The sequence below is a fragment of the Haliotis rubra genome, unplaced genomic scaffold (assembly GCF_003918875.1).
Source record: "Haliotis rubra isolate DU_JTF1 unplaced genomic scaffold, ASM391887v1 Scf838, whole genome shotgun sequence".
Classification (NCBI taxonomy): domain Eukaryota; kingdom Metazoa; phylum Mollusca; class Gastropoda; order Lepetellida; family Haliotidae; genus Haliotis; species Haliotis rubra.
In genome coordinates, this window is record NW_025767566.1 from 354,307 (window position 1) to 426,395 (window position 72,089).

General features: G+C 42.2%; 4 protein-coding genes across 4 annotated transcripts; 1 reads left to right on the top strand and 3 right to left on the bottom strand.

The window, feature by feature from the left end:
* Positions 1-11,151: 11,151 nt before the first annotated feature.
* LOC124262424 (centromere protein N-like) lies at positions 11,152-24,476 on the bottom strand. The gene is given in 10 exon segments (XM_046696912.1): positions 11,152-12,008; positions 12,010-12,120; positions 12,904-13,041; positions 13,433-13,508; positions 14,874-14,980; positions 16,988-17,161; positions 18,807-18,886; positions 19,549-19,605; positions 20,844-20,889; positions 24,208-24,476. Coding segments are annotated over 10 exon segments (1,074 nt in total). The 5' UTR covers positions 24,370-24,476; the 3' UTR covers positions 11,152-11,885.
* A 30-nt stretch (positions 24,477-24,506) lies between these two features.
* On the top strand, positions 24,507-27,918 carry LOC124262432 (COX assembly mitochondrial protein 2 homolog). Its single transcript, XM_046696920.1, has 4 exons — positions 24,507-24,563; positions 25,719-25,820; positions 27,136-27,207; positions 27,684-27,918. Exons 2-4 carry the CDS (start codon positions 25,740-25,742, stop codon positions 27,765-27,767), a joined length of 237 nt encoding a protein of 78 aa, XP_046552876.1. The 5' UTR covers positions 24,507-24,563; positions 25,719-25,739; the 3' UTR covers positions 27,768-27,918.
* A 7,346-nt stretch (positions 27,919-35,264) lies between these two features.
* LOC124262425 lies at positions 35,265-51,041 on the bottom strand. The gene is made up of 5 exons (XM_046696913.1): positions 50,210-51,041; positions 47,123-47,310; positions 36,768-36,813; positions 35,812-35,944; positions 35,265-35,361 (listed from the first exon to the last, which is right to left on the bottom strand). The coding sequence occupies exons 2-5, from the start codon at positions 47,282-47,284 to the stop codon at positions 35,265-35,267; spliced, it is 438 nt and encodes a 145-aa protein (XP_046552869.1). The 5' UTR covers positions 47,285-47,310; positions 50,210-51,041.
* Positions 51,042-51,527: 486 nt separating this feature from the next.
* On the bottom strand, positions 51,528-54,897 carry LOC124262433 (three-prime repair exonuclease 1-like). Its single transcript, XM_046696921.1, is given in 3 exon segments — positions 51,528-52,208; positions 54,589-54,736; positions 54,738-54,897. Coding segments are annotated over 3 exon segments (741 nt in total). The 5' UTR covers positions 54,831-54,897; the 3' UTR covers positions 51,528-51,708.
* Between the last annotated feature and the right edge of the window lie 17,192 nt (positions 54,898-72,089).

Below are 72,089 nucleotides of genomic sequence, written 5' to 3' on the forward strand. Positions count from 1 at the left end.
ACACATATGGAGGCCCGATGAGGAGATCGGGAACAAGGAGGGGATGTATCATAACGAGAATGATGATCCCTGGATCTTGAACGATAGGCAGCAGTCGATCGTGTAGGAGATCTAGGTTGACGGGTCGAGTGCGTAGAAGAGGAAGTCACATGCTAACGAGAAGACGAGGTCCGAGGAGGTGACTTCGATCGAAGAACCGATTTCAACGAAGTAGATGGAGGCATTGCTTAGTCGAATGCAAACGCGTCGAAGAGTGGCATCTCATTAGTGAAGTAGACCTACCAGGTCTATCTGGTGAACAAATCCAGAGAATAATAGGAGCCTGGTCCAAACGACTCGGTGAAAGCCGTGTCCGTGCTGAGGAGACATGACTGTAGGATTCAACCGAGTTCGGGGATGTACACAGATGATCCAGAAAAAAAGCTGTATCGGCGAAAGTCGGTTCATCACATGCCGTTTCAGTGAAGTCTTCCATTTCAGCGAACGACGAACTTCGATGAGGTGAAGTCTGATTCGACTGATGAGTAAGAATCTGACGACGCTCTCATGAAATCCTCTTCATTCGAGTGAGGGGACAGTGACCGCCGAGCAGACAAGTAGGACGCTTAAACTTCCCTTACTTGGAGGGACTGGGTGCGTCAAGTGAAGCGGCATAATGAGCTCTGTCAGCAACACGACAAGCGCAAGCCCGAGTGTAGTCACCAAACGCCTCGAAGGTAAGAACCTTGCATTTATCGCAACGAGAGTCCTATTTACACTGTCCCATAACAGTCAATACAATACCCATGTGGATCACTCACGGAGAACGCTTTATTACACTGGGAGCATTTTGTGGAGCAAAATACGTCCACACTTGTGTGTGACAAGAAAGAGAATGATGATTCGGAGATAGTCACATGGGTAGCTAGTGGTGCATGCTGCCTGCTTTGCATGAGAGCTAGGAAGCTGTCTTATAATGAGGGTAGCATGGAGTGCTTGGACGCATGGACAAGAGAGGCCTAGGGAAAAAAGTTTACATCTTTCCACTCAGTGCCGAATCAAGAGAGAGAAGTGAATACCGTGAGATAGGATAAGTATATAAATGACTACTTTGGTCACCACAAACAGATTAGTGTTGTGAGTGAAAATTTGGAAGAATCAAATAGTTCGGACATCGGCACCCAAGGATGACTTGGAACATCATCAAAGGAGAGACAATGCCTTACCTAGAAACGGGGCAAATGTTATTTGCATCTGAGATGCATAATCAAGACAATTCATGTTTTGCTGCTGCCCAAGTGGAACTGGAATTGATGTCTTGTGAATCTGACCTAGATCTGTTGCCAAGAGATCCTGACACAGTCACAAGTAGAACCAGATCTAGCCTTGACCAAACATCAGACAAATCTGTACCTGCCATTGACTTAAGATCAGTCGCAACTCGATCTTGTCAGCTGTATCTGCCATTGACATTACGTCAGCCACAGATGGATCTACCATTGACCTTACTGGTCGTCTCAGAGTCAGTATATTAGGGCTAGGACGGGTAGGAAAAAATGGAATCGAGTACCCGCATGTACTTACCCGATTCGGAATCGAGTACCCGGAAATGTAAGGAGTACAATGCTTCTGTCAACTCTCTGAATATTCAATCACGATTTGACAGAGATTATTATGAAAACATGAAAGGATGGCAATAAGACATTGAAACTGATCTTAGACTATTAAATTTACGTCTGTTTAACTACTATAAAGAGTAACACAATTACTAACTTACATTCCACAGCACTTTTCGTTCCTGCTGTTACTGTGATTTCACAACTCATTGCTCATGTGCAGATACATTACAGTCATTAATAATAACCTCCATTAACCGGACAATACTAAAGATGTAAATAAATGTGTGTTACGTCAATAAAAAAGTTATTTTGTTGTTGAACTACCTTCATATGTGAATTTCTAACTGAACCTATAATGTTTTACATGTAGACTTTATGTAAACTTACATAGAACAAGCATTGTCACTAAGCTGACATAATCCCCCTCCGCAACTTATCAAATCAAATTTATAAAGTAATGAAATATTAAGTTAAATGTCAACAAAAACATGACCAGTCAACCTCTCTTAATATCTTGCTCTTTAGGTGTTCAAACACACACATAGTTTCAAGTCTGACTTTGACCTTGACATGAATGTCATAGCGTATGAAATATGCAAAAATTGTACTAAAGAAATTGCTTATTGCAAAACATTCAAGGGAAGTCTTCAATGTCTATGAAGAAAATCCAGTGAACCGTTCTTGAAATATCTTTCTGACAATTCAGGTTAACATGCTGAAATCTTCCAAGTGTCTCTGTGACCTTGAAAATTAAGTGAAGGTCACCAAAATTGACTGGGCCTTGTGCCTTCCTTAGATAAAGCTTGGTTTCAAATATGAAAAAAATCCAGTGAACGGTTCTTGAGATAGCTTAACATGCAAGTTTACATGCTGAAACCTTCAAAGTGTCGCCATGACCTTGAAAATTATGTGAAGGTCACCAAAATCGACTGACCCCTTCCCTAGATAAAGCTTGGTGTTGAATATGAAGAAAATCCAGTTAACGGTTCTTGAGATAGCTTAACATGCAGGTACAATGTAAAAGTCCCCTTGTGACCTTGAAATGAAGGTCAAGGTCACCAAGCCTGACTTGGACCTTTCTTATACTGTGATGAACCTAGGTACCAAATATGAAAAGAATCTAGTAAACGGTTCGTAAGATATTCCAATTCATACGTAAGGACGGATGGATGGAGCCTAATCCTATATCCCCCGCTTCGCGGTAAATGCGCGGCGGGGGATAGTAAAATTTGATTGATGTATTTACTGACTGGAGAATTCTATATGAGATATACGCACCAGCAAACTGTAATGCAACTGAGTTAAGCAGCATAGCAAAATGCTTGGCTCGCATGAGGGAAGACTTGTCATTTAGCTCTGTTGCGTAACTCAGTTGCATTACAGTTTGTCAATTATACATTACAGAGTACAGACTAATACAGGGCAGTGAATAACTCATTACCGTAATTTCATTTTATCCTTCCTGAAGATTATTAAAAGTCGCATTAAAATACTTTTCTGTGAATGTAGGGATAAATAAATGTATCTAAATGCTATACTTTCACGTTTAAATAAACAAAAACAACACTAAACTATTGTTATTTAAATATTCTAAATTTGTATATAAGTGAACATTGCGTATCTTCATTGGAATAACTGTATGCTGATATTATTTGTTAAACTATAAAATTTATAGTGACTGAATGGTATTAAGTGAGTTGTGCTTCTATATATTTCTGATTATCTTTCTTCTTATTGTCATGATAATCAGTCGAATATTGAATTTGCAAATCAGAATGTGCTCTTTCAATAGACGTTCGTTTTATTATGTTAATTCATTAGTTTTAATTGATTTTCCCAACACATACAATCATTTAATTACAATCTCCTTTATTTTGAATGTAAAAGTAAAATATGTGTCTCATGGAGTTTAAATGAAATATAAACAAAAGACAAAATTCAATGTAGTCTTAACAGCTTTTAATGAACTAACTTAATAAGCAATTAGAGTTACACAATGTAATGAACATCTTCATGTTTTACGTTGTGTTTAGAGCAAGATGTCTGTGCTTGTACTGCTTCTGCAATAAATAGCATGGTACAGAGAGTCGCTATTTGGTTCTGCCATTTGCATCAAGCTCAAAATGAGCCCAAACACTCAACTTAGCACTTTTGCTCTTGGTTAGAATTACATGTACTTGACATTACAGATTTCTCTCCCTTTCCGGGTACTCAATTCCTTGAAATAGGACTCGATTCCAGCAGCTTAAGTCTGGGCTAGTACAAGCAGCCACACATACAAACGCATACACATTCATATCAGTGAAATATTCTTAAGTATGACGTTAAACCCCATTTCACCCTACCCTAATCAAAACCAACTTTAATATTATGGACATGATTTGATAAAAAATTACTCATTTAAAATCAAATCAGCCATGTTAACATTTCATAGTGTCTGTAACTTAAACAGTTCAAAATATCACTGATATGTGTAACCATTGTTCATGACAAGTTGCTGAGTGACCAAAAAGCACCTGTCAATCAACACAAAACATAGCAATCAATGTCTTTTTCCTTTTTAGAAATATATTCCAAACGTATTTGTTTTATACCTTTTGCGTACTTAACATTTTTCTAATGCATAATTGGTAAGCTACGATTATTTTTCAGTGTGTAATTTGAAATTTTCTATGGATATTTTAACCGGATACACAGCTTATCTGGCCTCTGCTGAAATTCGAACTAACCTGTAGAGGTTTCAGATTCTTTGAATATATTCCTCCTTGGGGTACTTATAAGCATTTAAATGTCCATTTAAATTCCCTACGACAGTTGTAACAATATTTGAATAAAAATATTTACAAAACAAAACTACGCTTTGTCTTGTGAGACCACCCTTACAGGGCCCTCCGGCCCCTACAGCCAAGAGCAGGTAACTCTAGACCGTGAACCTCGTGTACTCACTTTCCATGCTGAACGACGCCAGACAGAATGTGGGAGGTGGGTGGAGTATTCTCAAGGAGGAATATATTCAAAGAATCTGAAACCTCTACAGGTTAGTTCGATTCTTTTTATATATTCCTCCTTGGGGTACTTATAAGCATAAGACAGACTCCTAAAGACGGAGCTAAGGAGCGGCATTCTGTCTGCAGAAAACACCCCGACAAGAAGTGGAATTTCCCAAGCTAAATATAGCAGAAAAAGCACACTTACCCGGGTCACGGTCCACCATAGCCAATCAGGCGGGGCATGAGCCAGGGTCAGGGTCGAACATATGTAAATTGCCCAGCGAAACCTCGCTAATGCAAACCAACGAGACAAACCCTCCCTCCCTCCCGTAATCACTCGGAAGCGAAGATAAGGGGTCCCGCAATAAGCCACCAGAAACAAAATGCCTTAATATATATATTCAGCAAAGTTTCCAAGGCCAGTTAAGTCTAGAGCAGAATGCAAAAGACATGGGAATAAAAACCATCACCACATAAAACCCTTCACCAAGGGAATATGTAAACAAGATTTTAAAACCCAACACCAGTGTTAAAATTTGGCCTAGAATGGTTCACATAATAAAATCCTCGAAAGCTCAATCGGCTAGAGAGGTGGAACCATGCCCACTGGAGAGAACTGACTGACCGAACCGAGCACGCTCACTGGAGAGTCTGTCAAGTTGGTAATGACGGATGAACGTACTCGGACGGCTCCAAATAGCCGCGGAGCAGATCTCCTCAATGGGCAGGGCTGCAGCGTAAGCTTTCGATGTAGCAACTGCCCTAACCGAATGAGCTTTCAACCCTACAGGCGGGATACGCCCTGTTTGAGTATAGCTCATATGTATGGCAGAGACAAGCCACCGAGAAATGGTTGGCTTGGTCGCCGGAAGACCAGCCTGAACCCCGCCATAACAACAAAACAATTGGTTACCCTTACGGGTACCCCTTGTTCGTTTGATATAAGCCTTAAGTGTCTTACGGACATCTAAGACGGAGCACGCCGTAGAGAGGTACCGGACAGGGAAGGCTGAGTGAAAGCTGGGAGCTCAATAGGCCGCCACATGGAAGGGACTATCCTTCTTAGGACGGTAAGTATCAGGCAGCCGTGATGCTAACTCTGTCTTTGTGAAAAACAGTAAGCTGGATCGGGCCGACATTGCGTGAATATCGCCAACCCGCCTGCCTGAAGTCACCGCCATTAAGAAACGCCGCCTTCCACGCCAACAGCTGGAGTGAAAGAGCCGACAGATTGTGAAACAGTGGACCGGACAGCCAATCAAGAACGATTGACAAGTCCCACCGGGGACTAATCCGCCGGACAACCGGACGGATTCTGTCCACGCCTGCTAAAAAGCGCTGCACAAGAGGGTGCTGCCCCAAGAGAGCACCGTCAACAGGAATATGAAACGCAGAAATAGCCGTAGAATATCCTCGAACAGTTGAAGCCGCTAGACCGGCGTCCAACCGAGACTGGAGGAATTCTAAAACAGAGACTAAATCTGTAGAAAAGGGATCAAGAATCCCCCTGTTGACACACCAGCGCGAATAACAGGCCCATCTATCCTCATATTGAACGTTTGTCGAATCCCTCCGCGAAGCCAGAATTGTGTCTGCAACTGGTGCAGGAATTCCACTCGCACAGAGGCGATCCCTGACAGCGGCCAAGCCACCCACTGAATCCTGGGATTCGGGTGGGGCGCGCTCTGGGATAGGAGGTCCGGTCGAAAAGGTAATAGAACAGGAGGCTGAGCCAGAAACCTGAGAATTACCGGAAACCAGCGTTGTGCCGACCAAAGGGGTGCCAGAAGCACAAGTAGCCGAGCTGGTTGTGCGGTCAGCTGTGACAGGACCCTGGAAATCAGTGGTATCGGGGGGAACGCCCACAGTACCCTGTCCGTCCAATCGAGCTGAAAGGCGTCGTTGGCTTAACGCCCCGATCCGAATCCGAGCAAAACACAGGAATCTGGTTCGCCACCCCAGACGCAAACAGATCCACCTGGAACGACCAACAACTGGGAGATAATCCCGAATATCTCCCGGTCGAGCATCCACTCGTGTGGGGCTAGTATACGCCGTGAGAGTGCATCTGCACGGACGTTGTCTACCCCCGGGAGATAAACAGGCAAAACCCGAATGTTGAACTGATCGCACCACAGTAGAAACTGCCACGCCTCCTGAAGGAGCGACGGAGACACTGTGCCGCCTTGCTTGAGAATGTAAGACATGGCCGTTTGATTGTCCATTTCTAGACGAACCACACGGCCCTGAACCAACACCCGGAAGCACTCGAACACCCTGCGGACTGCTCTCAGTTCTAACACATTGATGTGTAGGCTGACTTCCCGCTCCGTCCAGAGGCCGGAGGCTGAGTGCTCGCCCAGGACACCCCCCCCACCCCCAACCTGTGAGGGAGGCGTCCGTCTGAACTGAGAGGGAAGGTGTCGGGGTGTCTAGGGGGATCCCCCTGGACAAATTCCCGACGTCCGTCCACCATCGCAAGTGAGGAATTAACCACTCGGGCGTCGTGAGAATAATCTCGTAGCTCTGCGAGTGGGACCACAGCTGAGCTAACGCTTGCTGAACTGGTCGCATCCTCAGACGCGCACGCCAAACCACGTCCACTGTCGCCGCCATGTTGCCTAGCAACCGAAGCCATGTTCGGGCCGACGATTGGGCTTACTGGAGGAACTGTAACACAGTCCTCTGACTTTGACGATGCGTCCGGAGCAAGGGAAACAATCCCTAGTCTGTTGAATCTGGCCCCCAAGAAAATCAGATCCCAAGGCCGAAACGAGGTCTGATTTCTTGAGGTTGATAATCCAGCCCAGTGACACCAGAGTATCCATCACGCACAGTGTGGAGGCTCTGCTTAACTGAGGACCTAAGGCCCTGAGAAGCCAATCGTCCAGGTACGGGTGACAACACCTGCCCTGAGACCTGGCTAACTGAGCTGGGATTAGCATAAGTTTGGTGAACACCCTTGGCGCCGTGGAGATGCCTTTAAGGGGAGCACACACAAAAACTGGTAGCACGCCCCGTCGAAGGAGAACCGGAGGTACTTCTTGAACTCGGGGTGCATTGGAACATGGAGGTATGCGTCTTTGAGATCGATTGACGTAAGCCAATCCCCTGTCTCGACGGAGGAGATCACTGACCTGAGTGTCTCCATCCTGAAAGACGGCACCTCCAGTAACTGGTTCAACCCTCTGAGATTCAGAATGGGTCGGAACCCTCCGTCCTTTTTGGTCACTAGGAAGTAGGTGGAATAAAACCCTCTCCTTGCTGACCCACAGGAACCACTCGATGGCTGCCTTGTTCAGTAAGGACTGAACTTCGCACGGAGCCCGCCCCGCTTTGTCGCTGGAGGTCGGCACAGGCGCAGCCGAACCCCGGAGAAGGACGGAGGATCTCGGCCCCACTGTGGCAAATGGCCATCCCTGAGCGTGGACAGGACCCAGGGATTTGAGGTGGCTGCCTCCCACCCCGGAGGAATAGGGACAACCGGCCGACAGGGACGCGTGGCATGAGGCAGTGCACCCCCACAGTCGGCAAGTCTCCGCTTGGCGGAGTGGGGACAATAAGGGCTCTGGGGAAGGAATCAGCGGGAAGCCGGGCTGGCTTCCCCTGCCCCGGTGCTGCTGCTGCGCTTTGAGCAGGCCTGCCCTGCCTCTTGCGCGCGCCTGTTCCGCTTTGACTGCAAAGGGCAGTCCACTTTGCAGCCGCCCTTCGCCGCAGAAGGATAAGCGAAGCGAAGCGGGAAGGCCGGTGGCGAGGAGCCGGAGGGCTGCTCCAACAAAGGCTTAGAGTCTTTGAAGGTAGAAACAGCCTCCGCGGCCTCCCGTACAACCTGCAATGCCCCAGGGAACAGGGAGGACCCCATGGTATAAGGCAATGACAGGAGCTTCCTGTTGCGTGGCCGGTGAATACCGCGCCACGGACAACCACAGGCGGCGCAAGCCCATCACGGCACCCATCATCTGGCTGGCACAGCACCGAATGCTATCCCGAGCCAGATGAGAGTGTACACCCGTGAGCTGCCGCGCGAGCACCGGCGCCGACGAAGTCGGCGTCACAAGCGCTCTGATCCACCAGCTGTCCCTGCAGAGCAGACAGGTAGGCTGAGTGGACTGCCACTTTTAATTGCTGGGCTGCGCACCGGTAGCACTCCTCAAAGGACCGCTACGCAGACTTCAGCGTAAGTGAATTAGTAGGAAAAGGGGGGAGGCGCCTGCCCTGCCTGGCCGAGGCCAGGGAAGACGAGGACGACCCCCCTAGAGTGACGGACGCAAAGACGCACTCATCCACCACTGGCGGCTCGAACAGCGCCTCCTCTCCCAACTGGTACCGCTTACCGACGTCGGGCAAATCAAAACGCGTGCGGGCACCAGTCAAGAGAGGATTGACCACCTCACTCACCAGTGATGGCAGAATGCGGAGGCGTGCCTCGGCGACCCGGCTAGGCGCGAAAGCCTCCCCCGGGAGCCGAAACTCCGCGGGGTCGGGCGCCTGTACGGTAACGGCCACCTGAGGCAGGGCTTCGGCGATCTTATCCCGAACCTGCCGCAGAGACGAACCAAAGGAGTACGGAACTCCCGCCTCTGACTCCTCCCTACCTTCACCATCCTCCATATCCACCCCGGCACAATCCTCGGCCGCCGTACTCTCATACTCCTGAGAGACCGCCGAGGATACGCCAGAGGCTGAACCAGAAAGACTATAAAGGTCAAGAGGCGCCAGAGGAAACGAGTCGCCCTGCCGGGTGGAACCCGCGCCAGGTCGCCGAGGTGCCCGAGAGGAACCTGCCGCAACAGGCTTCCCGGGGAACCCAGACTGGCTGCCAGGCGCCAAGGTATCCCCGAGCTGGTCGGCGCCTAGGCGACCGCCAGTCAGGGCACCAGGCGAAGACAGGGGTAACCCTGCATCGCCGGCGCCAGGCACCTGTGACGGACCTGAGCATGAAGCTAGGCCGCCACCAGGTGCCGAGGGCGCGCTATCCCCACGGCCGAAGCCGGATCAAGCTGCCCGGGGGGAGGCGCGTTCTCCGAGCCGGGCTCGGGCCGCAGCCAACCCCCCCAGATGTGTCAGATTCACCCCCGACGACCGGCGCGCTGAGCTCCTTACGGAACCCAGCCAACGCCGTATGGATCAGAGATTTCACTGACGACATCTGTTCCTGAAACAAAGCTGTTAAAGAGTCAACAGGTACAACGGGTGCCGACACAACAGGGGGGGTGGCAGAGACAGGAGCAGGTTGAGATATAGATGTATTAGTTTTCTCCAACGAAGCCTCCTTGGAAACCTTAGCTCTTTTGGGAGCCGGCTCCGTGAATGGGAAGCGGCTCCCGTAGACCCCTTTTTTGTGTGTGAACGCTTGGACGGGGATCCTGAGCCCAGATATCACCCCCCGCCAGAAGCAGGTTGCTGTAAAACAGCCGGTCCACCCGTCGTGCCTTAATGGTTTGAGGCGTGAAAATGGCACACCCGGACACCCTCTTCCTCATGATCAGTTTGTATAAGGCAGCGTGAAACACACCTCGTATGTGTCCCTGACGGGAATGGCAGCGAGGCACGAAGTACAGGATTTAAACTGCAACAAGTAAAAAACCTGTGCAGCAATCAACCCCATACACACATACATATATGAAAAAACACGCATGGGCGACACAACTAATGCGACAACGTAGCATACAGTTGACAATAACCATAATACGCACTGCAACATAACTAACAATTACGACTTTTAGCGTAAGATAGAAAATGCTAGCAGCGGAAACGCCCTACATGTAACAACATATAAATAAAAATTACTATAACCACCTGTAACATTGAAAAACCACACGGGAAACCAATGAACAGGGAGGCTAGCGAAGGGACCTGTCCGCCATCTTGACACGCACCCGGCAATCCGACCGCGACAGGTACCAAGTTACAACTAGAAATTATGAATGAAAAAGTTCAGAACAAGCCTCCAAATCGCCCATGCAGGGAAAAAAGAGAACCATACATACAGTTGCTGTTTCTGAAACACTCATAATTTTGCGCAGGGAAAAGAAACCTTCTTGAAATGGACCCACGTCGTGCCGGTAAACGACAGCATGGAAAGTGAGGTACAAGGCTACGGTCTAGAGTTACCTGCTCTTGGCTGTAGGGGGCCGGAGGGCCCTGTAAGGGTGGTCTCACAAGACAAAACATAGTTTTTGTTTTTTAATATTTTTATTCAAATATTGTTACAACTGTCGTAGGGAATTTAAATGGACATATAAATGCTTATAAGTACCCCAAGGAGGAATATATAAAAAAGAATTCTTCAAGTTCTCACTGGGGCTTCTTTTTAATCCTAAGGAATTATTTGTTTCTGGCAAACTTTTCTATATTCAGAGACTGAGCCTTAGTCTAAGCAAACAATGCTACCCATTCACCCCCAAACCATAAGGCGAAATGCAGCTAATCTTCAGTCGGAGCTTTAAAATAAATATAGTTCTTTTCTCAAATGGTACATTTCATCCATTGCCTTTAACAAAGTTTGTAAACACATCGGGAAGGATAGATGCCAAACCTACAAAAGCACAAGAGGCAAAAGCATTTGTTTAGAATGTTTATTCCATATTAACAAAACATACACTCAACAAAACAAAACATCTGATACATCATTTATTATCTGCCCACATTGTAGCCAGTTGGAGGCAACAGCAAGCAAGAACAATTTAAAAAATCAGGTTGAATTGCTAAATTCAATTTTAAACTTAAAATTTCAAGATAAAATATTGTTCCTTACAGAACAAAGATCTACGCCAGGTAGCAAGAAGCATAAGTTAAAATACCTTACGTGAGACAGGAAACCAAATAATTTTCTTTTCACAATCCTCTTTAGGGCATTAGATGTAAAATCAAGCATGTCTTTTGCAATTTGATAAAATCTACATTGTAGATAAAACCAAATCAGGATGTAAAAACAAATTTACATGAAGGAATCCTTATGAACATTTGTTTTTTAAACAAACAATTTTATTTTCAAATGGACAAAGAATTTTTATAAACAAGAGTTTCTAGTAACCTACTTTCTAACCACTTTTGACACAAAGAACAAAATAGTAAAGTTACACATCATTGTGAACAAGTTTAAGACTGAATTTTGATTAAATTAGTCTACTACATGTTGATGTTTACAAAAATACTATTGTCATATTCATTATCATAATCATACATTAGAATCTAATACATCTATCAGTTTCACCTTGTTGAACACAAAATAGTACTTGACACAACAAATGACAATGTTATTAAGATTTTTCCATTATTACAACCACACAGTAGTTCAAGTTTGGCTTTTATTCATTGCAGACTTGTCCCGAATAACAAAGAAGTTTTTGGCCAGTGAGTTGACCTTGGCGAGATGCGACGGCAGTGGCAGTGAGGCTAGGCCAGCCTTGCCCAGGTTCCCGGATGCCCTCCAGCACTGATGGCCCTTCGAACTTGATGCGGCAGCGAAACGGTCCATCCTTGTTGGCCATCATGGGCACAAGTTTAGTTCCCCGAAATTTTACATCCATCTGAAAAGTGAGTAAGTTTGGTTTTACGCTACTTTTCGCAATATTTTAGCAACATGACAGTGGGGTTCACCAGAAATTGGCTTCACACCTTGTATCCATGGGGAATCAAACCCGGGTCTTCGGTGAGACAAGCAAACACTTTAACCACTGGGCTACATCATGGCCCCTCCATCTGAAAAACCAAGCAGTAGCTGTTGATCTTTACAAGAGTGAGTGTGTGAGTGGGTGGGTTGGTGGGTGAGTTCCTGAGTCCCTGATGTTATCTTCTGGTCTCATCACAAGCACCAGGTACTAGGCACACATTCAGACTTGCAGAGTCAATAAGGTCACCCTCAAATACCCAGTAAATGTCCCAGCTTGGTAAAATATATACCATGGACCAATTCACCACTATTGCACTGTTTCAGAAGTGATGTCACAATCTCCATCAAAGAAGATGTCTTGCTCACCAAATCGAAAATATTCCCCTGAAGACTGACTGACTGACTGAGTTTGGTTTTATGCCCCTTTTAGCAATACTCCAGCAACATCACAGCGGGGGACACCAGAAATGGGCTTCACACATTGTACCCATGTGGGGATTCGAACACCCGGGTCTTCGGCATGAGGAGCCAACGCTTTAACCACTAGGCTACCCCACCGCCCCTATTCCCCTGAAGAAGACAATTTAGACAATTTCAGTCTCACACAAACAAACCCTAAAGTTGCAAGCAGCAGGAACTTGTCCCCAGTCCATCTCACCCGAGAGTATAAGATATGTTTAAACAAAAGAAAGGAGTGTACCTTGTACTCTAGCTTCTCCAGGGTTGGCTGGTCAGCTGTCCCGAACGTGTGGTCAAGCGACTCAGTCCGCTGTTTCTTCTCGTCTTCATTCTCATCTCGGGAGTCGCTTGTTAAATTCTTTTTCAGGTTCAGATGATGCTGAAACATTTGGACAAACATCACAGCAGGACAAACCAACAAAAGTCCAATTTCAGTGTGTACTGATATCGTCTGCTGACTCTGGGTTGAATATCTGTCTCTTGGCAGCTGTACACCAATCCATGGGCATAACATAAAAAATGTACAGCTAGAGTCAAGAGGTTGACCTTGGCTGAGTGTATGACTTTGATAGAAAATAGGCAAGAGTGAGCTTGATTTCATGCACTGTTTAGCAATATTCAAGCAATATCATAACAGATAACACCACCAGAAATGTGTTTCCACCCATTTTATGGAACTGAACTGAACCGTTATCGTTGGTGTGACAAGTGAATGCTTTAGTCCAATGTCACAAAATTGACATGACATTTGCTTATGTCAGTAAACGTACCTTTACGTTTTCTGTGAGATTTTCTTGTAAGCGGATTTTCCCTCTCCTCAATGCTCCTGTACTTTCCAAATGATCCCTGAAATATGTAAGAAACTATGCACAACTTTTCTTCATACATAGAGAATCTCACCCAAGTGTCTTCTGATATCAATTATATCAACACGAGTTGATAAAGTTACGAGTGTTGATATATTTGATATCAGAAGACACGAGGGTGAGATTCTATTTATCATCCAAAGTCACTCTTCATTAATTTTCAATGAAAAATGTACATCTCTGAACATGGTACTGCCATTAGACTTGCAGTGCAGCGATGTCATAGCATTGTGACGTCATCAAGTACATGACGTCATAGCATTGTCAGGGCATTGTACAAAATCTACTGTCAAAACGATATCACCTAGGAGATATCGTTTGATCTCACACAAGCGATATCTCCTGTGGAACACAGTTTTGGATGATAAAAAACATTTATGTCACTCCTCAAACATGTTCATTTGGAGACACTGAAACAAATACTTCTGCATTTCCCATAGTCCAAAACAGGTCAAACTGACCTTGGGATCCAGCAGAACAATGAGTGAGTCAGTGAGTTTGGTTATATGCTGCTTTTAGCAATATTCCAGTGATATCACGGCGAGGGACACAAGAAATGGGCTTCACACATTATACCCATGTGGGGAATCGAACCTGAGTCTTTGGCATGACGAGCGAAGGCTTTTACCACTAGGCTACCCCACTGCCCCCAACAGAACAATGACACTTGACAGGAATTGAGTTCGCTACTTTGAATACATCATAAGATTGTAAAATACATGTACTTAGATTTCTCATGAAAGTTTCATGATTTGACCTAAACAAAGAGGTCATCCAAATGTTTTTGCATGCACATGCTCTCCTGAATAAACTCATCACACTGAGTGACCTTGACCTTCAAGGTCATCCAATTATATGCCATGAAAATTCCCACAGGGCATATTGGAGGTATGTCAAGCATAGAGTCAATGATCATGTGTCGTAGCTCATAACAAACAAACAAGATTAGTGTTACATGGAAAAGGTATGGTACCATAATTAGCAAAATAATGACTGACTGACTGACTGACTGAGTTTGGTTTTACGCTGCTTTTAGCAATATTCCAGCAACTTCACTGCGGGGGACACCAGAAATGGGCTTCACACATTGTACCCATGTGTGGATTCGAACCCAGGTCTTCGGCGTGACGAGCCAACGCTTTAAGCACTAGGCTACCCCACCGCCCCAATAATGAATGAGGAATGAGTAGGTAGGTCTATGCTCATCCTGTTGATCACTGGATTGTGTGGTTCAGACTCAATTATTTGCAGACCGCCTCCATATAGCTGAGTGTGGCGTTAAACAACAAACAAACGAAAATCATATCGTACCCAGTGTCCTCAGACTGGACAGTGGTCAGGTCACCTTACCTGGCTGTGCTTGTTGAGAGCCAGTTCTACCAAGGATGAGACGTGACTTCCCACCAGCTGGAGACTGTGAACCTCGTCTGTCTTGAACACTGGTAGCAGGGCCTGCAGCATGTAAACCGGGGAGTGAGTTAATTATGTTTTTTAGGGGTGTCGCGATACGCGAATGTATCGATGCATCGATACATTTTTACTGACGATACGATACGCGATACATGCTTGCGTGTATCGATTCCTATTTTAAAACTTTATCGATTCAAATTTTTATGCTATATCCATCTCCTTCAAAGTCTTGATAGTAAAATTATACGAGACCGCTCCGATAAATAGATGTAGCTAGCTATACTTAAAAAAAATAGGTTGGAAACTAACAGCTTTTGTGATTGGCTAGACAATTTTGATGGACCAATCAGCGAGCTCGTACGTTGCCAGTAAGGTAATGCTATGAAAAGGCGCGAAAATTATGTATCGCGATACATATCGTATCGTGACCTTAAAATCGTGATACGTATCGTATCGTGAGATTGGTGTATCGTGACACCCCTAATGTCTTTACACTGCTGTAAGCAATATTCTATCAATATCACAGCAGGGGACACCAGAAATCGGCTTCATACGGGTCTTCAGCGTGGGGAGGAAATGTTTTAACCACTGGTCTACCCCACCGCCCCATGTAAAGGGGGGGAACAAGAATGTAAGCAGCAGCTGACTCAGAACTGGCACGAACCAAGGGAATCCGACTGTCTAATTAAAATGTTATCACATGTGCATCACTGTCATGAAACTACCAGCAGAGGTAGAGATATGTTGGTGAGAGGGAGGGAAAGTTTGTAAGTATATGCCTGTGTACCGCATTATATGATCGTTAACCATCAGTTGACCCATGAAGATCCGGGTTAGAATTGGTCTTCAGCAACCCATGCTGGTCGTGAAAGGCGACTGATGGGATCGGTTGGTCAAGCTCGCTGACTTAGTTGACACATGTCATCGTATCCAAATTGTGTAGATTGATGCTCATGCTGTTGATCACTGGATTGTCTGGTCCATTTGACTTGACTATTTACAGACCGCCACCATATAGTTGGAATATTGCTGAGTGCAGCATTAAACTGACTGACTGAGTTTGGTTTTACGCCACTTTTAGCAATATTCCAGCAACATCACGGCGGGGGACACCAGAAATGGGCTGCACACATTGTACCCATGTGGGGAATCGAACCTGGGTCTTCGGCGTGACAAGCCAACGCGTAACCATTAGTCTACCCCACCGCCCTGCAGCATTAAACAACAAACCAACAGCATCAGTTGCAATCAGCTGTCCAACCTCAAGTCTGAGATGTTACACAGCTGCAACACTCTAATCTCTGGATTACCTCAGACTGGACAGTGGTCAGGTCACCTTACCTGGCTGTGCTTGTTGAGAGCCAGTTCTACCAAGGAGGAGACATGACTTCCCATGAAACTAGTCAAACAACACTAGCCATGCAATTTGGAATTTCCTTGGTTCAGTGATTTGTGCTAGCGTGTGCACTAGTTCACACTTGGTCAGAAAACTGCAGCTCCAGGATGGTGTGGACCAGACAATCCAGGAATCAATACACAGAGCACTGATTCATGTTGTCAGGGTGCTTATCAAGACATGCAAATCAAGTCATCAAACACACTGACTGACTGAGTATGGTTTTACGCCTCTTTAGGCAATATTCCAGCAACATCACGGCGGGGGACACCAGAAATGGGCTTCACACATTTTACCCATGTGGGGATTCGAACCCGGGTCTTCGGCGTGACGACCCAACGCTTTAACCACTAGGCTACCCCACCGCCCCTCATCAAAGACAACCACCGAATCCACTTTGTCATCTTCTAAAACTGACCTAAGTTGCCGGACACCTAGTACAACATACAATCCCAAGAGGGGGGATGTTTAGTATCTGAAATGAAATGTTAGAGATGTTCTTAACTATACATGCTATAACAGAATTAGTTTCGTTCATTCAGACAGCCGAACACTTTTCCTTCCCTGCACTTGCGGTTTGCGTAACTGGTACTTTCTCTATTTCTGCATATAGGATACAGTATTCACATCAGCTAAAATCCTAATCTTATTACCTCAATAAAGTTGTCTTCATCTTTGGCCTTTATCCGGGAGAGGACGACATACTGTGTCTTGGGGTAGTGCACCATGTAGACAACGTCGTTGGGCTTGTACACTGTAGGGTGCTTCATGTCTACGATGTGAACTCGACTCCAGAGGGCACCACCAAACATGTTCACATTCACATGCTGTCAACAGGATTCATATGTTATTAGCCAGAAATAACAGCCACAATTAATACTTGCACTCTGTGGCCATTAACTGTATATATGAGAAAACAAGAGTGTCATAGACATGCTATCAAGATGTGACAACAGAAACTTGATCCTCCAATTATTAATCTATATTGATTTCAAAGGCATTATCTTCTCCTGTTTTGATGAACCAGTAACTACTCAGATTGTATTACCTTAATGCCTTCCATGAAACAATGACACATTTCTTCAGATAGAGGGATTTACAGGATGCGAATTTTGAAGACCCAAAAAAATAGCAGCCTGTAGAAGGGGATCAGCTTATCTACGGGTAACACTTTCATGAAACTTTTTCTGGTGACCAGTAAGGAAACAACATCATATCATTTCGTGTGAACAAACAAGAGAAACTGACTTTGTCAGTGAAGACGTCAAATTAGGGTGACAGCTTATCTAGATCGGTATCTGCGGTAATATACGGTAGGTTACATTAGAATAAACCTGTCATGTGAGCTGACCTTTAACATGGAAAGGTTTACATTTACACTGGTAAAAGTATACAAGAAAGTATAAAGGATAAAATTAGTTTTCCTCACATAAAGAAATATCCTCGATAATCTCCAGGGTATACGTTCCATAAATCTCCACTATACCCTGGCTACGTCTAAGGCTAAGCCTCATGGATTTATTACCTCCCTTGGTTGGCTTTTTATCCAATCAGGTGTCTACGCTGGGAACTTGAGCGTACCAATCACAACTCACTTTTGCTTCTTTTATCTAACCAATTAAACTTGGCAACATAATTGTTGAAAAGGCACTTTGAAAAAGGTAGAAAGAGTTCTTGCATATATTGTTTAACAGGGCTCCAGATAATTTTTCAACATCAGGAGTACGTACTCCTTATTTTTTCAATACAGGAGTACTGGAAAACCTTAAGAGTACATTTAGAGTACTGAATGGAATTTAATGGAGTATCAGTAATCGTGTGATTCATTTCATATATGCACCACAACATCGCTACTCTTGTGTAAACAGGTCAATAAACAATAAAACAATAATGTTTCAGATAAATACGTCTGTAAATGATTCTAAGACCGTACACCATTGCTGTGGTGCGTATCTGCTACGTTTTCTAAATTATTTCCTACCGTATCGTGCATATTTTTTTGACGTACATACGCCGATACGGCCCATATCTGGAGCCCTGGTTTAAGGTTTCAGACCTGTCAATTTGTCTGTATGATTTCCCCCAAAATCTGAGTCGCACTGCGAACAAACCTTCACCGCCGCAACTGCTATCATTGTTGACACTGGCAAGCTCGGTTGTAACAGCAGCTTGGCTGATCGGCTACTGTAAGAATGCGGAGCCACCAAAGGGAGGTAATTAATTATCGGGCCGAGTCATAGATGCATCCAGGGTACTAGTGGAGATTTATCGTAACGTATACCCTGGAGATTATCGAGGATGATAAAGAAATTGACATCCATAAATTCTTGCCGTTAAGATACTTATTATGAGAAGGTGTCGTGTTATGGAAAGGTAGGCATTTATATTTCAGTTCAATTTATATTTCAAAATCCATGGCACAATTTGATATGTCTTCCATAAACACATATCTTTTGTCATTTTACAACTCACCACTTCATCGAAATACAGTTTCATTTTGGACATTATCAGCTTCCTGAAAGTCTTTGGATTGGAGATGAAATGGTCCTTGTCTGAAAACCACAGAACCGAATACTTCAATCACAATGTTCCAGGTCATCATACAATCATCTGTCACACAAAATGATGCATACATATAGTGTGGTCTAGACTAGTGGTGGTCCGATTAATTGAAATAATCGAAGATTGGTCGCAGTGACTAAACGACCAAGCAATCGATCATAATTTCTCATAAACGAACATAACCAATTTTGGAACACTTGTTTTCATTAACAATATTGAATGGTTGAATTTGTCTGTTACATTTTGTAAACACTACAAGTTCTTTTAAAGTCATGATTGAATTTATCTTAAAGGCTCCAAGAAATTTATGTTCCTAACATACTAGTCACCCTTTAAAGATGTGAAATTTTGCCAAAAAGCCCCAAAAGAATTACATGTTTTTTGCCGTATTTTTATGTGCATTAACAAATTTCATAAATGACGCTAACCAATTATTTTTGATGATTGATCGGTTGTAATGAACCAATCATCAATTATGAGATTTTAACCAATTCCCAACACTAGTCTAGACGCAACCTTCATTGCAGCTGAAGACTATGCAGGCCGCCAACGCATCTGTTGATATCCTGGCTTCTGTGTTAATTGTAACAATGATTTGGAAATTTTACAAATAGTGTGCACACTTTGCATATAGCTAGGTCTTAAACAGTACCTTGACCTCGGAGTTCACAAACATTCCATTTTCTGCCCTCTGAATGGATCTGGCTGTCTGAAATTATATAAATGATACATAAACATAAAAAATCAAAGTTGTCAAGCCGCCTGCTTATCAGACCCAGGTGTGTATTTGTTGCTTAATCATGTTAATGCCAGCAATATTCCAACAATATGACAGCAGCATGTAAATAAACAAATATTGTCCAGTCAATCTAGTGATCGATATTGTGCACAACAACTGATGCCATCAGTATGAAGAACCGTAATCAACAAAGTCACCATTTGCTCTGAACAGTTCTAGATAAATCCCCACAACTATTTTCCCCTCATTGATTCATAAAGAAGGGATTCATCAAAGATTCAATACTAACTACCCTACAGCCTTGGAAGATACACTCTCCCTTTTGTCACAGACCTTTGTTAAAGCTCTTATTTTCTCAAAAAAGTGTGTATTTTAACATTGTATTCAAAACTAGAATGTGAAACGAAGCGCTTTTCAAACCACTTTACTTGTTCTGTTATCACACATATCAGTGACATACAAGTCACTTCTACAAAGACATGACATCCGTTACCTACTGGTTTTCCTAAACATTTAGCTGACTATAACACCGACTAAAGTCTTTTTTTCGTAGTTGTTTAAGGATCTTCAGCACTGATATTCTACTACTTGAACATTATTATCAATAGTTCCATATCACAACATACTTACAGATGAGATCAAGGTCTCCAGCACTGATATTCTACTACTTGAACGTTACTATCAATAGTTCCATATCACAACATACTTACAGATGAGATCAAGGTCTCCAGCACTGATATTCTACTACTTGAACGTTACTATCAATAGTTCCATATCACAACATACTTACAGATAAGATCAAGATCTCCAGCACTGATATTCTACTACTTGAACGTTACTATCAATAGTTCCATATCACAACATACTTACAGATGAGATCAAGGTCTCCAGCACTGATATTCTACTACTTGAACATTACTATCAATAGTTCCATATCACAACATACTTGCAGATGAGATCAAGATCTCCAGCACTGATATTCTACTACTTGAACGTTACTATCAATAGTTCAATATCACAACATACTTACAGATGAGATCAAGGTCTGTAGCACTGATATTCTAGTCTACTTAGACATTCCAGTGATCAATAGCATGAGCATCAATATCAATATCACAACATACTTACAGATAAGATCAAGATCTCCAGCACTGATATTCTACTACTTGAACGTTACTATCAATAGTTCGATATCACAACATACTTACAGATAAGATCAAGATCTCCAGCAGCCTCAATGTCAACATCTTCTTCCTACAAATTGAGAAAAAGCTGATAATGTTAATAGCTAATTATGCTTATGTTGGTATATATGAACGATTCATAGTCACTGAAGCATACATAAGCTTGTTTAGGTGTTTCAGTTTTTGTGAACACAAAATATAACGCTGTCCCTAGTAAGTGAATTCCTACACAAATATATAGGTGACAATACTGAATCATTCTTTTGCTTACAGAAATGTCCCAAATGTGGTAAGAATGACCTACCAAACATTGGAAGATGACTAACATAACAGGGATAATGTGTTTAACAATAACATTCAGACAGGTACGGTCACAGTATGATATGATATTTTATAGCTAAAACACATGGAATTATCATGAAACGGCCCTCCTATTATCAGAATTTGCAGGCCACTGCAAATGATATTGGTTCGCTCAACCTTAACGACGGGCCACTATCAGTTCTGTTGTCAAGTGATGTCATAGTGGGTGCGTCGGTTCATTCGACATTGGCTTTGGACTGGCAGATATTCTGGGTCAAACAAGTCAAAGCAACCCGAATTCCCGCTTTACATAGCGGTAATATTGGCTTTCTTGTTGGTGCTAGCTTTAACAATTGCACTATTAACGTTGTTGTTGGACCAAAACCGAACACTGACATGGTTTGGTATGTTGCAGGCTATGGTCTTGTCAAAGGCCAAGGTCGAATATCGTCACTTTCTGTTGTGACGTCACTTGAATTGTTCGATGACGTAATTGCATTCGGGCAGTCAACCCCGTCAGAAGTTGGTTTTGAGTAAACTTACAGTCAAATTCCTTCATTGTTTCCTTTTTCTTTTCAACACAAATTCCATGTATTTTAGCAATAATAACGGTAATGCTATTTTTGAGGGCATTATCATTTGCAGAAGCCCTTGGTCTTTTCAACTGCCCTCCTTCATTTTGGAAGTTAATGGAAGACCAGAGGCTTCTGCAAATGATAATGCCCTCAAAAATAGCATTACCCTTATAATATGCTCCAGATACTATGGGTGCAATTCAATCGGATATGATACAGTATTTCAGACTTTCCTCATTTGGTAAACAATCGTTCTTGTATACAGCCCTATGGAATTCACTGCCACTCCACATCAAATAATCTGATTCTCTGGCAACTTCAAATCACAACAAAAGACTTTCTCCTCTGTATATAACTGACTCTCTCCATCTTTCCCTGTGCTTTGAGCATGCACTAGTGTGTGGATTATAGCACATAACAAATGGCCACTATTTATTATTATTATTTATGAAATACACAATGCCATTTTAGAAAATGGTGACTGTCTGACTGAGTTTTGGTTTAACGCCGCTTTTAGCAATATTCCAGCAACATCACGGCGGATTTGGGACACTTTCAGAAATGGGCCTAACACATTTTACCCATTATGGGCTTGATTCACCCCGGTTCAATTCTTCAATGATAGAAAGTGGTAAAATCAAATGTAACATCGGCTATTTTTATTATGAAATCCACAACTTTCCGATGTCTACTAACAACAATTCTCATTGATAATTAGCTAGTACTCACATACTCATTTCGGTTGATTTCCAAAACTGCTCGAGTTGGAAGTCAATATTACGTTCTGGCAGTGTGGAAAAAACCCAAATAGTATTCAAATATCGAATCAAAATAGTGATAATGATTATCCAAAACCGAAACTAAGGTGTCAGATTCGATTTTCGATGAATCAAACCCGAATCGTTGCAGCCCTATTTCATAAGTTAATGTTGTTTCTTTTTGCAGATAAATCATGATCCTGAAACATAATAATAATAATGAGGGTACTTATACCATGCAAAACTCCACACCACAATGGGGCATGCTTAAAGCGTGCACAAACAGCACAACAATATTACCCCAGATAACCCAAGATGCAGGTGCTGGAACAGGTACCCATTTTCTGCTGGGTGAACAATAAGTGGTTACCCCAGATAACCCTGTTAAGAATGCTGGAAGGTTATAGTCTTTAAAGATATGACTTATCCCACCAGGTACCCATTTTCTGCTGGGTGAACAGAGGCAATTTTGAACAAACTCCCTTGCCTAAGGTGAGACCACATGTATCACAATGATCACATGAGTCCTAGTAAATGAAGTGAAGTCCTATTTTCCTTGTAAATTTCAGTGAATGAAGAAGGAACATTGTAGGAGACAAACCAATTGGCTGAGGGCACTGAGAACGTGATCTTAGTCATGCTATTAATAGCAAACCAGGATATACTAGAGGATCATTGTAATCTGGTTGTGGGACAGTTCTGTTACTATTCACCTGTCCTTACACCAATACAATTTGCTTTGCAACGTATCGTATATATATTTGAAAAATGGGTTGTAAATCACTGGTTCAGTGTATTATTACATCCTACAATGTTTAACTGTTACGAGCTGAAGGAAAAGGAAGCCATGTCTAGTCTGTAAGTGTAGCCTCATTCATGCAGATGAACATCGTAACATAGAGAACAGTACAAAATCACTAAATGTACGTTTTCTGACAAGGGTGTTTGATAATGACAAATGGTGACAGGCACAAAGGAATGTGTAGAAGTGTTTCATTATGTTGATTGGAAAGGGATACCAAACCCTGAGTATCTTGATGGGATGTCAGCAAGGGCTTCCCTACCCTGATTGTCATAAAAGTGGGATGGGACTGGGGATCCAAGGGCTAATGATAGTCTCAGTTGGGGGGTAATCTGCTCGAACCCTAACACCACTAAAACTTAGCCATCTATAAGAGTGAGTGAGTTCAGTTTTACGCCGCTTTTAGCAATATTCCAGCAATATCATGGCGGGGGACACCAGAAATGGGCTTCACACATAGAACCCATGTGGGGAATCGAACCCGGGTGTTCGGCGTGACAAGCGAACGCTTTAACCACTAGGCTACCCCATCGCCCTCCATCCCTAAGAAGCATGCAATCAGTAAAGAGAGTGTCACAGTTGACAGTCTGAGCATGCGCCATGGTAAACTGCATTGTTGTCATCTTTTCATGTTTAGGTAAACTAATTTGATCTTAAGTAAAAAACAACTGATCAGCTTTGTATATCAGAAACCACAGACCCAGGGTGAATGTTTACTATACACCTTGTGTATTACGTCACTGACTGCGGTTATGCATCCTGGAGACATCCCTAGAACTGGAGAATAATGTAATGATTGAAAGACGTGATTGCTTTCATTTCGGGGCAAGACTATAAGAATTCTTGAATCACTCTGCAGTTAGAATCTAATACATGCAGATTAAAAACAAAGAAAACGATTAGTCACTGTCTGTGTTCCAGAAAATGGGCGTGAAGAGTATCGAACGCACTTGACAACTTTCGTACACATCCTCTGCAATCCGAATTTTTGGTTTCTTGAGATTCAGCTGCTGCAAAGATCCGTCAGAGAGAAAATTCCACTTCCTACAAGTGTCAATAATGTCATTTTTGATACAACGACAAATAACTCGAAAAATTATCTGTTTATCCATTAGTATGGCGAGTCCAGTTATCTAGGAATTAGCTTAAACATGATAGATGCGCAAGTGTTTCGTACATATAAATCGTTGAAATCGGCGCCGCAATATTTACAACAAAAACTGATGACGTACGTGGGCAAGCACCTATCCGGATATGGAATGACGTTTTGCGCCAACTACACAGGAAGTGCTTGTCTGCTATTTATGTAAGAGCGTGCATGTCTCTATTTTGTCCGCGATAATAACTCATATGTGTTTAATAGGGGTCATTATGTTTCATCTGTACCATAATTCTAAAATGCTGCAAAACAACTTTGCAGCAGTGCAGGGAATATTGGCTTTAAGAGAATAATGGCGTATAACTAACTAACGACCAAGGCATATTCAGGTTTCGTCATTTGACTCTGGATGCAAGAGTTTTCTTACAAAAAGAATATTCTAATTTCTATCAGACACCAATTCAACACTTTTTCTTTGGCAATATTTCCCGATGGCAACAATTCAGTCACGAACCTAATATCTATTTTGTCAGGCTTCAGTTCAGTTTGTTGCTGTTAACAACACACTCAGCCAGTGTTCGAATTAAAATGAATAAAATTGCCATAGGGACCCACACACTATAAAACCTGAAGCCCCTGACTAAATGCTTAAATTCTTCATGTAGACAAAAGCAACTTACTGTCACATATATTTACTGCATGCCATAGAACCCAAAGGAATTTGTACATGCGGGCTCAATGCAAGATCTAGGTGCTTATTTCAAACATGACAGCCTGTAAATAATCAAGCCTAGGCCAAACAGTCCAGTGTTCATTATCCCATACCAACAACAACCAATCGAGTCATCAATACTCACCAACCTATTGATTCTCATAGTTTTCTTGACCGCCTCCGTGGTGTAGTGGTTAGAGCGTCCGCCAGGAGGGTATTCATGCTTCACTGTGGCATGGTATCTCAGTGGGCTAGCACTATAAAACCAGCTTAAGTCTGGGCTAGTACAAGCAGCCGCACATATACATACACACGCATGCACGTCGTCATATGAGCGAAATATTCTCAAGCACGACGTAAAACCCAATTTCACCTCACCTCATAGTTTTCTTAGGACCTATTCAAAGCAGGAGTACTCATTACAAATTAACTAAATGCCCAATTTACAAACTTTTGGAATAAATAATTTAATTAAAAAGTTGCCGGTTTAGTTAAGTAAACTTTTAGATGAACTAGTATTTTCCAGTTGACAGGTCCATCAAGTTTGACAGTGATGCTATGGAGCAGATTTAATTGGCCATTATGTGGCCTTATATACCTAGTTTCTAACAAGTGATATCCCCTAATTTGAATAACAATTTTCATTTCAGGTGGAACCAGTAATTCTTACAATGCATCCTGATCTTTCCGCTCATCTTCATTCTGCTGAATGTAATGAAATTATTAATGCATTCCAGCAGTGTCATGTCGATGTAAGTAGGATTATTTTTTAATTGAATAGTTTTGATTCATGGTTCACCCATTTCTGTACATATCCTACATCATATAGTTACTAGCCTGCTAGATCAGGACTACTAAGAGGACTATAAAGACTAGTCATTTTCTCCAAGAATTGAGTCCAATGTACACCTCTCATCTCATGGGCTTTGGACTAGTTTGATTTAGCCCATGTCTTAGATTGTAACATTCCACTGTACACCATACTGTGCCATGATAACAGTATCCTGTAAGTCATGTAGTGATACAAAGCATGTACATGGCTGACAAATACAATTGAACAGAAAATTTCATAATTCTGCTTTTTCTAGTTATATAAGAAATAGGTCTAAAACCACAGTTTATGTATTGATTCAAATCAGCTAAGTTTGTTCCGATTGGGTGACTATTCATTTTGTTTTATGACTGATATGTTATCTTAAACTATCAATTTGAGAGTTTTCAGACATTGTATTGTTTATTGTATCACAACCTGTCAAGATGTTACAGCCCAACACCTGTCTAAGTGCACTTTGATACGGAGTAATATTAAGAAATTGTAATTTTGTTTGTATTTGGATTTATCTTTATCTGTCACAGTGAACAGTGTGATGCTGTAACCGTGATGTGTGATGTAAAGCTAAACCTTTAAAGGCTTGATTAGTTTTCTACCTAAAGCTGGATTAGAAATGTAATTCATACTTCAGTGCCTCTCACATATGTAATTAAAATACAAGGATTTTATAAAAGCAATGTTTGAGCATATGTGTATTTCGTCCGTAAAGACTTTTCTTTCAATTCAGATTAACAGCCCACTCTTTACATGGGAACTTGCTCAATATATTTACATAACAAGTAAAATATCTGCGTGTCACTCCAAAAACCTGGGTTTATTTCCCACATGAGTACAATGTGTAAAGCCCATTTCTGGTGCCCTCTGCTGTGATCATTGCTGGAATATTGCTAAAACTTAAACGCTGTGTAAAACCAGATCACTCACTAACTAACACAACCTCATGAACAAAGAGTTTGTGTTTAGTTTTGTAGGTAAACATGCTGTGATTTAAGTCGATAGAGCTATGATACCTATTGATTTATCTGCACTTAATTAACTTGGAAACTCATGGTGCATGTTTGGTACCATTTCATCAAGCTTAGTTGAATCTGCATATAGCTCGAGCTGCATCAGTACCTTTATCTCCAAAATGAATAAAATTCTGAAGTAGTGGCAACAGCATGACAATGATTTTAAATCAAACTTAAATTATATGACAATGCTGGGGCTAACTTTCTCTGCAAACTGTTTTTCAGCATCCAGTTCGTAAATTCATGGGACACTGCAATGATCTGGATAGAGCACTGACCAGGTGCTTAAAGGCAGAGGTAAGATGCCGCAATAAATCTAATCACAAGCAGAATTATTTATTTTGGCAACAGCATATACACACATACAGTAGTATTTAGAGTAGTAAGATTCAAGATTATCTTCAGTCTCCATTAGGACCAGCAAGGCAAACACTTATCTGACTAGGCCACTGCTTATGTCACTTAGTGGCTTCGGTCTCATAGGAAGAAACTATATTTTGATAGGAAAGCTAGTCTAACCCGAGTTTTACAATGCGCTTGCTGTAGGGGACTTTGTTTAACCTTGATGATAACTAAACACATGACTATACTCCGAGGTTGAGAACATTGTAGGTAACAGATTGCTTAATTCCCATTTTATAATCACCTACAAATTAATAAGATCTTTGATTTCCTATTGTTTGGAAACTGACAGTGTCATTTCGGAACTAACTGTTTCATTTGCAAGTGTTACTAATGATTTGGTTTATATTTAATTGTACATTTAATTTCAGAGGAAAAAGAAACAAGAAGCAAACTTTGCTAAATCAAGAGGTTTCCAGAGGCTCTCTCAACAGAAGACGGAACAATCTGAGTAGAATCAGGGAAACTACTCTCTTATGGACGTGTATGTTCTGTAACTCACCAGTCTGAAATGTGAAGGGGTGTTCAGGAGGTGTATGATATAGTGCATGTCCTACATTCACAGACTGGTGGGTTGTGTTATACATGGGAGTACTTTTTAAATGTGAGAAGAGACATGAGGTGCCACATTTGCTGTGCAGAGTTGTGTCCCTTAGTCATGCTAGGATCAGGTAGTCATCCAGATTTCCTCACACTGCACTGAATCACCCATGACCAAAGCCATTACTAGGATGTGTTAGGTGGGTTATGCCCATTGATTCAATTATATTTCTAATTGTTATTAACCAGGTTGTGTGCGTGTGGAGTCATGAACATATACCTCACGTTGGCCTTTCCTCGGATATTTTCCCCACTTTTTTGCAGATATTCAAAATCACTGGTCAGTGTTTAACTGAACCAAATCACTTGATCTATAAGACTATATGATCATGTGTATGATGTAGTTTGTTGCAGTCGTGAGGGAACCTTAATAACCATGAACTTATCTTGTAGAAAAATGTAAAGATGATTTAAGGTGCGTCTCTGTACATTGTAACCATTTACATGTTTAACCATAAGACTTGTAAGGAGGACATGCTTCATGTCACATGATCAATGAATGAAAACCAAGATGTACACCTAGTCTCAAATAATGAAAATAGTGCTTCTTGTCCAGCATCCCAAATCATGATAATAGAAACACTCTTCCTGAAGACAATGCATCTTCTGATCCAGACTTCCTTGAATGATACAGTCTAGTTGGATAGAGAAAACGCATGTGTGTGTGTGTGTGCTTGTGTGCATGCATGTATGTGTACAACAGTGATAGAGAGCCACTGTTACATTTCATTCAAGTATCTATTCAGAAGATCTTTGTGTTTTCGTTTGCTGGATGTAGAGTGAAGAGTGCTTGTTATGCTCACAACAGTCTGTCTGCTCTCCTCAAGTTTGCTGGATGTAGAGTGAAGAGTGCTTGTTCCGCTCACAACAGTCTGTCTGCTCTCCTCAAGTATGCGTGGATTCAGGGCTAGAATAGGTCTCCAGCAACCAAGGCTTGGCCAGCTGGTTGACATCAGTCTGATTGCCAGGCTGATGACTGGCTTCATTTACTGTCATTGTATATGGGGCATTGTTCATAATATCAATCACTGGATTGTCAGGTTCAGACTAGACTACATGCAGGCTGCTGTCATAATGCTGGGGTTGAACACAACATTCTTTAGCTTGGCTTTACTGAATGTACATTTCTTGTATAATTAAAGTATATCTGCCACAGTGAATGTCTTTAGGGATAATCTATTCAACTATATGAATGTTTTTGATAATATATACAGTTTGATCATTAAAAGGCATTGTCACATTGAGATTGTATTAGTTTTCTGTTTGACTGGGAAAAAAATATTTCCTTTATTAAAGCAGTCTAAGTGAACTTAGGGTCAGTATTATTCGTTACACTGCTATACTGAGTCTAACAAAACCTAGTGGAAGGTCGCGTCAGCTAACCTTTTGGACTGACCAGTCAGAACACAGCTTACCAAATCGCGAAAAGTTAGCATTCGCACATTCCGTTTGATCCATTACCTATAAAACTCGAACGATTCCGAATGCTATTTTCCGCACGATCGCTTTGGAGTGATACACGCAATGAGTAAACAGCCGCTGAAAATAGCGTTTTTGTCAATATTCAAGGATGCCATCTTGCGAAAATATCAGCAAATAGTAACCATGTCATTAGAAACCTATAAGCGTATATACTGATGGTCAAATATCTGTGTTTTATGTGGATTTTCGTTTGATGATAGACCAGGGAAGAGAAAATCCCAAAAAACGTTTTGTAAGTCCCGCCGAACCCTAACAAGTAGTCGTTGTCTGATTGGTGAAATCCATTCGGCCGTCTCGCGTTTGATTGGTCGCTCAAATGTTGGCTGGCGCGACCTTCTACTAGGTCTAGTTAAACTCAGTATAGCAGTGTAACGAATAATACCGAGTCTAAGGTTACTAAAGTACTGTCGGAAATTCTAGAAAAATGCTTTTTGACTTATATTTAAAATTCAGAGGTATTACAGTTACTTAAATAACAAATATCACTTCAAGAAACATCTACCTAATGTAGACCGAGGGAATAAATTTTGAGACATGCTCTAAAATGTGTTTTTACTGATGAAACTACCAAAAACTTAGAAAAATAAGGGGTAGTGGGACGTTATTTGATACAAACATCAACTGCCTGTGTTATGTCATCAGCATCCACGGTATCGACAGGTGAAATTGACACCTGAGCACACGCTCGGGCGAGGGGTCATCTCAATAGATGTTTTCTGCAAAATGTTGACTGTGTACGTATAGTATACGTATTGGTTATGTAAGGGATCATTTGTGTATGTGTGTTTGTTTTGAAATAAACATACGAATTACTGTACATTGGAAAGAATCCTATCACATGTGTTTTCTTATCGATTGATTGTAGAAATGTGCAACGTTTTAATAAATGTTTTACATGTCAACAGTATATTTCATTGCAAAAATATGGATGTAATTCGGTCAGTTTAATCTAGTTGTGAATATTGGCCAAAGATTTAACGAAGTCACTGGTGTAGCTTCTTTAGAATATATATATTCTTCTTCTCATAAAGTTTGAAGAGCGCCCGTCTAAGCACTCCCTTGTCAAAGTTGTCAAGGATGGTTTTACGTCCCGGTTTTGCTTTTGAGACGGTCCCTGTCTTGTCTGATTTGTTCACAATATTTTAAACTTGTTGGTAAGACATACCAACAGCTCTACAAGTTCTGTAATAAACCCTTTCTAAACTAATGAAAGGTTTAGAAAAAACTTATAAACCTTTGCAACAATCGACTGCAAATCGTTGGCCATAGTGGACGCTGTGATAAAGATGTGCATGCATGACGGGAAACTTATTTATCAAGAATTAACATTTATATTAATATTTCTTCAATAAAGAAACGATAATTAAGTAAAGTAACACAAACATTCAACATTTATTTGTTTAGAAAATACGTTAATTCATATTTTTACACCACCTGTATTATTAGCATAAATGTAAAGACTATTTCAGATTTCTGTTGTTGAACTCAGAAAAAATCTGAAGTTGCTGTTTTGGTACCAAATTCTCTCCTGTAAACTGCCCTTTAAATGCATGGGAATGTTAAATCGATTGAAATAAAAATTAGGTACACTATAGGCGAGTTGATATATTGACAACATAGTACATTTATCACCTTTATAAAGATATTAAGGCTAAAAAGCATTTTTCTAGCATTTCCGACAGTACTTTTAAGACTGATTATTAAAGCCACCGGAACCTTAAGAATAGGGGTAATATATACATCTTTATTATCCACATGGTGAAACATAAGCAGTGTCATATATATCATATGTGCACATGTGCATATATCACTTTTGCATAGCAACCATTGTTCCTGTATTTCGTTGTCTGTGACGTCATTCAACAATTGAACGTGACGTCATTGAACAGGGCAGTCACACTTGCTAACCGTGTTTTACTGCCCAATTTGACAAATGTACATGAATAAAATGGATAATAAAGAAATTATTACACCCACAAGTGTGCCACACGACTTTTACGAAACTCGTGCAAAATGTGTGTATTTCACACTCGTTTCGTGTAAGTCGTGTGACACACTTGCTCGTGTAATGATCTCTATATATGCATCTTTTGGATAAAAGACATTTTCACATTGAGATGTATTTGTTTTCTGTTTCACTGGAATTGCTTTTATTGCACTCTTAATATCTAAGTCTAGTGGACTTCTATACCTATTTCAACACACAAAATGTTTCATGCATATTTTGTTTCCTGAAGTCTGTGATGCATTTATTGCAGATTTTGAGTTTTTTGGGGGTACCAAGATAATAAGTCAAACAAAATGGGGATCGTAAGGCTGGAACATAGCAAAACCAATTGGCTTGAGGTTGACAGATAATATACACGAAGAACTTAGTTAAGGGCCCCCTGACACATCTCACGATTGAATGAGCCCTGATCTTAACCCTTTCGAGAATACCTGTTACATGGTTGGTCCTCGTGTGCAACAAAGGGATCCTGTACAGAACCTGGCCCAATTGGAAGCTGCTTTACACGACGAATAGCTTAGAGGTGGCCCGTCAGATGATCAGGGGGCTGGCACTGGCAAGGGGGTATGAGGAGGAGAGTGCTGGCTGCCATACCTTGAATCGTGTAAGACACGCAAAATGACTTTTTGAATGTTCACATTAAACATTCCAGGGCCATACTTGTACAGACATGGTTTTGCATGAAAATCAGTGTGTGTTTTTTAAATCATTTTTTATCATCATAAAATCAACACGGATTCCAACCATTTTGTCGTTTTTTATGAGTCAAAGGATCATACTGGCCAGAAAACACTCATCTTTTCCCATCGTGGTCACCACGAGAAGTTTTATGAACGTGTTGAAAACCTATCATTGCAAAAGTACAGCGGGTGGTTAATCAAGTACTTCGTGTATATGTTGAAAAATAAAACACAAGCATTATCACTAAGGTGACATAATCCCCCGCCGCAAATTATCAAATCAAACTTAAAAAGTAATGAAAGTTTAAGATGAAGTTAAATGTGACCAGTCAACCTCTCTTGATATCTTGCTTCTTAGTTGTTCAAACACACAAATATTTTCAAGACTGACTTTGACCATGGCATGAATGTCATAGTGTATGAAATATGCAAATATGGTACTAAAGAAAATGCTTATTGAAAAACATTCAACTCTATGAAGAAAATCCAGTGAATTCAGGCTAACATGCTGAAATCTTCAAAGTGTCGCCGTGACCTTGAACATTATGTGAAGGTCACCAAAATCAACTGGGCCCTGCACCTTCCCTGGATGAAGCTGGGCGTCAAATATGAAGAAAATCCAGCGAATGGTTCTTGAGGTATCTCGCTGACAAGCATAATATGCAGGTTAATAGGCTGTAATCTTCATAGTGTCACCATGACTTTGAAAATTAAGTGAAGGTCACCAAAATCGACTGGGCCCTGCGCCTTCCCTAGATAGAGCTTGATGTCAAATATGAAGAAATCCAGTGAACGGTTCTTAAGATTGCTTAACATGCAGGTTAACATGCTGAAATCTTCACAATGTCGCCATGACCTTGAAAATTATGTGAAGGTCACCAAAATCGACTGGACCCTGCGCCTTCCCTAGATAAAGCTTGGTGTTGAATGTGAAGAAAATCTAGTGAACGGTTCTTGAGATATCTCGCCGACAAGAGTAAAACGCTAAGTCCCCTTGTGACCTTGAAATGAAGGTCAAGGTCACCAAACCTGACTGGGACCTTTTTTTATACCGTGATGAACCTAGGTACCAAATATGAAAGAATCTAGTCAACGGTTCTTAAGATATTCAAATTCGTACGTACGGACGGACGGAGCCTAATACTATATCCCCAGCTTCGCGCTAAACGCTCGGCGGGGGATGAAAACAACTGCATTTGCATCACTTTCTAGGTAAGGTCCCACTACTTTTTGATCGCCCCTCGTAAGCATAGTTCGAGATACTACTAAACGTTAAAATGTCCAACAACAAAACGTATCTCGGTGTTTGTATTATCTGCAAATTCTAATGTAGAAGGATATTTTTCTTATATCTTTTGACTGTTCAGGGCAAGTTTGTGTTTGCATTTGTCGTTAGGGACTTCAGTATATGTCCCAAGAAAATTGACAATCGACTCATCCGTTCGATGTACGACTGGTCAAACGACGCTAATCGCTGCCATCATGGCCATATGGAGGCAGATATCCCTGTTACACCACCACCCACAATCACAGGCCCTCGTGTCTTTGCGAGGATTAAAGATTTAAAACATATTGTTTTTGACATGACCCCCGACTCAAAATGCTCACAGTACAATTCACCGTGATGTATTGTTCCGTCAAGCATTTCGAGTCAGGGGGTCATCTCATTTATTTACATACTTTTTAAAAATCTTTAATCCTCGCAAAGACACGAGGGCCTGTGCCCACAATGGCACGATTGCTGGTGCAGGCAAACCAATGAATGATACCTAGCTCTGCCTTCAGAATACCGTAGATACTCCAGGAGACTTGAGCTTGGTGTGACTGTAAGGATTCTGTTTAGTACCTGTTGACACCTAGGGCACGGGTGACAATAGCCTAAGGCGTCCAAATACGCTGTGCACAGTTAGAATCCCATATTCCGCCTCGTTTGTTAAAAAAAGTCAAAGACCTGCATTTCTTCGGGCTCATCGACCTAACCAGTGTTAGTTTCGGGCTCGCTTTGCCTGAAAGTTACTAGCCCACAAAATAATTCATAGTCCGAAATTTGAATGTAGACACTGGTTTCATCATTAAGCTGCTAATATTATTTATCAGGCCATATTCTTGCATGAATTAAAAGTGTATTTTAACTTAACAAGTCGGAGACAGTGATATATGTACCAACTGACCCCATGAAAATTCACTATAGCCAGTCGGGTCAGTGACTATGGAGATTTACTGGCCCCATATGATTTTTAAAATGGACCCAACATATTGTGATAAAACTAAGGTACTAATCAAAGCTGTTTCAACATCACAGTCAATCACACTCAATACACATTGGTCGGAGAAGTACAACTAGACTAATGCTTAGTTTCTGAATATACGTAATTTGGGGGGCGGTGGGGTAGCCTAATGGTTAAAGCGTTAGCTCGTCACGTCGAAGACCCTGGTTCGAATCCCCACATGGGTACAATGTGTGAAGCCCATTTCTGGTGTCCCCCGCCGTGATGTTGCTGGAATATTGCTAAAACCACAAACTCAGTCAGTCAGTCAGTACATGATTTTGACAGAAACAAACAATTCCTTTGAAATTGAAAAGAAGCCCCAGTATGATAGGAGATTCAGAATCTTGGGCTCCAGCATTGCAGAAAGGGCTGGGCTAATGGAAAATAATATGGTTCAGGGACTGTTAGACAGGCTAAGGTGCAACAACTGGAGCCCTAAGCATACATCCTTCTGGGGAATAATGCATACATATTGTATTTCTTTCCTTTGTCGGCCGATATGGCTGAAATATTGCCGATGTGACTTTAAATCTTAACTCACCCCTTTGTCGGCAGGTACTGAAGAAAGATAGAATTACTCTTATTGAGAGACTGCTGCAAATTTGCCCTAACAATGTAAAACAAGAACTGTCTGGTTGCTCACTCTGGGTACATAGATACATCTGCTAAATACAGCTGTCGTGGCTCACTCTGGGTACATAGATACATCTGCTGAATAGAGCTGTCGTTGCTCGCTCTGGGTACATAGATACATCTGCTGAATAGAGCTGTCGTTGCTCGCTCTGGGTACATAGATACATCTGCTGAATAGAGCTGTCGTTGCTCACTCTGGGTACATAGATACATCTGCTGAATAAAGCTGTCGTGGCTCACTCTGGGTACATAGATACATCTGAATACAGCTGTCGTTGCTCACTCTGGGTACATAGATACATCTGCTGAATACAGCTGTCGTAGCTCACTCTGGGTACATAGATGCATCTGCTGAATACAGCTGTCGTGGCTCACTCTGGGTACATACATACATCTGCTGAATACAGCTGTCGTGGCTCACTCTGGGTACATAGATGCATCTGCTGAATACAGCTGTCGTTGCTCACTCTGGGTACATACATACATCTGCTGAATACAGCTGTCGTGGCTCACTCTGGGTACATAGATGCATCTGCTGAATACAGCTGTCGTGGCTCACTCTGGGTACATAGATACATCTGAATACAGCTGTCGTTGCTGATAATCATAAATTTTATTATATATTTTTCTCATCTGGATTTATTATTTGGATTAACATAAATAATAGTAAAATAACATACATCACACTGTGCATTCGAAAGATGTGTATTGATCATCGATTTCTGTTTAATATCTATCAGCACATGATTATATGATCGTTGTTAAATCGTTGTATTTTCAGATACATATCATATTCAAGCACTAACAAAAACGGATACTCATGTACCTGACCAATGGCATGCTTTGACCAAGTGGTGCATTGATGAAGACCTCGTTCAGTGAGATCCAGCCTCGCTTGGTCTGCATGACCTGGAAGTCCTGATTCAACGCCAACAGGGCTCCGCCAGCAAATGCGTGACCTTCAGGGAAACATGGAAGACATCATGCGCGCATACTTGGAAAATTTCAGCGATTAAAACAGAACAAGATAGTAATGCAACATCTATTTTGAGGGTCGACTACTTATTTTTCATGGAATATTGGGTGTCAATTTCAGTGTTACACAGTCACGTACAGACATAATCAAATATAGGCTATGTAATGCAGAGTTTCCATTAATGCAATACTCTAGAAACGAAAAAACCCCCACTAAACAGTACACTGGCCTAAATATTGCAGTGCAATCTTTACACTGATTAATATGTTACTCCCAAGCACGGGTATTATGGATGTGTGACCCGTGAAGATCCAGATTAGAAGTGGTCTTCAGCAACGCATGTGTTGGACTGGTCAGGTTCGCTAACTCTGCAGATGCATGTCATCGTATCCCCATTTCGTAGAAAAATTGCTCGGTAAGGCATTGAATAAAACATTACGAACATGTCTGGTTACAATGATTAAACAATCGAGAAAAACGCACGAACAGTACTTACATGAAGTTAGATGCAGCACGGATAGTGATGAAATATTTCTTTATTTAACGCCGCACTCCAGGTCTGTAAATAATCATCTAGTTTGGACCAGACACTCCAGTGATCATCAATATGAACATCGATCTACGTAAGTGTTATACGATGACTTGTGTCAACCAATTAAGTCAGCGGGCCTGACCGTTCAATGCCGTTAGTCGCCCCTTACGACAAGCATGGGTTACTGAAGACCAATTCTAACCCTAATCTTCACGGTCACATTACGTTGAAAATAGGTGGAATATTGAAGAAGAACACTGAAGTAAGTGCTTACCATTAATAGCTGCGACAGTGACCACTGGGAACGTCAACAGACAGCTCTACACAGCTCACCGAACACGTAGCGCTCCTTGCTGTGACTTCTGCAGAAGTCCAAGTTCAGGCCATTGCTGTGAAAACTTCCCTTCTGCAGTAGTTATCAGGGGCCCGACATTCCGGGATTCCGGTTGGGAGGTGAGGTGAGGTACCTCTGTGGTTAAACAATACAATTTATATTTACATTATTCATGGATACATTTATGGTTACCCTGGAGCATCTTTACATATCCGTGACGATTCCGGTTGGGAAGTGAGGTAGATACCCCTAAACATGGTTAAGCGGTCGCTCGTCAGTTTGAGGTGTTTAAGCCAAATTAAGACCTATTTTTGATGAGGTCTGATTCCGCACATGCATGGGTACAATGTGTGAAGCCCATTTGTGGTAATTGTTCACCCTGGAGTTAAAGTGATTCCCCGGGAATGAATAGAACCAGGTGTTCAGGTAATTGTAGAATATATGTATGTTGCCAGGTGTTCAGGTAGAACATACACCTTTATTAAAATCCACTTTATTTTTTCACAGTGGTGATTTGTCGTTTTGTAATATCAGTAATTTCGACTTAGTTTCTTTTTCCCGTTAGTTTAGTTTCGTAAAAATACGAACGTCAAAATGAACAATACAATACTCCAAAATACTTCATTTCATTAAAAAGCCTCGATAACTGTCCACTCTTGAAAAGGATCATCTGCAATACATACTTATGACTAAATCGTGTTTTGCGAGGCATTACTTCTGGAGATTTACCTGAGGTTACGCTGTCTGGCGTTCTGCACTTAAAACAAATACTGATCGGCTTTGAGTTGGGTATCTATGTTAAACTAGGGTAAAGTATCTCATTGTAGTGGCCTGTGAATGTTCGAATCTTTGTTGGTTAAATGAGCAGCATGCATGCCACTACCGTCAACGTCACACGTTCCGTTTAGGTTGGCAAAGACTTCGCGGCGGACAACCCGGTCCTGACTTAGCCTTATACAAGCATGGGTCTCTGAAACATATTTGGACTCTCAGCTGAGTCGCTGGGGCTGACCACCCGCGATGCCCACTGAGACCTCTGATAAAGAATCCCAGCCGAGTCATCAGGGCTGACCACCTGATCCCCACTGGGACCTTCTCTGATCAAGAATCCCAGCTCCGAGTCATCAGGGCTGACCACCTGATCCCCACTGAGACCTCTGATCAAGAATCCCAGCCGAGTCATCAGGGCTGACCACCTGATCCCACTGGGACCTTCTCTGACCAAGAATCCCAGCCGAGTCATCAGGGCTGACCACCCGATCCCCACGGAGACGTATTCGCTCGTCACGCCGAAGACCCGGTGCGATTTCCCCACTTGGGTACAATGTGTGAAGCCCATTTCTGGTGTCCAACGCCGTGATATTGCTGAAATATAGCTAAAAGTGGCGTAAACCCCAACTCACTCCATTCACTCCACTCACTCACTGAGACCTACTCTGATCCAGAGTCCCAGCCGAGTCACCGGGGCTGCATGACCACCCGAGCTCCGTTATTAGTTATGCATTTCCACGTTTAGTGAAAACACCAATCATGTCATTGAATACCAGAGCTCTTTCGAGTCTTGTCGGAATGAGTCGACTAAAAATACCAAATGAGATATTTGTTCCATTTGTTCCATGAAATTTTTATCTACGGTTAGTAGCGCATTAAGGGACCTCTTGAGGCAAATATAATTAGTATCTTGAGCGCACAAGTTAGTATACTTGAGCGCACAAGCTTATCTTGAGTATATTGAGCGCACAAGTTAATATCTTGAGCGCACAAGTTAATATCTTGAGCGCACAATTAGTATATCATCTTGAGCGCACACGTTAGCATGTTGAGCGCTCATCTTAGTATCTTGAGAGATACACTGCTCCATAAGCAGTTCATGTGGAAGCAAGGAGGAACGGAAACGCGAGCTGATTCATGCTTATTTCAGTCTTGGGTTCCAATACAAAGATACAATACATCTTCTTGTCAAAAATTCATGGTATAGTATAGTACGCCACTTGAAGCGTATTCTGAGGTGTATGTCCCTCTTTCGCGCAAGATACCAGATTTGCTGATGTTACAGTGAGTGAGTGAGTACGGTTTACACCCACTTTTAGCAATATTCCAGCAATATCACGGTGGGGAACACGAGAATTGGGCTGCACACATTGTGCCCATGTGGGGAATCGAACCCAGGCGTGACGAGCGGACGCTTTAACCACGAGGCTACCCCCACACACCACCACCACCCCCACCCCGCTGATGTTACATACTTTATTGCGGACAACTTCGACGATCTGAACAAAGACATGGTTATCGTTGATGCATCAAAAAATGTATCCAATGAGGTTTAATCGTGAAACAGGATACTGTACGGTCGTTGTTGGACCCGGATGGTGTTGAATTTCGCTCAGGACACTGTCTTCATCTACGTGTTTATTCTTCAACTTTCTGTGTTGTTAAAACATGTTAAATACACTACAACACACATACGTATACATAAGGGATTGAAACGGAGGAAGTAAAACGGGAACATGGTATTTTAGTAAGAAATAAAGTCGGTATATATGCTACATATGCACATACTAATGGATCAATAAATCAGGCGGGTTTTATATGATATTCTACAGAGTTAAACTGCCATTGTACCCACGTTATGAAACATTACTGATACATGCAAACCAAGACTACAGACTATAGTTCCCTGAAAGTGCTCGACTTTACTTCCAATACATCAGACATTAGTTTTATAATTAAGATAACTAAGTATAACACTCAATGTTTACATTTGTCATGGTCATGTAATATTTTATATACATAATAAAGCCGTAGCACAAAACAAGTTATCCAAGCTTTTACGCTAGTGTTCATAATACTATGTACCAATACAAAAGTAAGTAAAACCACTATTCATCCCTGCAAAAACTCCTACTCATGTTTATGTTTTGAATTCTTATTATGACATTACACATACCTAGGCCTGCTTTATGTAATAAAGCAAAAAGTGAAGTAAAATCAGATACAAAGAATAGTATTGACAAACATAAAGACTGTCAAGATCACATGTGGTTGAGCTGTATATACGTTGGATGTTTCTTATAGTGTGGTTGAACTGTATGTGTCGGTTGAGTGAGTGTACGTGCAGTTGGGCTGTGTGCGAAGTGAGATTGCACGTGAAAAGCAGGCAGTTTCTGCGACTTAGTCATAAAAGTGGACGGTTTGATGTGACGGGTGCAGTCGTGATATGATAGAGCGGAGCGACGGTGTGAAAGCTGAGCCAGGAAAATTATCATGGCTGTCGGGGCCGTATTGGCTTGACGGCCTGTGTGCTGGCTAGTTGAGTGTGGCAGGTCAACACCAAGTATGCTGACCAGCGAAGTAATGCCTCTCACCAGTGCCTCTCACCAGTGTTGTGACCGGACGTTGTCCAGTGCCAAGTATGGAGGGCAGGGTAGCCTCAAGGTATTGCCGGTTGAGTGTGGCGGGTCAACTCCAAGTATGCTGACCAGCTAAGCGATGCCTCTCACCAGTGCCTCTCACCAGTGTTGTGACCGGACGTTGTCCAGTGACAAGTATGGAGGGCAGGGTAGCCTCAGGGTATCGTCAGACAGGGTGTGACCGTGTTCGTGAGGACGTGAACTGTACATACCATTAATCTGTGCAACCTCCTGTATAGGGAGCCGATCGTCAAATAGATATGGACTGGAATATTACATTTTTGTAAATGTTTCATTTGTATGCCTATATTTGATTTGTGTATTGTGTATAGGAGTATGAGTGTATTGGGTACCGCTGGTGTAATGGAGTACTGAGTGTGTATTTGAGTGATGTACTGAAGGTGTATTTGAGTGATATATGACTGAGATGTTTGGATGAATGTATTTGTGGTGAGTGAGAAAGGGTGTGCAAGCTGAATATTTGAACTTTTCTTGATTTTCCATTTCATTTTGTTTTGAAATAAATTATATTTATTTCAACACCACCTTTGTTTTATCTCGCATTGTGACATTTTGGTGGCAGCGGTGGGATTTGTTGTTTTGTCACATGTGAGATATGTAGGTCCATTTAGTAATTTCAAATTACTTTTCGTATGAGTGTGGTACGCTCGTATATTGGGTGTCGTGCGCCTGGTTTCCTTCACATTTTCATTGCTTGGTACTAGTGGCTGTAGGGTGCTGAGGTATAACGGGTCCCTTTGTTCAAACCTTACCTTGTATTAGATAGTATACATTTTTACCTGTAGATGCTTTGCTTAGTTTCACTATGGATTTAGTGGGTATATGTAAAGGTGGGCAAGGAGTTAGGTTATACAGGGGAGAATTTACAGCAGTTTGTAAAGGGAACAGACAGATTTAGAGAGAGAGGGAGAAGGATAGATTAGAACAGGATGACCGGGAAAGGGTTCGGGAGATGAAGAAACTAGAGATAGAGAAACTTAGATTGGAGAATGAGGACAAAGAAAGGAAAAGGAAAAGGGTTATGAAGTTAGAGGCATGAAGTTAGACTTAGAGGAGAAAGAAGCTGCAGTTAGAGGGGAGAAAGGGTACTGTAGGTGAAGGTATAAAGCAGGAAGGTAAGCCACCATCTGTTACTTATGTGCCTAAGATGCCACCTTTTGATGACCAGAGAGATAACATCGATGCTTATTTACAAAAGGTTTGAGCGTGTAGCCAAGTCACAGGCATGGCCAGAGAGGTTCAGTGGGCAACCTTTCTCAACACCTTATTGAAGGGTAAAGGCACTTGACGTTTACTCTCGATTAGACCCCGACAAGGTGGAGGTCTACAAGGAGAGTAAAGCAAGCATTGCTGAAGCGGTATGAGATGACTGAGGAAGGGTTCCGACAGAAGTTCAGGACAGCTCGGATAGAGATGGGTGAGACTTTTACTCAGTTCTTAGTTAGAGTTAGGGTTATTTTGATAGGTGGGTAGATCTTAGTGGCAGTGCTAGGACTTGGGAGGGAATTAGAGATTTGTTGTTGAGGGAGCAGCTCTTGCATGAGGTGTTAGTACAGGCCTTTGTATTTTCTTGAAGGAGAGGAAGCCAAGAGTCTGTTGGGAAATGGCTAGGTTAGCAGGAACATTTTGTGGAGGCTAGGGAGGGTGTTACAGGGTAAGATCTGTTCATCCAGTTAGTCAGGGGTGGTGATAGGTTCAAGAAGGGGCTCAGATAGTCAGGTGAAGAAGTCAGTACAGAGTGAGAAAGAGGGATTCCAGAACGTTTGTGCCGATACATGAGCGGAAATGTTATGGCTGTGGTGATTTGGGACATATATCTTCTTGTTCTAAGTGGAAGTCAAACTTAAAGGGCAATACAGGTGCTGGTAGTGTTGTCATTGAGAGTGTCAGTGATGTGTCCAGTGAGCCAGTTGTAGAAGTAGGAGAGAAAAGAGTGAGATAGATTCTCAAGGTGTGGAAGGAAGTGATACTAGTGTTACAGATCATTCAAGGTGAGGATGACGCTCTAGTGACGTCAGGTACAACGTCAGGTACGATGTGTGGTATGTGTGGGACTATGCCAGTGCGTGTTGGTAAATTGTGTGGCCATTCAGTGAATGTCTTGCGTGATTCTGGCTGTAATGGAGTTGTTGTCAAAGAGATCTCTTGTGGATGAGGATTGCTTTGTGGAAGGTGAGCTTCATATAACTGTACCATGGGTGATGGTAGGGTTTTGTACTGTACCAGTAGCATGGGTTCCTATAGATTCACCATTTTACAAGGGCACAGTTAAGGCAGCATGTTTGGAGACTCCTTTGTTTGATGTTATGTTAGGGAATATTCCAGGTGCAAGGGCTCCTGAGGATCCATTACCTGAAGAGAGTAGTAGAGGTTGTTGAAGCTGTTGGTGCTGTAGAGACTAGGCGTCAGAGGAAGGTTAGGGAGCAAGGTATGAAACCAATGAAAGCATTTCAGTCTGTTGGCATTTCCTTGAGTAGGCTAGAGTTTATTCAGAAACAGAAGGAGGATTCTGGGTTAGACAAAGTCGGAAGTTGGTGCAAGATGGTAGACAGAAGATGACGGAGAAGGGTGTGTCACGATATTTCAGTGAGAATGAGATGTTGTATCGTGAGTATGTGAGTCATGATGGTTTGGCTGTTGTTCAGGCTGTTGTTCCTACAGAGTTGAGGTCAGAGGTTTATGAAAGTGTGTCATGAATCTTTGATGGGTGGTCACATGGGTGTGAGAAAAACGCTGGACAGGGTTATTTCACAATTTTATTGGCCAGGTGTGCAAGGTGATGTTAGGAGGCACTGTTTGTCTTGTGATGTTTGTCAGCGTACGATTCCAAAGGGAAGGTTGGCAAGGTTCCTTTTAGGTCAGATGCCATTAATTTCTACACCTTTCAGAAAGGATAGCCGTAGACTTGATTGGTCCTTTATATCCAGTAACTGATAGAGGCAATCGGTACATCCTAACAGTTGTTGACTATGCGACTAGGTATCCTGAAGCTGTAGCTCTTCCGAGGATAGAAACTGAGTATGTTGCAGAGAGCTCTTTTGGAGATATTTAGTCAGGTAGAGTGTCCCCAAGGGAGATGTTGTCTGATATGGGTGCTCAATTTACGTCATCAGTCATGAAGGAGGTTAGTAGATTATTGTCCCTCAAGCAGTTAACCACCACTCCATACCATCCTATGTGTAATGGGTTAGTTGAGGGAGGTTTAATGGCACTCTGAAGTTGATGTTAAAGCGGCTAAGTGCTGAGAAACCAACTGATTGGGATCGTTATTTATCAGCTTTGCTTTTGCTTACAGGGAAGTACCTCAGGAAAGTCTAGGATTTTCTCCATTCGAGTTGTTGTATGGCAGGAAAGTGAGAGGGCCTGTTCAGGTGTTGAGGAATTGTGGACAAAAGATATTCCAGATCCAGAGACTAGGACAACCTATGAGTATGTGTTGGACTTACAGAATAGGTTAGAGGAGACAATTGAGGTAGCTCATCAATCTTTGGTTAAGGCATCAGGCAGGTACAGGAAGCATTTCAATCGCAAGGTGAAGGTACGCCAGATGAAAGCGGGTGATAAGGTGTTAATTCTGTTACCTACCAATCACAACAAGTTATTGTTTACAATGGAAAGGTCCTTTTGTGATAGAGGAGGAGTTTTGGTTCTGACAATTATCGCGTTAGAGTTGGGGATAAGTTGAAGACTTATCATGCTAACTACTCAAAGTATATTGACAGGGAATCTAGTAGCTGTAGTACAGTGGTCAGTGATGTGAGTGTGAGTTTACCACAGTATGTTTGTACAGGCATTGTTGAGGTGGGAGATGACAATGTGGAGTCAAGATGTAGAAGGGGATTTGCCTGAGATTGTTTCTCCACCTTTGAAGGCTAAGGAAACTTATCTTGATGTGAACATTTCTCAAGATTTGTCGGATGGCTGCAGAAGACAGACGTTAGGGAGTTGTTGGCAGAATTTTCAGATGTTTTGACAGATTTGCCGGGGAGGACCAACTGTATGGAATATAAGGACAGGTTGACTTCTTCAGATCCAGTTAGGTCACGTCCTTATCCATTACCTCATCATATAGAGAGAGACCGTTGCAGCAGAGATACAGACTATGTTGGACTTAGGTGTTATTGAACCTTCAGATTCACCTTATGCTTCTCAATTGTGCTAGTGAAGAAACCAAATGGTAGTAGTTACAGATTTTGTTCAGATTACAGAGCCATTAATCGTATCACGGTTTTTGATTCAGAACCAGTCACTTTGGCAGAAAGTCTCTTTGCAAGGCTTAGTAAGTGTCAGTATCTGTCTAAAGTTTGATATCAGTAAAGCTTATTGGCAGATTCCGATGGAGAGGAGGAAAGTAAGGCATATACAGCGTTTATCACTCCAGATGGGCTATACCAGTGGACAGTTATGCCGTTTGGTATGGTTAATGCTTCAGCAGTCTTCACAAGGTTAATGAGGAGAAAGTCCTTAGAGGGTAGATCATGTAGACAGTTACATTGATGATCTGATTGAAGGAACTGATAGATGGGCAGATCACATGGTAAGTCTGAGAGCTATTTTCAGTCGTTTACGTCAGTACAATATCACTGCCAGACCCTCAAAAGTGATGATTGGGGTACCATACTATACCATTCCTGGGACATATTGTCGGTCAAGGTAATATTTCTCCTGACAGTAAAGAAGTTAGCAGCAATTTTGGAATTGTCACGACCAACCACAAAAGAAACAGGTGAGATCTTTGATTGGTTTAACTGGTTACTACAGGCGGTTTATTCCTAAACTTTGCAGCCATTGCAGTTCCATTGACAGATTTGACAAAGAAGGGTAAGCCTAATGTTGTTGTTTGGACTGATAGTCAGGAACAGGCATTCCAGACGTTGAAGAAGCTCATGGTAAGTGCACCAATTCTAAAAGTTGCCGGATTTGGAAAGACATTTCTGTTGCGGACAGATGCATCAGATGTTGGCATTGGAGCAGTGCTATTACAAGAACATGAGGGTGAGAAGTTTCCATTATGTATGTCAGTCGGAAGTTGCTGGACCGAGAGAAGGCATATTCTACCATTGAGAAAGAGTGTTTGGCTATTGTGTGGGGTGTACAGAAATTGAGCCGATTTTTTGTATGGGAGGGGAATTTCTGTTAGAGACAGATCACCAGCCTCTAGTGTGGATGACCAAGGCTAAGTTGGCAAACGGGCGAGTTATGAGGTGGGCCTTAGCTTTGCAGCCGTACAGATTCTGTATCAGAGCGGTGAAGGGTGTGGAGAATGTCGGGGCCGATCTCATGAGCGGGTGTCCACCGTGAGTTTATTTTCCTGTATTCAAAACTCCAATGTGATCTGTCCTAGTGTATATAATTATTTTGCAAATAATTATCAAGGATGGGAGGTGTGTCAAGATCACATGTGGTTGAGCTGTATATACGTTGGATGTTTCTTATAGTGTGGTTGAACTGTATGTGTCGGTTGAGTGAGTGTACGTGCAGTTGGGCTGTGTGCGAAGTGAGATTGCACGTGAAAAGCAGGCAGTTTCTGCGACTTAGTCATAAAAGTGGACGGTTTGATGTGACGGGTGCAGTCGTGATATGATAGAGCGGAGCGACGGTGTGAAAGCTGAGCCAGGAAAATTATCATGGCTGTCGGGGCCGTATTGGCTTGACGGCCTGTGTGCTGGCTAGTTGAGTGTGGCGGGTCAACACCAAGTATGCTGACCAGCGAAGTAATGCCTCTCACCAGTGCCTCTCACCAGTGTTGTGACCGGACGTTGTCCAGTGCCAAGTATGGAGGGCAGGGTAGCCTCAAAGGTATTGCCGGTTGAGTGTGGCGGGTCAACTCAAGTATGCTGACCAGCTAAGCGATGCCTCTCACCAGTGCCTCTCACCAGTGTTGTGACCGGACGTTGTCCAGTGACAAGTATGGAGGGCAGGGTAGCCTCAGGGTATCGTCAGACAGGGTGTGACCGTGTTCGTGAGGACGTGAACTGTACATACCATTAATCTGTGCAACTTCCTGTATAGGAGCCGATCGTCAAATAGATATGGACGGGAATATTACATTTTGTAAATGTTTCATTTGTATGCCTATATTTGATTTGTGTATTGTGTATAGGAGTATGAGTGTATTGGGTACCGCTGGTGTAATGGAGTACTGAGTGTGTATTTGAGTGATGTACTGAAGGTGTATTTGAGTGATATATGACTGAGATGTTTGGATGAATGTATTTGAGGTGAGAAAGGGGTGTGCAAGCTGAATATTTGAACTTTTCTTGATTTTCCATTTCATTTTGTTTTGGAAATAAATTATATTTATTTCAACACCACCTTTGTTTTATCTCGCATTGTGACAAAGAGACAATGAATGTTTACAGAAACATTATCAATGTTCATGATAAATTTGCATACTTTTACATAGTCTCTTCACTAACACCTATAATATAGTTAACTCCGACTTTGCATCGTTTGAAATCTTCCAAAAGGATATAAGTTTGTACATTTTAGCCAGCAGTCAAGCAAATATGCGTTCCATTAATGCCATTAGATGCTAAACACGAAGTTGAGCGCTCAAGATAGTAACTTGTGCGCTCAAGATATTAACTTGAGCGCTCAAGATAAGTAACTTGTGTGCTCAAGATAAATAACAACTGTGTGCTCAAGATATTAACTTGAGCGCTTAATATATTAACTTGTGCCTCAAGATAACTAACTTGAGCGCTCAAGATATTAACTTGCATGTGCGCTCAAGATATATTTTTTATTTCATGAGGTCCCTTCAGCGCTTCCGTAATTTCCCCAGTTTCAATGGCGATGCTAAAAATAGCTAAAGACTAGACAAGCGGTAGGTCGATGTTTGAAAATTGTAAGTGTCCTTACTCCCGGACCACTGGTGTCATACCTTTCTACTGTGTCCAGCGCCTTGTTAAAAGCCTCCGTGAAAGTTCTGTCAATTCTGTTTTCGCCATTTCGCATTCGTAAAATAGCAATGTTGTCATCTGTGAAGGTTAGCTCTATTCCCGCATTGAACGTATGCGCCATTTTGTTTCTCACAATTTTACTTTGCTCTTGGGGTTACACAACACCAAATGTTTTCCATAGACTTCTATAGTAGCCTTATATTTTTAAAAAATAATCCAGGCTATCAACAGCCATTCCATGTGCACATGGGTACACTCTGGCCTTTAAACTACCATAAAACACACTATCTGGCCAACTTGTCCGGCTCGTTTTGCGAGCACAGGAAGCGGAACACATCAACCCCAGATCCGCACCAAATGTCACCTACTGGAAAATATCTGTACACACAATAAGCATAAGTCATGGTGATGGAAATCACAGCACTGAACACTTAAAATTGTGGTCAGTTTTAATTACTGGTTGGATATGCTTTTAAAAAAACATAAACATCTTACACTATTTCATCCAATCACAGCTGTCACATGTCTTTATCTCTTCATTTGTTTACATACGCATCTCGCTCAGTGAGCAAGCGATTCTCATTTAGTGTAGTATAACCTGTAGGAAAATTTAGAAACATTTGCCCTAGGCAAATCTGTGACTTATGTACTGTATATACATGCAACTTCTCAGAAAAATATAAAACTGCATGAAGCTTCAATACTTTTCCTGTCCAACATATCTATATGGCACAAGAATCTATGGATTTGCTGCACTGACAGAGCTGTAAGAGTTATATCATGTCTATTTCACCAAAGCTATACAAAATGCACTTCTGCATTAATAGAGAAAGTTTTTAAATCATACATATACCATGGGAGTTTACTCTTATTTCACAAAAAAGGGGCCATGGGTTAATTCCATGCATGACTGGGACTGCCTTGATCATATCAATCCAAACTATATTTTGAACGACAAAAATCATTGAATTCAGGCCAGAAATTGGACAGGTTTAACATTAAGCAGCTTTAACATCCTGACATATGTAAGGCTGGATGATGAACTTTGCCAGAATGTAATAAGTGAGGGGTTGGATTATGCCTAGCAGTCTGAAACACTGACCACAGTACCCTGCCGCCTGTTAGTCGATCAAGGCAAATGACCCTTTCAACAGATGAAATCACTTTTTTAGACCACAGCATGATAAGAACTTACATTTGAATCTATTGATTCATCAAGCTAAGACTTTGAAATACTTCCAGAAATTCAAAACTATTGACTGTGTATTGTTTTGAGGCTGTTACACTTGCCAATTTCATGTATAAGCCAGTTTAGAGGGAACAAAGTGAAAAAAATCCACATAACTTTGGAAATTTATTGGTTACCCCCTGCCCTAAACTGAATATTTTTAATTACAATTAACAGTATTTGACAATATCAGCTAAAACAGAGCTTCTCTGCAGTAATTTATGGGTTACTGGGTTAGAGAAAGACACAATGTATTTGGGTAAACAGGGGAGATAATTTTAAGATATCGAACACTCTCATGTCAATAAAATGTGAATTCAGACCCATAATATTACATTCCACAAGGGTCAGTTGTTATTATTTACATCTAAGCAGCTTCTGGGATTGATGTACAGCCCTTATTTCATGTCTGGGAAGCTGAAATACTACACACTGAGGCATTAAGGGGACACTGTCAGAAATTTCTGATGTATGAGGATGACCGAGTGATGGAATTTGGTAGTGAGACATTTTGGTGCCTTAACTGGACTGGGACACTTAAATGTACTATATGTACCTACATGTCCAAGTACTGCAACTTCTACAAGGCGGTGAAGCATATCGAAGCAAAGGGAGTATGCTTGATTAGACACTGCCAACAACAGACTTCGGCCGGCATGTCGAAATACCACATTGGATGTGAAGGCTTCTTTCTGCTGTATTTGTGAAGATACACCTCCCCATTCACCAACAGGCATTCTACAAGCTGAAAATAGTGTTGAGATTACATTAAATGTCAAATCATAAAAATCTATAACAGCAATGAGACAGTTGTTAATAAAACAGAAATTCATTTTGAAAGTCCTATGGGTGAAAAAGGGGTATATTTTTAAAAAGGAAAAGAAAATTAGGTCGTTGCATATTCAAAGGGGGACAGGCAGAAAGAATTGATCATATGCTACACTGTTTGCATTTAAAACAAGGGTTTGTGACATGTTCTGCTGTCAGCAGTGAACAATTTCATGATATTCTTATCATTTGACTTCAAATTGACCCTCAGGAGATGAACTTAGACACTCACATTGTTGTGGCAGTGGTGATTTTAACCTAATTTGTTGTCAAATTCATCAGTTTCAACAAATTTAGAAGCCAGGGAACCACTACTTGATGGTAAGACTCACCGTGAGGGTCTTTTCCCACTGTTCGACCACAAAACGAAGCAACGTTCATATTCTGCACACTAAAACAATCAATTTAACTCAAAACAGCCCTATCTTTACTCCCAGTACCTTTAAATTTGCCTCTACATTAATGCTAACATGTTTCCATGGTGAAATAAACACAGGAAATCATGTAAAGTATGAATTACTGAAAAGTGCTCGAACCCTACAGGTTACACAACACCAAATGTTTTCCCATAGACTTCTATAGTAGCCTTATATTTTTTTAAAAATAATCCAGGCTATCAACAGCCATTCCATGTGCACATGGGTACACTCTGGCCTTTAAACTACCATAAAAACACACTATCTGGCCAACTTGTCCGGCTCGTTTTGCGAGCACAGGAAGCGGAACACATCAACCCCAGATCCGCACCAAATGTCACCTACTGGAAAATATCTGTACACACAATAAGCATAAGTCATGGTGATGGAAATCACAGCACTGAATACTTAAAATTGTGGTCAGTTTTAATTACTGGTTGGATATGCTTTTAAAAAACATAAACATCTTACACTATTTCATCCAATCACAGCTGTCACATGTCTTTATCTCTTCATTTGTTTACATACGCATCTCGCTCAGTGAGCAAGCGATTCTCATTTAGTGTAGTATAACCTTGGCCGTGACACCAACAGCGAGCGACCCAGATTCGGGGTCAAATTGTAGGACTATACGCGATATTACAACTTCCTTAGTTTGTTTATTCGACTCGTTACTACGCGTGGTGGAGTAGTCTAGTGGTTAAAGCGTTCGCTCGTCATGTCGAAGACCCGGGTTCGATTCCCCACATATGGTACCACCTTTGGTAGCTTATATATCTTACTTGTTAAATCGGAAAAATATAGTTACTTCAATTATGTGTATATTTTTTAATTTTCGAGTTTTCATCATTCTTTTGATATGTACCGATTATTTCACGTATTTGTATAACAAAAAATTAGAACTGCACGTACACACTAAGGGCATTAGGGCTGGGACGGGTCCAGATATTCTACCGGGGTACCCCACCCCTATTACCCTACCCTACCCGGATACCCGTTATGTTAATTCCTGATATAAAATTGTAAGAAATGGCAATATATTCTTCAGCTCGGAGGCTAAAATAGTTTTTCAATATCCTAACTATGCATTATATTAAAACAGAAGTGGCTGTAATTATGTCTAAATCTTCAAAGTCATTACCACCCTTAAATCATGAAATGATAGCATAGACATTGTTTAAGCTACTAGTCACATGATCACAATAGGTCCAGGTATTGAGACGGGTACACGGATCCAACTCATTACCCACCCGTCCCGGGTATCCCGTCCTAGCCGTAAAGGACATGATACCGTAGCTATATTGTTGGTGAAATGGAACCTATGGTGATCCATACCATCACTTCTAGTCAAGGTACTCCTGTTGCGGTGAGTGCGTGAGTGAGTTTAGTTTTTCGCCGCACTCAGCAATATTCCAACTATATGGCGGCGGTCTTTTAATAATCGAGTCTGGACCAGACTCTCCAGTGATCAACAGCATGAGCATCGATCTGCGCAATGGGGAACCGGTGACAGCGAGCCTGACCACCCGATCCGGTTCATCGCCTCTTACGACAAGCATGGGTTACTGAAGGCCAATTCTAACCCGGACCTTCACGGGTCCCCGTTGCAGTAACCACTGCCAGATAAAGAGCTGTTACAGGTCGTGTCCGTGGGTCTGGGTCTCCTTTCATGAATCAACCTTAACTAAGGTTAACTCCCATTCTTTAACATTGCACTAAGGTTACCTTAGTGACTTACGATCACCTTAGTGCTTAGTGAAAGGAGGCTCTGTTTTTTACCACCACATGCCGCATTTGGAGCTTCTTGATACTAATAATCATGAATAAGTTGTAGAAAAGACTTTTTACAAACATTGACATAACTGAACATTCTATTGACAAAATTATGAAACTACAGTGTGCTACTTTATTGTAAATAACAAGAGATTTATGGGAAACAAAAACGCAGCCCTTGAGGAATGCATGATGACATTCCAATATTTCCGTAAATAACAGAAAACCTAAGAACATGCTTAATTTGAGGGATAATCCTGCTCGTATCTATCATTAAAGTTTCATCACGACATATATACATTAGTACATTGGAGGGATATTTCTAAAGTATTTCGATTCTTTGTCAGCCCACTCCAAGAACCCCGGAGAGAAATCTCTCACGACCTTGAGCAAGGTCAAACAATCGTCTGCTGCTGTATGACAGATTGGGGGCGCTTCTCCAATGCACCGCCTGTACACTTCCTCCAATTTATAGGATGGTTTCCTTGGAATCGGTGTCGACGACAAACGCCCAGCATCACCTTGAGGAACTTCTCTATTACTTGCCGGACTTTGCCCATTGCCTGCTTCCTGATTTTCGAGTGTCTTGAATGCCTTGATGCTGTCCACACAGAGGAGATCGCCCTGCAGCTTTCCGCTCACTTGACGCAGCTCGGACACAAGGAGTGGGTAGTCAAACCAGTCGCCATTGTGTGCAACGAGGCACACTGGTTTCGGCAGACGACTGAGAAAGATTGACATCAGCTGAACCATATCTGTGTCGAAAGGTTTCTGGTCAGCCAAGGTTTCATTGTCCAGACCTGGAAACATAATAAAACTGCAGTATTGCATCTGTTTTCATCATTGTCAGCACTAATAGGGTCTGCGATGGGTGGATAGTCGTGGTGTTCTAGGTTATTGCACCTATAGAGATAGGGGAGAGAGAGGAGAGAGAGAGAGAGAGAGAGAGAGAGAGAGAGAGAGAGAGAGAGAGAGAGAGAGAGAGAGAGAGAGAGAGAGAGAGAGGGAGGGAGGGAGGAGGGAGGGAGGAGGAGGGGAGGGGAGGGGAGAAAATGTTTTGTAAATGTACCAAATAACTGAAATAACGAGAACTTTCGATTTAGTAAATATAAATATTCATTAACTACCATTGTGGCACCATTCGTACAAATATGCCCCAAATATAGAAACTGTTTTGTAGGCTCATTCCCACTTACCCAACTTACTGGGGGATTAAAAGGGTTGATATTTTATCACATTTGGTCCCGGATACTGTTTAAGAGGAACATAATAATGGATTAAAGGGGTTGTTGGGTAAGTGGGAAGGCCGCGTTTGCCCATGCAGCCTTTAAAACAGACTTGGATACTATGTCTGTCTCGACGGTTCGTGTGTGTGCGTGTGTGTGTGCGTGCGTGCGTGTGCCGGCCTGAACCAATTATTATAGAGCCAGCGTATGGAGGCTTTTGGTGTTTTATTTTGTTTTGCATGTTGTTTAAAGTTACTTATGTATGATATATATTGGCAAGATTTATTTAACACCTATTGTAATGTAAATCAAGTATGTGAACTGTTTAATTAGATATTTAATAGTTTTGTACAAGAATGGGGCTTAACGCCGCACCGGCAAGGTTCTCGCTACAAGACGACGGTCTGTATTAACTGGAGTCTGGTTCAGACAATCCAATGACTGACATGCTGCAGTTCCAGTGGGATATCCTTCTCAGACACGGTCATATCATTTGGAGTTGATCATTGTTTTCACCTCTTAAAGCCGAGAACTATTCAGAGTAACATGTACCATGTTTTGGCGTCGCCGGGGAACGAACCACGATCGAGGTCTGGGTGTAGCATTGACACATCTGATTCCCGCCCAGTTAGTCATCCGTATGTATTGAAGATGTTCGTTGTAACACACGACAATTTTCGAGGTACTTTGGGTTAGAGTCCGTTGTGGTGTTCATTTTGACGTTCGTAAGTATTTTCACGAAACTATATTATTCTACAATTACAACACTCACACTCAAGTTCTATACATTCCTACAGAAACCCCTTACGATTCCTCAGCTTAAAATAAATACAAAATTATTGCTCATGACACTATTTGACAAATTATCTTAAACTTATTCATGTTTGATACACGGAATTTTGAAATTTAATTTTTCATTGCATTTCCATGAATATTTCCACAATGAGAATTGGGTATGTTCGTTAAAGGGCAGTAGGTCCCACATACTAAATATGCTTTTAAAAATATATCAAACAAACTACCAAACTGTGACATTTTATGCGTATACAAAAGTTAGCTGCTTGTTTACTTTGTGGGAGTTCATTTGGAAATGTTTTAGCCTTCATGGAATCAACGAGGAGAGGGGTGGGGCAGCCTAATGGTTAAAAACTTTGCTTATGACGCAGTCTACCCGTGAAGGTCCGGGTTAGATCTGGGTTGCTGATCTTCAGTAACCCATGCTTGTCGTAAGAGGCGACTAACGGGATCGGGTAGTCAGGCTCGCTGACTTGGTTGACACATGTCATCGGTTCCCAATTGCGCAGATCGATGATCATGCTGTTGATCACTAGATTGTCTGGTCCAGGCTCGATTATTTACAGACAACTGGCATTTAGCTGGAATATTGCTCACTGCGGCGTAAAACTAAACTCACTCACTCATGACGCAGTCGACCCGGTTCTACATTTCCCACAACGATACAAAGTGTAAAGCTCATTTCTGGTATTGCTGGAATATTGCTAAAAACGGCGTACTCACTCACTCACTCTCTATATTCGCCACCCACACATTGATGGCTAGGGATTCCTGTTTTCTGGCAATGCTCTCCAACAAGTGTAAGTCACACGTCGGGTTAAAGGTGGAGAAACCGGTCACGTCTCTACCGGTTAGAGCTGCTGGGGCGAAACGAAACGTGGGTCACGTGATACTGCTATGTATCTCCACCATATTCACCCATGTAATATCTGTTTGATTTGAATTGGCTAAACGTAAATGGGCACCATGGTGGTGAGTCAAGAAAGGCAAGTCATACCAGGGATACTCTGTTTACAACTTCTGTCAGGCTGTGTCCGCCGTCACCCGAACCCTTCAGGCCCAAACGAGTTGACTGAGGCCCCTGTAAAGGTGGATAAACTAACAAACCTTGTGTTAAGTTCTGTGAATAAAACTTCGACGCTACAGAAAATCATGTTACCTGTAATCGACGCAGCCTCTGGTTCTAGACGTTTACGAGGGTCGACACACAACAGCAGCTGGTTCGTCACCCGCGGGCCCACGGCCACTTTTGACCCTTCAAGGTATTTTCGACCGACGCCTAGAAAACACAGCTCGGTGATTTTCGGTTCCTGTTTTGGGGAGACCGGTTGTCTCCGTATCGAAGATAACAAAGCTTTGAATTGGACGTCTAGCATCCGCATCTGATCTCCCCTCTGCCATTGCGTAGGATTCTTAAAACATTATAACAAGTTTCTCAAAAACTATACACTGAGCAAAAGCGAATGTAGATCTAGCTTTCCCATGCGGAAAAGAGAACGTATGTTGTGCCCTTAAACGCACAATGGTCTTAAGTGCACAGAAATCATAAATAAACATGAGTGGGTGGAGCTTATGTGACCACGTCATACGTGTTTCTGTACGCACTACTTCTGTCTTGAACACGGAAGTGTCTTTACTTCTGCTGAGTCGTGTAAAGATGAATAGCGTGTAATGAGAGTGCATTTTCCCCTACAACATAACAAAACAGCATTTCCTTCCATAGTTACCATTTATAAATATTAAAGAAAATATAGCAATATTCAAATGTTTGTTAAAAGTTCGATCGAAAATTTGCAAGGGACCGTTCATAATGTATAGCTGGGCTGGGATCGAGTGATGATGATTTTATGGAGAAGCACGTACAATGTGAATAACAGTCAAAGTGCATGTGCATGTATACAAAATTATGCTCTCTCTCTCTCTCTCTCCCCCTCTCTCTCTCTCTTTCTCTCTGGGTGAGTGTGTAACTTTAGAAAATTAGAGAGAGTGTGAATTCTACTCTTTTAGGTGGGGTGGGGGTAGCCTAGTGGTTAAAGTGTTCTCTCATCATGCCGAAGGCCCGGTTCGATTCCCCACATCGGTACAATGTTTCAAGTCCATTTCTGGTGTCTTCCGCCATAATATTGGAATATTGCTAAAAGTGGTGTAAACCCATACTCAGTCTTTTAGCAGGGTGGTGGGTTGTCTGCAGGTCTTCCCTGTTGGAACTGAATTTGGTGTTTGGTAATCAATTCTTGGGTTATGTGCCATGTTCTTTATCAATAAGGCCAGACCAATGTATTTCTTGTTTTACATATTTTTGTCCTCAGAAGAATTTCTTGTAAGTTTACATTTTTGACCAATAAAAACATTAGGATTTTATTTTTGAGCGGGAAAATTCAATTTTATTTCTTTTCGTATTCTGGAAAAATACAACTGGAGGATACGTAAAACAAGAAATAGAATTGGTCTGGTCTAAACTTGAAATATAGGTGTGCTTATACAGTATGCATGAGAAGCAATGTATACAGGACACCTTTTAGCACAGTTTACTAAAGGTAAAAGATGCAAATGTGTTATGTGACTTTTAAGATATCAGAAGTTTAAACATTTGGGACATCTTTGAAATAGTGTGAAATGAGAGATAGTTGGTTATGATGCCTCTATCAGTATCATACCAGTCACATCCCAATCAAGGGCATCAACTTTATATATTTGTATTGGGGTAGGGAGTCAAACCAATGCCTGAGGCGTCACATAAGTTTATGCAGCTGAACATAGACAAGCATGTGCAAGGTGAACATGTCACAGTGGACATTTTCTGTCCAAGTGTAGACATCCATCAAATCCTGCATGGTGTTAGTTGTTTGTGTATTCAGAAATGTTGTAGAGCATCAGCTGACCAGATAAAACTGACCATTGTCAGATTTCCCATAAAATGACAAAAGAAATGAGTTTTGTTAAAGATGTTTTATTACTAAAACACAGAGCAGCCTATCTTGAAATGGGACAGGCAAGAAGAATACTATGAAATGTAATTATATGTAGTACCGAACTCATTAAGTTGGTTCACACACATATCTTTATGTCTGTTGAAAAGACTCTTACAAACAATTGAAGTAATGCCATTGGCTCACCAATGTGAAATGTGTAAATACGTGGAGGTTACATGTATATGGCATTGAACATTACACCCATCATATTTGTGAAAATATAAACTAGTAAACAAACCAAGGTAGCTATTTGAAAATATTTTCATAAACAGAAGCATTCCCTACACCCCATTCCTTAAAGTATTTATTTTAAAGTGTTACAAGAATAATTTAAAACCATACAACTGATTAAAATCCAACAATAACCAAGTCTATGATATAAATACAAGTATTACAGTCACATTTCACAATCATCTCGGGGAGGGTGGGGGTGGGTGTGTGTGGTGGTTTAGCCTATTGCTAGTGGTTAAAATGTTCGTTCATCACCCAGAAGACCCTGTTTTGATTCCCCACATGGGTACTGCCCAGTTCTGGTGTCCCCGTCGTGATATTGCTGGAATATTGCTAAAAGTGGTGTAAAACCATACTCACTCACAATCACCTCAAATGTCACCTTGAATGTTGACATAGCACTAACATTAAACATGGCAGTAATTATAACCAGACATGAAAATAAGGAATACCTTGCATCATATATGAGTAATAATAAGTGAAACATGTTTTACAGCTACATGAACACTGACATCAACTTTAATGATCATGACCAAAACCTTCAAAGAACAGGGTATCCATTTGAAGAGAAGAAGGCACATGTCATGTTTAATTATGCATGTGTGAATTCCTTCTTAGAACCTGTGTTGTCTTGTGACATGAACATTTTACCAAACAATTCCGGGACTAATGAAGAATAATCTCATTAATCTTTGTGTTGTAGTCATTATGGAAACAACACTGTTTCACTGGGCTGCACATCTTGTTTATAAATTATTACCTTTATCAAATGATTTGGTATGAACCCATGATACGTAACTACATTTAACAAAATGTCCTCCAGAAACAAAATATGGCAAAATCTGGAGCAACAAAAACTGACAAAGCTGAATATGTCAAGATGGGGTAATTTTCTTTTTTTCTAAGACTAACAGCATACACATTAAATAGTTAGATGTAACATCACATGTAAGACATTATTCACATATCATGAATTACACATATAAAACTTTCTTCGTTCTGGCAAAGGGCAACAGTTTTACATGCCTTCCATGGCAGACATGCAGAGACTTAGTTGCCAGTATGTGCAGCCTTAATTAAATACTAACTATCACAAAAGTAATATAACAGCCAGTATCATGAAATACAAGAAATATGGCATAACTTTACTATTCCCTTGTTTACTACATGCCACATATACTAAAATCAAACCATCAAACTATATCAAATCATACTTATAAATCACATTGTCATGCAGTGTTGAAAATATGTCACTGAAAAGGTGGTCCAATTGTTCAGCAAGACAATAAGCACAAATGGGGAACAGAAAAAGCACAAAATGTTTGTGTGGGAAAATTAATGGAAACTTCTGTTCTGCTGGCAAAATAAATAAAAATTCTTGCTGAGACTATTTTACTGCTTCAAAACAGAAGTTCCTTAATTTGTCTCCATTATGGAGGTGTTACTCAGCTGACATCAGAATGCCAAAACAATTATCAAAATACATAAAACAAATCAGTAAACTGCATAATGAATGCACTTGAATTATTCCTGTAGTCCATCAAGATAACTGTCATCACTTGTCATCTACAGGTGATGGGGACACCTCTTCCTGGTACTTGGTCAGCATCATATGCTGTTGATTTGCGTTCTGGTTAACCTCTCGAGGTAATATGTGGCTGCTCTGAAGTACAAAAGATAGAAGTGTTTTTATTTATATTGAACAACTTTTTATAGATAACAACCTTTTTTATTTTATAAGTGTGACGTTTTGATAAGATTTTTGTACCATTGTGAACGAATGCTTGGACAAGGTGAACTACCATACATGTATATCATGTACCTGCATCACAATATTTGGTCATATTTGGGAAACTGTGTTATACATCAACCGAGATACATTAACTCAGTTAATATTTTATGCTTGTTAAAAATAGCAACAGTCAGTTTCAATGAGATAATAATAGCATCAACAAGCTAATTTTCTTTTGGCAGTACAACCTGAAGTCCAACAAAAAAATCACAAGGGGGGAGGGGAGGAGTTTGATGATTTTTTTATGGAGAAGCATGTACAATCTGAGTAACTTAAAATTTATGTACAAAGGAAGTGACCCTCCCATGTACAAATACAATTACCCCCTCCCTCGCCTTCACATTATTTGTATATTTATGATTATGTACAAAATTGCTGCCCTGCCCTGGTACATATGTACAAAATTCACGACTACCCCTACCTCCCAGAGAAAACGGGTGACCCTCCCCTTAAAATCATAACCAACCAACCAACCAACCAACCACCCACCCACCTGCCAACCGACCAACCCACACTCTGCATCAACCAACCAACCCAACCACCCACCATCTGTGCATCAACCAACCAACCCTCTGTGCATCAACCAACCCACCAACCCACCCTCTGTGCATCAACCAACCAACCAACCAACCACCCACCCATTCACCAACCCAACCAACCCACCCTCTGTGCATCAACCAACCAACCAACCCACCAACCAACCCACCCTATGTGCATCAACCAACCAACCCACCCTCTGTGCATCAACCAACCAACCCACCAACCCACCCTCTGTGCATCAACCAACCAACCCACCAACCAACCCACCAATCCACCATCTGTGCATCAACCAACCCACCAACCAACCCACCCACCCACCTCTGTGCATCAACCCACCAACCAACCAACCCACCCTCTGTGCATCAACCAACCCACCAACCAAACCACCAACCCACCCTCTCTGCATCAACCAACCTACCAACCAACCCACCCACCCACCCACCCTCTGTGCATCAACCAACCAACCAACCAACCCATCCACCACCCCTCTGTGCATCAACCAACCAACCAACCAGCCACCCACCCGTCAACCCACCAACCCACCCTCTGTACATCAACCAACCCACCAACCAATCCAACCACCAACCCTCTGTGCAGCAAAACCAACCAACCAACCAACCAACCACCCACGCACCCACCCACCAACCAACCCACCAACCCACCCTCTGTGCATCAACCAACCAACCAACCCACCCACCCACCCTCTGTGCATCAACCAACCAACCAGCCAACCCACCCATCCACCCTCTGTGCATCAACCAACCAACCAACCAACCACCCAACCGTCAACCCACCAACCCACCCTCTGAGCATCAACCAACCAACCAACCCACCCACCCTCTTTTGCATCAACCAACCAACCCCTCTGTAAATCAACCAACCAACCCACCCACCCACCCTCTGTGCATCACCCAACCAACCCTCTGTGCATCAACCAACCCACCAACCAACCCACCCTCTGTGCATCAACCAAGCAACCCTCTATGCATCAACCAACCAACCCACCAACCAACCCATCCACCCACCCTCTGTGCATTAACCAACCAACCAACCAACCAACCCACTCACCCACCCTCTGTGCATCACCCAACCAACCCTCTGTGCATCAACCAACCCACCAACCAACCCACCCTCTGTGCATCAACCAAGCAACCCTCTATGCATCAACCAACCAACCCACCAACCAACCCATCCACCCACCCTCTGTGCATTAACCAACCAACCAACCAACCAACCCACTCCACCCACCCTCTGTGCATCACCCAACCAACCCTCTGTGCATCAACCAACCCACCAACCCACCCTATGTGCATCAACCAAGCAACCCTCTGTGCATCAACCAACCAACCCACCAACCAACCCACCAACCAACCAACCCACCCTATGTGCATCAACCAACCAACCAACCAACCCATCCACCCACCCTCTGTGCATCAACCAACCAACCAACCAACCAGCCACCCACCCGTCAACCCACCAACCCACCCTCTGTACATCAACCAACCCACCAACCAATCCAACCACCAACCCTCTGTGCAGCAACCAACCAACCAACCAACCAACCCACCCACCAATAAATAAATAAATAAATAAATAAATAAATAAATAATAATAAATAAATAAATAAATACACACACACATACATAAATACATAAATACATACACACACACATAAATAAATAAATACATACACACATACATACATAAATACATACACACACACACACACACACACATAAATAAATAAATAAAAAATAAATAAAAATAAATTAAAGTTGCGAGAGCAACATTGACGGCTCCTTGGCTTGGATAATTTCTAAACATTTGGTACCTGATGTCGAAAGCAGTAAAGGTTATAGCTGATATGGATCATATCATTGTCAGTAATGAGAAATACTTCAGTGGTAAACTTTGAATTCTTATGTTTTCAGGGTTAGAAACAAAGGATTGTGTTGCATGGTATGGGTAATTGCACGTATGGCTTTGAAACAGCTGTTGGTTTGATTAGAGATTCGAAGGAAAAAGAATAATGCACTTTCAATTGCTAATAACGTATTCCTTTTGACTGAAAATGTGGTTGTTTATGGTGTTTATTTTCGGGTGAGTGTAGATACAATTTCCAGCTAAATATCAACTACAGCCAAGTTGAAATGCGACACAAAGCGCCCGTGCTCTGTACTTGTGTAGCATGTACCAATATCCACAACACTGTTTCTCTCACGCTGAGCTTAGTTGACACATGTCATCGGTTCCCAATTGTGCAGATCAATGTTCAAGCTGATAATCACTGGATTGTCTGGTCCAGACTCGATTATTTACAGACCGCGGACATACAGCTTGAATATTGCTGAGTGCGGCGTAAAACTAAACTCACTCACTCACTCAATCAATCACTCAATTCTGTGTAGCGCTAGCTCTCGTCATTGTCAATTGAAATTGACATCGTCTCCCATATCTGCACGTGGACCACGCTTTGCAGTGGTAGTCTCTCTATAGGAGATATCGTCCTTGCGCCTTCCTTCAGACTGTCGCATGTTTTGCACGGGTAATCTGCCGTGCTCGTGCTGTAAATGTCGATGAAACTTATGATACATTCGGCAATGTATCCCTGGGCCGTCGGTGATATAAAGAAGTCCCTATTTCGTTAAATCTGCCCAAACTTTGGGTTTTTGAATGTAAGCATTATTTATGATGACTGGTACGTTGTTGAAAGTCTGTTTGCGTCATATTTAGCGTGTTCAGCCTGGAGTTGTGGGTGAGTTTGTTTGGTACTCTTTTTCTTTCATTTGGGGCACGTCTCAAACAGTTTTTTTCCCTTTTCCCTGCATTTGTGCAATTTTCAATGCCATATGGCCGACAAACGATCAAACTTTTGATATGCATGTAAGAACACGAAATGTTAAGCATCTTCTGTTGATGCATACTGCCAAGTTTTACTGCCTTCTGTGCAGAACTTGAGCAGCTATGCTGTTTAGAATGTAGTATCATCAGAATCTGACGAAATCCAATATGGCCGCCAAGCAATACACATTTTGACATGCACCCAAGAACAAAAAAAAATGTTCAACACACTTAGTTACTACGTACTGCCAGATTCTAGCTGCATAGTTGAAATAGTTATGACGCTGCGATTTTTTGAAAATACATTTTAGTACAAAAATAAACAACAGAAGCAAACATCTAGATATCCGTAACTAATCACGATATCGCAACATAGCTTATGGGCAATAATATCTGAGGTATAGATTGTACATCTGCTCATTTACAGCGTTCTACAGTTCATACATTCAGAGTTAAGGATTGCGAAAATGCCTACCCTACAAAATCTGCACATTTCCGATAAACATCTTCAATCCAATATGGCCGCCGCATCACGTGACTTTTGACATAGGACCAAGAACAGAAAATGTTCAACAACCAAAGGCCACTTCCGAACAAGCGTTTAAAGTGTTGTATGTGCTAAGTTTGGTTTGGCACAAAATGGCAAAGAAGCCCGTGAAAGTTTTGAAGACAACTTTTGCCCAGAAGTAGCGTCCAATATGGCGGCCATCATATACTCATAGTAACATTTTACGATGCTACTGTGTAGGAACGTGCATGGACACAAAGTATGCAACGTTTGAAAGCCATAGCTCTTGTAGTTTCAGTGCAGCACATTTTGGGAGGAAAGTAGTCAGCATTTTGCTGAAAAACATCACCAAAAACTTCAATCCAAAATAGCGGCCAAACGGTGCATTTTAGCGACTTGAGCCGTCCAGGCGAAATTGTAGGCATTTTGATTGCGCATCTGCTCAAGAACTTTGGCACACATTGGAACATTAGTTTTGGAGATATTTGAAATTGAAATTGAAATTTTTGAATTAATTTTGAATTATCTGCCCTTTGCTATTGGGCCTACAGCCTAGAGATTTTAAAGCGCGATATTTACACCTCGGTGGGCATCTGGGTGAGATTTTGTCAAGGCATTCTGTCCAGCAGTGCTCTCTGTAGCTCTGGTACAAAATACGGCGGAAGAATAAATAATAATAATAATAATAATAAAACACGAACGATTACAATAGGTCTCCTGCCTAATGGCAAGGAGCCCTAATAAATAACATAAATAAAAAAAACAATGTAACAAAAGCCATAAATAATGAACGTTCCCTTAAACGGACATTACATATCCACTTTTTTCTATTCTGCACGAAGATGTAACATGTTGCATCATTACACTGTTACAAAACAAAACATTCATGTTTCTTTTAAAATGTTTCAAGACTGATCTCATTTTGGTGGTTTTGAGACAGTGCAATAGATATGCAGTTAGCTGCCCTTCTTGTTCAAACTCAAGATCACAAAATGAGGCCTATAGTACCAGTTCTTTTTACAGTTTGTACCTTCTAGTATCCCCCACACACACACACACACACATACACATTGTCATGAGTATCACAAATATTCTTCAATGTATGTACAAATGTAGCATTTATCAACTGAGACAATAAACCATTTCAGAAAAATGAATGACGTGAGAAAATGCCATATCTGAAGCCAAATGAGAAACTGGCACAACCTCATACTTAACATTTGCATACCAAATTATGATTCATCTTGAGTTTATTAGTCCCATATACTGTACCCATCAGCTAATACCTACAGTATCTTGGTGTCATCACATCTACTCTTGTTTGGAGTCTGTTCTCCCCTTCCTGAAAAGTAAAATTATTTATCACCAAGTGCAAACATGTTCCTTTAGCATAAAGGAATGCTTACCATTATAATATTTCTTAAAAGTGTCTCAAATTGTAATAACCTTTTGTCATGGGCTTCTCCTTCTTTTTGCATCTGGCAATGAGTCTGTTAGGACAATACATGTGAAAAAATATGATATTTTACCTACTTTGGTACAAATCCAGGCATCAGCAATGTTTTCATTTCAGGGTACATATAAGAGTGAGTAGGTGAGTTAAGTTTTATGCCACACTCAGCACTATTCCAGCTATATGGTAGCGGTCTCTGAATAATCGAGTCTGTATGAGACAATCCAGTGATCAACAGCATGAGCATCGATCTACCCAATTGGGATAAGATGACGTGTCAACGAAGTCAGCAAACCTGACCACCTGATCCTGTTAGTCGCCCCTTACGACAAGCATGGGTTACTGAAGATCAATTCTAACCCGTATCTTCATGGGTTCATATAAGAGTGGATCATTGTAAATGGTTAAAATGTACTGTTTCTTTGTTGGCTCTAGAAATTGCTAAATATCAACGAATGCTTCATCACACACTCTAAACGAATTACCTCTTGCATTTAGGCACTATATACCATCCATACCTGTGCTGACCATGCACTTGTTTAAACAGTGATGATTTTATTTACCACTAAGTTACCATCAACCAATGTTCACCCAGTGACATAAAATCAGTCGAGTGCTTTTTTTTGTTCTTAGAAACTTACCTATGACCCTGTCATAATTTTTGTGTGTGTGTGTGTGTGTGTGTGTGTGTGTGTGTGTGTGTGTGTGTGTGTGTGTGTGTGTGTGTGTGTGTTGTTATTCCTATTTGAAATCGATGGCAATAACACATTCTTTAAATAAAACAACTATTTGACACAATCCAGCTTGATCATATAACCTTGGGAACATTGATAAGAAAGATTACTGTCATAAAAACATTAGCCCTCTCAAAAGTAGTACATATTTTAAGCTCATTGCCTAATCCTCCAGATGGCTTTTAGCAAGTTTCTTGAAAAGATATTTTTCAAATTCATTTGGAATGGTAATAATGATAAAATAAAAAGAATCACAATGAAAAGATTAAAGGCTGAAGGGGACTGGGTATGGTTGATATAAAAACATTTATTGAAGCTCTAAAATTATCGACTCTTAGACAATAATTACTGTAAAAATCATCCGACAATAATCCTTTTGATATACCTTATAATGATATCTTCAAGTATGGAGCAAATATTCACAAAATACTTAACATTGAAAACCTTATTGGAAAGATATTAAAAAAGCATGGAACAATTATTGCAAAAGGTTAATGCTGATTCTGACAATACTGATCACATTCTTGCACAACCATTATGGCTCAATCATAATCATAAAACACTTATATTAGACACTGGGCGGATAAGGGTTTATTGACAGTAAAAGATGTATGTGATGAGCATGGATTGATGCCTTTTGATAAGTTAAAGATACAATACAAAATAAGAGGGACACAATTAGACTATAACTATCTACTTCAAATCTGACCTGATATTCGGAAAAATGTTATTAAAAATACAGTTATCATTCCTTCCTACAATTCATACATCAATGTTTACCAAAAGAATTGAAAATTTTATAATAAATTGTATATTTATATACTTATCCTATCTCACGGTATGCACCATCTCTCTCTTCTACGACCATGTGTGGAAACGTGCTGTCAGCTAAGTTGAGTCAAATCTAACTGGCTTCTGACCCGTCCTGACCTCTGCCTGCACCCCAACATCAATGCCTGTCAATCATCCATCAAAGCGTGCGGCTCGCCTAAACGATCACATGACCACCTCTACTTGTCATTCTCGTCTTGGAGCTTCAAGTAATCTGTGATGTGGGGCAGGTTGGGTGGGTCCTAACGCGTGAGATAGGAATATAAGTATATAAATATACAATTTATTATAAAATCTTCTAATTTTTAAACTTATCCTATCTGACGGTATGCATAATGCCACGGTTGGTAGGCGGGTTGCAGATTACCCGGTTACTACTACCACCGGGAAAACGGTTTTTTTTGTTGTTTTTTTTGGTTTTTTTTGAGGTAACCCCTTGGCTTACACAGCACAAAAACTCTAAGGAGTGGGCGCTCCCGAGTTAATGTGGTTTTCAGCCGCAACTTTTGACAAGCAAAAGGATGCAGTTTGGCAAGTAGGCCCTGCCAGCCCACGATTTATCAGGTGACCCAAGTGAATTAAAGTCCAGGACCTTAATCTGGACAGTCCCTGCTTCGAAACTATCCCCCACAGACACACGCTGGAAGGCGGTGAAAGAAGGAATAGCCCGGTTGCTCAACTAGTTTAACGTTCAGTACCAATCTCCCCTAACTTACCAAAGGTGAGAAAGGACTTAGGAGCAGGTTTGAAAACCATACAGGTAATCGGGATCAACACTTCACTGACGTGATTGCTCAAAGAGTAGAGGTCAGTAAGCGGAATGTCGACCTTCTCTACATGTAGTACAGGACTTGCCTCATAGTCTTCTCGCCATGGTGTGACAGTACCAACACGTCCTAGTTCTCTAGGTGAGAAGGGTCTAGACCCAGGTCAAAAAGTACGAAGATAAGGATAACATCGATATCTTTTATTATGTACAGAGCAGAACCGACCGAAGAAGGATTGCTTTATCTGCGAGCACGGTCTGAAGACAGTTGCTGTGCCAGAACCAAAGGGACGAATTGGTGTAGTCCTTCCACATCTGTCAGTGAGAGGTCCTGTAGGTAGTGTGAGGAGAACACAGTATCGGATCTCCAAAAACAGTCCTCCATGATGGACTGATGGGAACAGTTCCTGTGAAGAGCCATGGTTGACGCAAGAGCTCGGGTCTCATGAGGCTTGGCCATTGCTGGCGGAGGTAGGTTAGCAAAGGTATAGGCATGCAGGATCGTAGTTCTCATCCAAAAAGCCAAGGTAGTACGGGAGACTTCCGAAGTTGAGGCAGTAGATATAGGGATGAACAGTCTCTTACGTAGTCTTCGACGATCCTGCGAGGCAGCTAGATAAATCCTCAATGCTCGAACTGGGCATAAGGAAAGATCTTCCGTGTCTTCTGGTCTCAAGATGGTAGACAATGGTGGGATCGTAAAGATGAGATCCAGTTGTCCTGGTAACTGATTCTTTGCCAGGAAATCCCACCGCAGACCAAGGAAAACTTTCGCATGTCCAGTCTTTTTCAAATCGTACTCGAGAGACACATCCAGAGCATGCAACTCAGAGATACGGGCCGCTGTAGCCAAGGCCAAGAGAAAGAAGGTCCTGAAGAAGATATGTTCAAAGTCTTTATCCTTCAAAGGTTCATATTCAGCCGAACTGACATGAGCAAGTACAACAGAGAGATCCCAAGCTGGAGGCCGGAACTTCTGGGATTGATCAGCCAATTTGAAAGACCTTAGGAGAGACTGGAGTTCAGGAACACTGGAAATCTTCACACCCGAGGCTGTAGCAATAACTGTGTTAAGGGCAGCCAGATAGGGAGATAAAGTTGATCCTTTAAGTTTCCTGGAGGTCCGAGATGTTGAAGATATTCTGCCACCATCTGCGGGGATGCCATAGTAGGAGACAAGATGCCCTTCTTCCTGCAATAAGCTTCAAAACTTTTCCACTTGTCATCGTAGAGTGACCTGGTAGAAGAACGATGAGCTGTAGTGATGGCAGTGGCAACACGTAAAGAATAACCCTTAGCCGTTAATGATTGATGTAGATGCGTCAGCGGAGACCAATGGAGTTGATCGGAGTGTGGATGAACCAATAGATCGGGTCGATTGGGGAGCGGCACGGGATCTGGTTCGGCTAAGTCTTGAAGATTTACGAACCAACTTTTGGCCGGCCAGTAGGGCACAAACCAAAAGCAGAGTTATCCTTTGAGTTGCACGCAATTTCACCAGAATGCGAGGAAGAAGGGCCACTGGTGGAAACGTGTAAGCGTTCAGATCTTCCCACGGAATGGCCAGAGCATCCAGGTCCCAAGCTAGAAGGTCCGGTATTGGTGACACAAACCGAGGTAGCTGATGATTGAACCTCGTGGCGAAGAGATCTACTGTTGGAAACGTCATTGGAAGGCAAAGAGTCTGAAACACCTGGGGATGTAATTTCCATTCCGTTGGAGAGGGACGACTCGGTCGAGACAGAGCAACTGCAATCACATTCTTCACCCCGGAAATGTGGTTGGCCCGCACTATGATTTTGAGGGAATCCACCAGGTTGAAGAATCGTTGTGTCCACTTTAGAAGCCGTGGAGACCCTGTTGACGCCATTCTGACCACACCACCGCCGCGTTGTCGGATCTGACCATGAGAGAGTTGATTGTAGAACATCCTGCCAGTGACTGATTGCTAGAATCACTGCCCTGAACTCCAGAATATTGATGTGAGAAGCGTGATCTTCGGGAAGACCACAGCCCTGCCACTTGTAGATTGAGAAGGTGAGCTCCCACCCGTGTTCCGACGCATCCACATACAGGTGGTGAGATGGAACAAACGGCTCTAAACAGACTCCATTGCAGACATTCAATTCTATCATCCACCACAGTAGATAAGGACACGCTCAAAGCACCACCGGATTCCCCACTCTGATGTAAGGTGCTAGAAATAGCTGTAACGGACGAAGTTGTAGTTGGCCCCTGAGGGTCAACGCCTGAGCCGACGTCAAGAGGCCTAGGAGTTCCTGCCATTAACCTGTGTGTCGAAAACAGCTCCGATGAACTGAAGTCCGATTTCTGCAGATTGATTAACCATCCTAATTGGCGAAGAAGCTGTATCGCAAACTGCATGTGACGAACCAGAAGGGCATGATCGTTCTGTGCCTGAATGCAGTCGTCGATGTAGGCTTCAAACACTGTCCTCTTGCGATGAAGAAAACTGGTGATAGGCTTCTTTACCCATGTAAACAGCCACGGGGCCGAAGAAATTCCAAACCGGAGAATATGACATTGATAGTGGATGTCCTCGAAGATGAACCGAAGGAATTTGCGATGCGCCGGGAATATCGGGATATGGAGGTAGGCATCCTGAAGATCCAAACTGACCATGTAGTCTCCCGGCTTGATAATTGTCTTGAGGAGTGCCATCGATATCATGCGAAAATGAGGCGGGGGCTGCAGAAATTTCTCGTTGAAAGTCTTCATGTTGAAGATTAATCTCAGTTTGTCCGAATCCTTCTTGGGCACCAGAAAGATTGGAGAATAGAACCCTGGATTGGTCGGGAGATTCGATCGCAAGTTTCTTGAGTAAAGTGTCTATCGTTGATCGCAGAACAGCCGATTGTTGTTTGGGATACGTTCTGCGATCCGGAAGTATTGTGAGCGGAGGTTTCCCGATGACTGGTAACTGGAATCCTTTGGTTAACATGGACAGGACGTAAGGGTATCCCAATATTGTCCAATTGGGAGCATAGGTACCCAGTCGGCCTCCTACTGGGGAAATCTGAAAGGGTACGACTGGAGGTGGAAGTTCCCAGTCGCCTTTCAATGTCAACAAGTCATTGCCTATCACGTCTCTGTGAGGTGGGCTGGTCGGTAGTGGAAGTTGATCGTGGAGCAGTGGCAGTTCTTCGTTGGCGACTCGATCATCCTCTTCCGTAGGAACCCCTCCCACGAAAAGAAGCCGTAGAACCCGAGCGAAGGTCCGGATTAGTAGGGACATAGTGAGCTGGTCGTCGCTGTCTCATTGATTGCTCCACTTGTAGTCGCTGGAACCTCAACAATTCGACCGAGACTTGTAGATGGGCATCCTTCCCTGCTCTTTCAGCTACTTCCCTAATCGCCCTGTTGAACAGAGAACTGCCCGACCAGGGGGCGAAACAGGTCCGTTCTGAATCTGTCTTCCCAGGATGATAATTGTAACGGTCCTCTACGCCTCATAGCCGTGACATAGGAGAAGAAATGAGCCAAGAGATCTAGGATGGTTTGGAATTGTTCCTGCAATAACACCATAGCCGCTCGGATGTATGCTTGCTGATGGGTTGTAGCATGTGCGACAGACATGGCCACCGCTTCAGTAGTTGTCAACATTAAGTTCAATGGAGCCATAATCTTCCTTATGGACGCATCTAAATGTATCAGTTCATGGTCTTCGACCAGAAAGGGCGAATAATCTGTCTGTTTCGTCCCCAACAGCGTGATATCATCATCTACTGGAGGAGCGGCAATCATAGATGACAATCCATGTACATGAGCCGATGCCAAGTTGAAGCGAGGCGCAGCAAAACTATCTTTAATCTTCCTCAAACTAGCAAAAGCCTCATCCAGGGACGCAGTCAGCTGAGTGATGCACGGTCGGGGAGGGAACATGATAGAACAAAGTCTTCATATCAAAACTGGATAAAATGTCATCCTTCGAAGTACTACGCTGTAACTTGAGGTTATCAGCAATCCATATAAGTAGCTGAGGTGAGTCAACAGCATCCACACTCACATCCGAAGGAGACATACTTCCTGAAGACATAGACGGCGTTGTTGAACGTAGAATCTCTTGCACAGGCACCGCTGGCGTAGTCGAAATCCCTGATGACTGAGTAACAGGAGATGACACTGGCTCCTGATGCTGTATAGCTGATGCTACCGCCAACACAAAGGCATCAAAGTCCATAGGTTGAGACGTTGCCCCCTCAGACACTGGATTCCAGGAAAACGGCAAAACAGATCTCGCCGTCGAAACTGTAGCAGAAGGAACTGATGAAATTGTAGCAGCCCCAGAGGGAAGATGAGGTATGTCACGCAGCGAGGATGAACATACAGCTGATTGAGTCACGCCCACATGAGATGATGGCACTTGTGTGGTAAACGCTGAAACCTGAGGAAGCGTTGAACCATGAACCACTCCAGTAGCTTGAGACCATACCGCACCAGGAACACCATAAGTAAGCGTTGAGCCAGGTGGCCCCTGAGTGAAACTCGCAATAGGAATCCCTGGAGTGAACGTTGTTCCAATAACACTATGAGTAAGCGCCGAGCCAGGACGGCCGTGAGCGAGCAGCATGATGAAGCGTCGAACTAGTAGGGAGTGTCAAACCGGAAACGCTGGGAGCAAACGCCGAACCAGGAGGAAGCGTCGAACCCTGAACACCGGGAGCAAGCGTCGAACCGGGTGGAAGCGCTGAACCAGGATGAAGCGCCCGGACCGGGGAGTGAGTGCGCACCAGGAGTCCTAGGAAGGGGTGCCAAACCGTGAATGCCATGAGCAAGCGCCGAGCCAAGACCAACATTAGTGAGTGCCAAACCGGGAATCCTGGGAGGAAGCGCCGAACTGGGAGCACCATAAGGAGGCGTCGAACCAGATGCAAGCGTCAAACCAGGACCACTGGGAGGAAACGCAAAACCATGAAGCACCGAACCCGGAGTAAACACCGAAACAGGAATACCAGGGTTAAGCGCCGAACCAGGAAAAACAAGGGTTAAGCGCCGAACCAGGAGGAAGCCCCGAACCGGGAACACCAGGGGTAAGCGTCGCACTGGGAGGAAGCGTCGCACTGGGAGGAAACACCGAACTGGTAGTAAGCGCCGAATCCATCCAAAGCGCCACACTGGAAGAGAGCGGCGCTCTGAGTAGCCACGTGGGATTCGTGACAAGCGGCGCTCTGCCCGTATATAACTGTCCTAATGGGAGCATCACTCCCAAGCGCTGCTCTGGTTGAAAGATCCGCACTGCCTGTAACCGTCACTTGTGATGTAATAGTATGAGTAGTCGCCACCTCCGACCCATTAGGGCGTTGAGTCACATTTACCAACAACGATGGCCGTGGTTGTATGTCAGATGTAGACAAACAACAATACGTGGAAGTGATGAATCTTCCAAAGTGATAGGACTAGACGAATGGGGTCAGAACAGTTGAAGCACAGAAAATCTTCTTTAGGAGATTTGGAGTTAGAACGTATTGCAGATTTTATTCGGCGATCTAATTTAGAACATTTTGGCTCCGATGGACCTCCTGATGGATTCCTCCGATCTCTATCTGCCTTGCGCCTGCTAGCTACCCGAAGATACTCTGAGAATGCATCGTCGTCCAGGTTAACACATAAACTACAACGTTTAGACCAATCGCATCGTTCATGGCAATCCACGCAAGAGTTATGAGGGTCCGCTGACGAATAGTTACTATTGCATCTATCACAATGTTTGCGTTTCTTTGAAGCGTGACGATTTGCTTTCCCCATAGTAGAAAACACAAAGAAAAAACTCTCTTAACCACAACACACGTCCACACAGCGTGGCGACAAGAAAGAGAATGACAAGTAGAGGTGGTCATGTGATCGTTTAGGCGAGCCACACGCTTTGATGGATGATTGACAGGCATTGATGTGGGGGTGAAGGCAGAGGTCAGGGCGGGTCAGAGGCCAGTTAGATTTGACTCAACTTAGCTGACAGCACGTTTCCACACAT

Coding starts and splice junctions, on each gene's coding strand:
- LOC124262425 (XM_046696913.1), bottom strand. CDS start 47,284: ATGGCGCATACGTTCAATGCGGGAATAGAGCTAACCTTCACAGATGAC. Junction 36,814..47,122: donor ATGACACCAGTGGTCCGGGA/GTAAGGACACTT, acceptor TGAGCTGTGTAG/AGCTGTCTGTTGACGTTCCC. Junction 35,362..35,811: donor CAAAGCATGCCATTGGTCAG/GTACATGAGTAT, acceptor GTATGTACCCAG/AGTGAGCCACGACAGCTGTA.
- LOC124262432 (XM_046696920.1), top strand. CDS start 25,740: ATGCATCCTGATCTTTCCGCTCATCTTCATTCTGCTGAATGTAATGAA. Junction 25,821..27,135: donor TCCAGCAGTGTCATGTCGAT/GTAAGTAGGATT, acceptor ACTGTTTTTCAG/CATCCAGTTCGTAAATTCAT. Junction 27,208..27,683: donor CCAGGTGCTTAAAGGCAGAG/GTAAGATGCCGC, acceptor ATTTAATTTCAG/AGGAAAAAGAAACAAGAAGC.